The sequence below is a fragment of the Tenrec ecaudatus genome, chromosome 1, assembly GCF_050624435.1.
Source record: "Tenrec ecaudatus isolate mTenEca1 chromosome 1, mTenEca1.hap1, whole genome shotgun sequence".
In the NCBI taxonomy this organism is placed as follows: domain Eukaryota; kingdom Metazoa; phylum Chordata; class Mammalia; order Afrosoricida; family Tenrecidae; genus Tenrec; species Tenrec ecaudatus.
Genome location: NC_134530.1, coordinates 12,184,204 through 12,242,286, shown reverse-complemented (window position 1 = coordinate 12,242,286; position 58,083 = coordinate 12,184,204). Strand labels below are relative to the sequence as shown.

General features: G+C 54.8%; 2 protein-coding genes across 3 annotated transcripts; one reads left to right on the top strand and one right to left on the bottom strand.

Moving 5' to 3' along the window:
• Positions 1-5,085: 5,085 nt before the first annotated feature.
• Positions 5,086-14,774, bottom strand: RDH8 (retinol dehydrogenase 8). The gene is made up of 6 exons (XM_075546601.1): positions 14,643-14,774; positions 10,117-10,278; positions 9,362-9,541; positions 8,330-8,423; positions 7,563-7,746; positions 5,086-7,435 (listed from the first exon to the last, which is right to left on the bottom strand). The coding sequence occupies exons 1-6, from the start codon at positions 14,743-14,745 to the stop codon at positions 7,211-7,213; spliced, it is 948 nt and encodes a 315-aa protein (XP_075402716.1). The 5' UTR covers positions 14,746-14,774; the 3' UTR covers positions 5,086-7,210.
• Positions 14,775-16,368: 1,594 nt separating this feature from the next.
• COL5A3 (collagen type V alpha 3 chain) lies at positions 16,369-57,257 on the top strand. 2 transcript variants are annotated; one of them, XM_075546587.1, is made up of 67 exons: positions 16,369-16,592; positions 20,965-21,123; positions 21,206-21,398; positions 21,479-21,635; positions 22,730-22,834; positions 23,274-23,420; positions 25,471-25,587; positions 25,686-25,820; positions 27,939-27,986; positions 28,062-28,103; positions 28,401-28,463; positions 28,937-29,011; positions 29,171-29,257; positions 29,397-29,453; positions 29,538-29,591; positions 29,763-29,816; positions 30,434-30,487; positions 30,568-30,621; positions 30,800-30,853; positions 31,186-31,230; positions 31,322-31,375; positions 31,504-31,548; positions 31,721-31,774; positions 31,908-31,952; positions 32,633-32,686; positions 32,818-32,862; positions 32,972-33,025; positions 34,609-34,653; positions 34,750-34,803; positions 34,933-35,040; positions 35,479-35,532; positions 40,471-40,524; positions 41,512-41,556; positions 41,777-41,830; positions 41,940-41,984; positions 42,418-42,471; positions 42,570-42,623; positions 42,708-42,761; positions 42,894-43,001; positions 43,171-43,260; positions 43,523-43,576; positions 44,329-44,436; positions 44,560-44,667; positions 44,755-44,808; positions 45,385-45,438; positions 46,065-46,172; positions 46,248-46,301; positions 46,467-46,520; positions 46,641-46,694; positions 46,884-46,937; positions 47,432-47,539; positions 48,367-48,420; positions 48,571-48,624; positions 48,860-48,913; positions 49,155-49,208; positions 49,432-49,539; positions 49,702-49,755; positions 50,260-50,313; positions 50,470-50,577; positions 50,847-50,900; positions 50,983-51,018; positions 51,754-51,807; positions 52,341-52,539; positions 52,619-52,731; positions 53,241-53,309; positions 56,041-56,280; positions 56,376-57,257. In XM_075546587.1, exons 1-67 carry the CDS (start codon positions 16,505-16,507, stop codon positions 56,520-56,522), a joined length of 5,220 nt encoding a protein of 1,739 aa, XP_075402702.1. In that variant the 5' UTR covers positions 16,369-16,504; the 3' UTR covers positions 56,523-57,257. The 2 variants fall into 2 exon arrangements, with proteins under 2 accessions (XP_075402702.1, XP_075402693.1); XM_075546578.1 differs by having other exon boundaries at positions 20,962-21,123.
• The last annotated feature ends 826 nt before the right edge of the window (positions 57,258-58,083 follow it).

Here is a 58,083-nt window from a genome sequence, read left to right as displayed (position 1 = left end):
CCACTATCATGCTCGGCCTTCATTTGGGTTTCAGTAATTCCTCTCGGTTACATTGCCTTTTATCATGCCCTACCAGGCCTCCTATACCCTCCTCACCACCGATTTGGATCTTTTGTTGTTCCCTTGTCTCTGAGTTTGTTAACACCACTTCCTTTCCCCCCACCTCCCCCTCTTCCATGTCCCCCTGGAACTGTCGGTCCGGTTGTTTTCTCTCCAGATTGTTCATCCAGCCTCTCTTATTTAGACAGACCTGCGGAGACAATAACATGCACAAAAACAAGACAGAGCAAAACCAAGCAACAAAAGAAAAGAAAATAACAGCAAAAAGTCAATGACAACAAAACAACCCCCCCCCAACACAACAACAACAACAACAAAGAAAAGCTTGTAGTTATTTCAAGGGCTGTTTGGTTACCTTTAGCAAGCAGTGTTTTCTGGTCGAGTCTGATGGGGTGCCAAGTTCACAGATGATGCTCATCATGGTATCACGGTCCTGGGTAGGAATGGGTGGTCCATTCAAAGTGGTCCTCTGAGGAATGAGGGCTACAGGAAGGATGAAGGGCACCATCACCATCTTTAGACCCTGTCTTTGTCTGGGGTGTCTAGAGGAACAAACCCAGAGGTCAGGGGTGGGGTAGAGAGCAAGACCAGAGAGAAGGGTCAGAGGTCAGCCCAGAGGCCAGGCCAGGAGAAGGGCGAGGGGCAGAGACCAAGAGCGTTGCTTCAAGGAAATGGCTCCCACAATTGTGAGGAAGTGAGTGATTCCTGCAGTTGTGGTCAGACAACGGGCCGAAGGCCCCTGCGGGCTCATGTGGTTGCAGCGGCTGATGAACCCAAAACCTGCGGCCTTCTGCCCCAAGGACCAGAGGGCAGGCAGTGAGGTAAGAGGGAGCTTTGCCAGGGCATCCATTTATTTCCAGGCAGATTGGCCCACATCTGATCCCCAAATGCAAGGTGATGGCACTGTGTCTGCCAACCCACTGAGAAGGATGGCCTAGACTAGTTGACACACACGCACCTTCACAAACCTGATGGGCAAAGGGAAGGAGACAGCTGGCCCTTAGCTAGCCAGATGCTGCGAGCCTGCGGTGACCCCGCATGGAAGGAGCGTATGGGACCAATCCCTGGGTCTTTCTCCTTTTATGCTTTGTTCTACTCCTGGTGTCGCCAACTGGCAGAACCCAGCCCCACCGGGTTTGAAGCTACGCATAAGCCCAGGAACAACAGCAAGGAGGTGCAGGACCATGTGGTGTTTCATTCTATTCTGTACAGGGTTGCTATGGGTCTGCACTGACTCAATGACACCTAGCGCTGTTGGGTCGGCCAAACCCAAAGACTTCTAGTGTCAGGACGCTTCACGGATTCTTAAAAATAATCTGTTAGCAGGAAAGGGGGTGAAGGGAGATGTCGGACAGGGCAAGATATGGCAAAATAATAATCTATAAATTACCAAGGGCTCATGAGGGAGGGGAGAGCGATGAGGAGGACCTGATGCCAGGGGCTTAAGTGGAGAGCAAATGCTTTGAAAATGATGAGGGCAAAGAATGTACAGATGTGCTTTACACAATTGATGTAGGTATATGTATAGTTGTGATAAGAGTTGTATGAGCCCCTAATAAAATGTTTAAAAAAAGAGGAAGGCCCTCAGCAAGATGGACTGACACCGTGGTTACATCGATGGGCTCAGGCATAGGAATATTGCAAGGACGGCGCAGAACCACGCAGTTAATAAAATTAAACTTCCATCTACCCCTTGAACTATAATCACACTCCTTGTCATTTCCCCAAATGAACAAAATATTTGTGAGCAAAAAAAATATCTGTTAGCAAGGGGAGCAGAGCAATGAAATCCCCAGGGAATACCAAAAATAGACTTTGGGGACAGAATGTGGCACTCCATCAGACTCGACTGGAAGACACACCTAAAGGCCAACACACAGACCTGGAACTATTTATAGGCTTTTCCTTTTTGTCATCGGCTTCCTCTTTGTGGTTGGTATTTGTTTTATTTGTTGGTTTTATCTTCCTGTTTTGTTTTGTTTGGCTTTGCCTGCTTTTTTTGCTGGTTAATGTCTCTACATGTCTATTGAGATAAGATAGACTGGATAAACAATTTGGAGATGAAAACAATGGGACCAATGGTTCTGGGGGACACGGGAGAAGGGATCATGGGAGAAAATAAGGGTGTGTGTGTCAACCAACCCAGGGACAAGGGAACAACAAATGAACTAGAATCAATGGAGAGAAAGGTGTAGGATGCCTTGTGGGGCTTAATCAAGGGCAATGGAACAAAGAGGAATTACTAAACCCAAATGAAGGCCAAACATGATAGTGGGACAAGAGGAAAGTAAAAGGAAATAGAGGAAAGAACTAGGAGGCAAAGGACATTTGTAGAGGTCTAAATACAGGCACGTACATATGTAAATATATTTATACATAACAATAGGGAAATAGACCTATGTACTTATATCTATATGCTAAAAATGCAGGTAGCAGATGAACATTGGACCTCAACTCAAGTAATCCCTCAACATTAGAACAGTTTGTTTTAATAATCCGGCATTCTGTGATGCTTACTTTCTTGACACGATCACTGAAGACAAAGCAGGTGAACAAGCAAATGTGGTGAAGAAAGCTGATGGTGCCTGGATCAGAAGATCCAGGTTTGAAGATAAACAAGTGGCCATCTAGCTGAGAAGCAACAAAGCCCACATGGAAGAAGCACACCAGCCTGTGTGATCATGCAGTATCGATGGAATCAGTTATCAGGCATCTAAGATTCAGAACAAAATTATACCAATGTGATGGGGCAGGGTGGGGGTGCATGGAATGGAGACCCAAAGCCCATCTGTAGACAATTGGACATCCCCTTACAGAAGTGTCACAAGGAAGAGACAGTCAGGTTGCAGTGTAGCACCAATGAAACATTAAACTTTCCTCTAGTTCTTTAATGCATCTCCCCCCCCCACTATCATGACCTCATTCTACCTTACAAATCAGACTAGACCAGAACATGCACACTGCTACAGATAAGAGCCCACAACACAGGGAATCCAGGATAGATAAATACCAGGACCAACAATGAAAATAGAGATACCAGGAGAATAAGAGGAAGGTGGGGGGAGAAATGGGGAATCAACATAATACCCTCTCCCAGGGGGATAAACAACAGAAAAGTGGGTGAAAGAAGATGATGTAAGATATGAAAATAATAATCTATAACTTATCAAGGGTTCATGATGGAGGGAGGGTGCAGGAGGGGGGAACATGAGCTGATATCAAGAGCTCAAGTAGAAAGAAAGTGCTTTGAGAATGATGATGGCAACATGTGTACAAATGTGCTGAGGAGACTAGCAAGAGAAACTCCATGTGTAAGCTGCTAAGTCCCTACCCCATTCTTCCCTCCCATCTCAGAATGTTGACTGCGAGGTGAGCTACCCACTCCCCCTCCCCTATGGGAACGTCTCTGCTGGAGATTAATTTTAGAATGTACTCCCATGTGCCCAGGTCCTGAACACTACTATTAGTTTTGACTATCCAATATATCGTTTGTTCTGATTCAATGTTGTTCCCTTTGATTTTCAATCTGATTGGTGTGGTTAATCTTGTTATGGTAACCAGGATGCTATCATCAATTTTGGCATTGTTTCTTTTATGATAAGGAATGTCCCTTGTACTGCATGCTTGCTCTTCCTGAAGTTACCAGATATTATAATCAGTGTTGTATCCTGTAATGCTCCCTAACCCTAAAGAATAGTAACATTAATTTTGCTTTTCTTCTGTTCAAGCTTTTTTGAACTCTAGACAGGTGATAAATGAGGTGTTTTTTTTTTCTTGGCCTTCAAGATGAACTGATATTTGGACGTGGGACAGTCCCGTTATAACCGAATAAAGGCTCTTCTAAATTATAGTGGTGGTCATTTGTTTGAATCTGCAACATTTTGGTTCTCTGACCAGGAAAGCCACTGTGCCTTGATGCCTCCGCCCAGCAGCTGCTCCTGGAAGTGTGGGACCTCTAGGGGAGGTGACCCTTGGTTTCACCAGGGCCCCAGACTCCTACCTTCTAAGTTGAGCTGCTGCCTGGGGACGTTGGAATTTTGGAAATCGGCCTGAGTCTCTCGTTCCTCTGGAAGTAAGTCTAACTGTAGGACCAGTCTTATGGTTTGACTTGGGACGGAGACTGCACGCAGTCTGACTCTTCCCAGTCTTTTCTCATCAGGACGCTGGCTTTGAAGTCTGGTAACTTGTTGAACTGGCGGCTTGTCTTTTCAGACCATCACTTAATAAGTTTGAGTTGCCTTGAATTGGCAACTGCGTGGGTACCTTGTTAGGTTGCCAGCGTATCTTTCAGTCACTTAAAAAGTTTCGTGCTCAGGTTTGGCGAGTCATGGCTGTTTGTCTCTGTGTAACTTGGTCAGTGAGGTAGTTAGTTTATTGTGCCAACCTGGCCAATTAAACACATGGGTTAATTGAAGGACAGCGGGATAAATGGCTCCGAGAGTCTCACTTTTCTAGTTCTCCAGTCTCTTGTTTTGTGATGGTCGGACCAGGGTGCAGCTGCCTTAGCTACTTCCCTGCTTCAGCTGGCAAGGCTCACTTCCTGCAAGACATCCCTGAGGAGAAGCCACATGGACCTACCCTGATGCAGCCCGGGGTGCTGTAGCAGCCATGTGCAGACCCCTGACAGTTCTGCGATGTTTACACACTCACTGACTCGGCTTTCCTCCTGCAGTCAGCATCATTGAGTCTGTTTTGTGAGATGGAGGAGGACTTTGTGGATTGGTATTGGACATATGGGTTAATGGGTTAATAGACTTGTGGGCTTGGGCAGCACTGGGTTGGGATATTTTCTTGATGTGCACTTAACCTTTATATAAAACTCTCTCTTAGACATGAGTTTCTGTGGATTTGTTTCTCTAAAGTACCCAGACTAACACAGTCTAATTATTGTCCTCTCTGTGTGTCAATGTAAGGGCCCCAATAAAAGTATTTAATTAAAAAAGTCAAAAAAATCTGTTAGAAATGTAGATGAAAATCATGCACCAAAACACTCACCATTTTGAAGTGTTTAATGTAGTCACAAGGTTAACTATCACCCCATGATCTAACTTCACATATTTCTTTCACGGGTGTTCCAACATTACTTCAAAAACCCAACGTGGCCGGGAGGGGAATCGAGTCGGATGGAAGGGAGGGAGGACATGCCTTGATAGAAAATACCAGGCAAACAATTGCACCCATGATCTCTGCAGAGACTGAAGGGCATCTTTTTCTAGGGTCCCAGACTCAGTTTCCCTTTTCCTACACCCAGTTGCTGTTGAGTCAGCTCAAACTCACGGTGACCCCAGATGTGTCACAATAGAACAGTGTGCCCTTAGGATTTCAATGACTGATGTTCTTTGGAGGTGAAGGTAGATTGCCAGCTCTGTCTTCGGTTCTGTTTTGCATAGATTTGAACCGCCAACCTTTCTGTTAGCCATCGGTTTGCACCACCCAGGAAACCCTTAAAGTGTGTCACGGACTTTGGCTCTTGGACATACCTTGGCTCAATGCCCAGCCCTCCTCATTCAGCTCTGCAGTCTCACTCGCCACCCGCTACGCCTTGGGCTCTTCCGCTGTGAACTAGGGCGCTCACGCTGCCTCCATCTCTGTGGTAGTTGGACGATTCTCTGTCAACTTGATTATGTTTGACCGTGTAGAGGTGGGCTCTAACCTGTCAATCAGGTCACAGGCCCAATGATAGCTACCTGGGGGTGTGGCCTTCTTATAAGAAGGACCCTGGGAGCCTCCCACTCTCTCTACTCCTTCACCTTCCTCCTTACTGGGCCTCTGCGTCCCTGCCTGCGGGGGCGGCCCCATGTGGACCTCCACCTGGAGGACTGTCGGTGTTCTGCCATTTTTCCACCAAACGACTCTGCTCCCACTAGTCTGCGAGCTCCCTGTTTCCAGCTTCACCTCCCTGCGTCATCTGCCGGCAGCTCTGTGTGCCTGAAGAGGGCCCTGGCTAGCATGGGACCTATTGACTCCAGTCGGCCTGGGCTGGGATGCCTTCCTGATACAGGATTACGTCTTGATTGGAAACTTTTTCTGACACAGCCGTAAGTGCCACCAGATGTGTTTCTCCAGCATCTAGACGACCCAGCCTAACACAATCTCACAGGGATGAGACGACATCAAGGACGAATCCTTCTCCCAGAGCTTGGCAGTCAGATGAGGCAGCTGGACATTGACCCGCACAGAATTCTCGGGGGACCTGACAGGGTGAAGGGGGCTCGGTGTGTGGTCTCCCCACTGCCATCCTCAGTCACCAGGGCCCACTGGCTTCCAGTCTTCGAAAGAGACCCAGGAAACGTGGGGGTGCCATCTTTGGCTTTCATTTTCACTTAAATAGAAGAAACAAGACTTGGTTGAACAATCAATAGAAGCGTTGCTCATTGCTGGTGTGTGTGCAAACACAATTCGCTGATGGAGATGCGTGCCTGGGAAGCTGGGGACCCCTTGGTGGCCCAGCTCTGGGTGTCTGTTCAAGTGACAAGGCTGTTGGGTTCATCCCTGTATCCTCAACACACACACACACACACACACACACACACACACACACACACACACCAAACAAAAAAACCACTGTCACTGTCATTGAACCAACTCTGGCTCACAGTGACCCTTTAAGACAGGGCAGAACATCTCCTGTAGGTTTTCAAGACTGTAACTCTCTAAAGGAGTAGAAAGCCTCATCTTTTCCCCAGGGAGCAGCTGGTGGTTTTGAACGGCTGACCTTGCTGTGAGCAGCCCAACCGTGACTCACCAGGCCACCCTCCTGCACTCCCAGGTCCAGCATAATGAGGACATGAGGTTGAATGAAGCAGTCTACCTTCTCCTTCAGGGATCAGTGGGCCATGCCTCCTCCTCCAGGAAGCCTCCCTTGCCTTCCAAGACACAGCCTGGGGCTCCTGCTTCAGCATCCTCAATTCTGGATCTCAGGGTCTGTCTCACCACTGGCCGGGAACCTGTGTGCACCTGGCGAGGGATCTGCTGCGAGCTGAGGGTGCTATGGTGGTGGTGGGGGGGGTGTCTCAGTAGATCCCCCAGTACTGAGCAGGTCTGGCATGGTTTGCTGAACAAATGTGAATGAGCGAACAAATGAACGAAAGACGGCAGAGAGAGAGCCGTGGACGCAAACCCGGCTACTCAGGAGTTGGAGAACAGTTGGCTACCGCTGCTCCCCAGGCCCCACCCGGTCCCGCGGGCAGCCGCAGGCCAGGCACTGCAGGCCGAAGTGGAGCAGGCGCGGCCAGCGGAAGAGCAGGCTGTGAGCGGTTCGCACGTACAGGCGGCCCGAGGGGTCAGCGGCTTTGAGCGCCGTCAGCGGGGTGTAGCGGGCGTTGGTCTGGCGGCGCAGGGGTGGTCTGCTGGCGCCGATGACCTTGACGATGGCCTGTGGGGCGGAGCCCAGCTCCATGAGACCCAGGGAGGGGAGGTGGATTGAGCAGGGCGGGGCCCTCCACATCTGAGCCACTTCTTGGGGTTCTGGGCACCCCCCCCCTATGCTCCCTCCCACTCACCTTCACCACCACCTGCGGGCTCTGTCCCACTGATCGGAAGAGCTCCTGGGAGGCGGGGAGGTAGAGGTCCTGGAAGTAGCTCAGGGTGTCCGCGTCAGTGCCTGGGAAGTCTGCCCTGGCCACTTGCTCCAGGAGCTTCCCCTCAAAGTCAGTGGCCACGGGGCCCGGCTCCACCAGGGAGATGCTGGCGGGGTCGGAGGATGGGTGGGTGGCCAGGTATTCGATGCCCCCCACTTCTCCCAGTGTTAGTCTGTCCCTTCTTTCTGTGTCTTCCGCTACCTGCCCTCCACCCTCTCCACGGCCTCTCTTCCCCATGTTGCTCCACCCCACCAGTGCCTCAACGTCCCCACAGTGTCCCACGCTTCTGCGGCCTCTCACTCACTGTCCTGAGTCAAGTCTGACTCACCACGACCCAATGGAACAGAGCAGCAGTAAGGGCCCCTGTTTCCATTGAGACTATAACAGTTATTTCTCCCGAGGGGCAGCTGCTGGTGGTTTCCAACCACTGACCGTGTGGTCAGAGACCCAACACATAACCCACGTAGCCAGGGCACCGCCTTGATTTCCCCACATGGTCCCAGCTTCCCTCACCCCCTCCACTGTCTTCCTGCCTGTTTCCATTTCTCCTCCACTGCCTCTGTTCTTCCTCATTGCCCCCCACTTCCCCCTCCCTTTACCATCGCTCAGTTTACCCCTTCCTCTCCCTATTTCCCCCTCTCCCCTTATTGCCCCCCACTTCCCCGCCAAGGCCCAAGGCCCTGCCTCACAAGATGTTGAACTGCAGCAGCTGGATGGCCAGACTCTCGCAGAAGCCCTCCAGGGCAAACTTGGAGGCAGCGTAGATGTCGTTGAACATGACACCTGAGAGAATTGAGGAGATGAAGGTGCTTTGGGTGGTGCGGCCCTTGGGAGACAGTGCAAAGGGGATTTGGGGCTCAGAATGAGGGCATGTTTGGGGCCATGGGGCATCTGGCATCATGGGATTGGAGCAAAGGGGGTGTAAAGATGAACTTGTCTTGGAGTGCTAGGTGTCATCTCCTCACAGTAGTGCTCCACCTGCCTTCAGCTCAGGAACCCCGGCCCCCTTTTGCTGCCCTCTTCTAAGTTCTTGGGACCACTTAGCCATGGATGGGAACCCTGAAAGGCAGACCACACTCATCAGGGCCCTTGGCAATCCTTGCTGAGCAGTGACTATGGCCCTGAGATCAGGAAGTGAGCCAAAGGGTGGGGCCGAGCAGATGGAACTTCTACCTGACCAGAGGATTCCTTAGGGAACTGCTGAGGAGAGGACAGATTGTGAGGAATTTCGAAGGGCGGGACCAGACTCTAGGGAATTTCAGGGCAGGGAGTCTAGAGGGTTCCAGACTGAAAGACCAGAAGCCTGGTTGACAAATAGGGAGTTTCCATAGCAGACATGGTTTCCAGGGCAGACATCATTAATTAATCGCTGCTCTCTTTTTCTGTTCCCAGAGTTTAAAATCTGACCATTTCTGGCATCTGGTGGGAGGCATTTGGTGAGGAGTTTCAGGAGCAGGAGTTCTGATCATTCCTTTGGATTGGGGAGAACGGGTGGGAGAGATTTTCAGCATTCATACCACCACTGCCTAGTCCTACACCATGACAGACATAGCGAATCTATCCCAGAACTTCTTCCTGTGAGGTTCACAATCTTTCTCAACTCAATTCTCTAAGTTTGTTTTGAGTATGAATGAACTAAAAGCTATTTGCCAGCCTTCCAGCCTGGGGAGGGGGAAGCATGGAGAGGAGCAAGGCTGCCCAGTGTTGACCCTGCAGCTCACCCTGCAGCCCCATGACACTGCTGACCACCACGATGTGGCCCTGTCGCCTTCGCTTCATGCCAGGAAGTACAGCTTTGACCAGACGCACAGCCCCGAAAAAGTTGGTCTCAAAGACGTTCTTCATGTCAGCTATGCTAAGCCCCTCCAGGGGACCCACCAGGCCCACTCCAGCATTATTCACTAGAGTCGGAGGGGGAGGGGGGGAAAAGGGAAAAGCCAAGAGTCACTTTGAAGTATCCCCAACCCTTCCAATGTCTCCCTTGTAGCACTCTCTGAGTTACCCTGGCCCTACTCCAAGCCCAGGACCATTGGAGGATGGGCAAATGCAGAGGCCTGATGATCTTAAACCTTTAACATTCCTTAGAGGGTACGCAGAGCACTGTGGGGGGCAGAAGGGCCACTGGGAACAGCATCTCCTTCGATGCATGAGCCATTCAGCTCTGACCCCAAAATGCATTCATAGAGCCACACCCTCCCCCCTCAGAAGACAGCTTAGGGACCATGAGTTATTTCTTCCCCATGCCGTCTTACCCAAGTGACTCATCAAAGTCATTTTCCCAACCAGAGAAATTCTATCCAATTAGCTCCATCCCACCCCAGGTCTGAGTTTATTGCTAATGTCCCTAGCTGACTAATTGGTGCCCCGGACTCTTGACCATGGCCTTGTCATACACCAGGAGTGACCTTGCTGTGAAGAGGGTCTATGTTTTGCCTAGGGTGGGGGGCGAGCGACCCCAGGGACTGAAGAGCCTCACCCAGCACGTCCACCTGCCCTCCCTGGATGCTGCTGAGACACTGAGCCACGGACTCATCGCTGCACACATCCAGCTGGGCCACGGTGAGGGTCTTCCCCAGAGTCTCCCCAGCAGCATCTTCCAGCATCCCCTTCTTTCCCAGGTCTCTCATGGTGGCCACCACTGGGGACAGAGAGCAAAGCCGGGGCAGGCATCAAGCATCTTTCCCCTTTGTGTGGACTTGCGCATGTCTGTGAGTTTTGACATACAGCCACAGAAGGACGGGAGCTCACATGCTCATGCACTTCCATTCAGTGCATGTCCACAGATGCACACTGGTGTAGACACAACCACATGTACCTCCACTCCATCCATTTGTCCATCCATCCAATCAACGTTCATTGAGCATCTCCCACTCACCGGGTCAGATTCTAGGGGCCTGAGACTATTACAGGAAATTAATTTGCCCAAGTTTCCACCCTCCTGGAATCCATACCCGAATGAATGAGACAGTAAAATAAATAAATGTGGAGCATATGGTCACGAGTGAAAATATGCACACATGCTTAGTCAACATACATGTGCACACAGATGTGAATAGCTACAGCTACACCGTCAGTATTAGCTCCCACTTATTGAATATCTACTATGTGCCAGGCACCGCGATATGCACTTTTCTCAGCAAGACAGCATTTATTCCTGGGCTGCGGGCCACAAGGTCAGCAGTTCCAAACCAGCGGTTGCCCCATGGGAGAAAAAGGAGGATTTCTACTCCAGAGAAGAGTTGCCGTCTCAGAAATCCACGGGGGCAGTTCTGCCCTGTGCTCTAGGGTCACTAAGAGCCAGAATCAACTCAATGGTAGGAGTGTTGAAAACCCTAAATGCTAAGTCACAGGTTTATTTTGCAAAGAGGACCCCACAACTCTCCCACCCTGCTTGCTCTTTTAGAACTCGGCCACTCCCCCGTTGAGATGTGGCATCACATGGCCTTCTTCTCCTTGACTCTTGGGACTAGCTAGGAAACAGTAGACTATTGTAGCACTGGTGGCTGCTGAGGCTAAGTCAGAGAAGGTGCTACAGTTTCTGCCTGGCTCCGTGGAGCACACACGCTTACAAATCTTCAGCCAGCATGACTGTTCTGAAGCCACCATGCTGCAAGGAAGCCCAAGCTAACCAGGCAGAAAGATCCCAGGGACAAGCCCTGCGTTTACAGGAAGGGAGAGTGGTGGGGCCTAAGAACGCCCCTTATTCTAGCTGCAGCCATTGACCCTGAGCCAGAACCACACTGCTGAGCCCTTCCTTCCTGAGCTCACAGAAAGTGTGCTAGTGAAAAAAATGGTCGTAGATTCACACACACACACACACACATACACACACACACACACCCCCCTATAGTGATAAAACCATATGAGGTCCTCATGAACCCTGGTGGTGCTGTGGGTTAGGCATTGTGTTGCTAACCATAAGACCCCACGTGGTCCACCCCTCCAGGCACCCCAGGGGAGAAAACTGAGGCTCTCTCCAGCCCTAAAGATTCACAGGCTTGGAAACTCCGTGTAGCCTTGCTATGAGGTGGAATCGACTCTGTGGCAGTGGGCTTAGGGGATGCAAACAGTTTGCCCTTGACTGCTAGTCAAGAGGTTAGTGCTTTGAAACTACGCCGAAGTACAGGGCCAAATAAGCCCTGGTAAGCTGAAACCATCAAGATGAACTCGCTGCCATCGAGCTGATCCTAACTTACAACGGCCCCACTGGGCAGGAGGACTTCTGTGGGTTTCTGGGACTGTAAGCCTTGACCGAAGTAGAAAGCCTCATCTTTCTCCCTCAGAGTGGCTGGTGGTTTCGAACTGCTGACCTTTTGGGTTATTAGCCCAGCACATCACCCACTACACTCCTACCCAGATGACAGCCACCAGCCCCGTGTGGAGCAGGTTCACCCTGCAGTCCAGCGTATTATGGGTTGGAATTGCCTCTATGGCAGCCCACAGCACACTATGTGGCATTTCACTACTTTTTTCACGGTGCCATCCTGTGACACGATTGACCCCGTACAGTCCCATCAAGGCCACTATCCACTTCCCCATGGGGTTCATCACCCCAAGCTAACACTAGGTGCCCCTTCGGCGGCAAGCCCACACTTCTCACGCCTCACCCCACCAGTTGTTTCTATGCCTTGGCCTCATCTAGATGCTTGGTAGAAGGGACGTGAAATAAAGGAAGGCCCTTGACAGGATGGATGGACACGGTGGCTGCAATGACGGGCTCACACCTAAGAACAGTGGTGAGGCGGGTGCAGGACCGGGCCGTGTCTCCTTCTGTTGTCCCTGCGGTCACTGCGCGCCAGAACCAACACCTAACAACAACAACGACAACAACGGCATTTTATACAAGTGAGATCCCCAAGTACTTGTTCTGTTTGTGTTTGACTGACTCACTCAGCTGCATAACGTGAGGCTCATCCGCATCACGGCACGCATCATCCACCGGGATGGGCATTCTCTGATGACTGCCCCGTCGCATGGCTGTGGCATGCCATGTTTACCCCGCCTTCTGCTTCACAGGCCTCCTTGCGGCAGTTTTCATGATTAATAACGTTGCAATTTCTAACTGTCTGAAGCCATACATCTCCCCCCCCAAAAAAAGTTTCATTGCCAAGTAATTTACATATCATATAATTCGATAGTTCAATCATTCCATCGTCCCAAGGAGAATTGTACAATCACCCTGGCATCAATTTTAGAGCACCCCCCCCCGCCCCGTGATTAAATCACCTTGAGGGTGAGTTATGCAATTACAATCCATTTTAATGCTCCCGCTCCCCTCCCATCTTCATTCTTTACCCCTGAAATCCCCTGTCCCCTCCCTGTCATCCGCCCCCCACCCCTGTAGTCCCTGTTAAGCCACACATCTTGTTGCCCTGCAAGAGCACCCAGGACAGGGACAGTTATCCCCATTGGACAAAGGGAGACTTGAAAAAACAAACACACAAACAAATCAGACTCATCGCCATCAAGGTGCGTCAGACTCATAGTGACTCCGTTGGATGGAGCAGAACCACCCGTATGGGTTTCCGAGACCAGTGCCTACATGGTGGATGCTAATCGCCAGGTGCGAAGTTCAAACCCACCAGCCGCTCTACAGAGAGAGTAATAATCCTGAAAGCATTACCACGACCCACTGGGACAGCTGTGCCTTATCGCCTAGCGTCGCTGTGAGTGGGAATCGACATGATGGCAGCATGTTGAACTCTTCACGGCAACAGAGCATCTCGTCTTTCTCCCTCGGAGCCGCTGGTGGCGTCAGAGAGGCGGGGGTTAGCAGCCCAGTGCGTCCTCGCCAGTTCACTGATAGCAAGTGTTGGGCCGGAGATTTGAACCTCGTTCTGTCCTCGTGGGGAGCCCACACTCTCTAGTGAGGCATTACCACGCACGCACACTCGCAGACCCCCCAGACCTCCCCCGGTGCAAGCCCCGACCCCCACCTTGAGGGAGCACACACAACACCAAGCGCAGCTGGCATCCAGTGTGCCAGCCTCGTCTGGCCCACCAGTGCGGGGAGAGATGGAATGGAGACCATGGATGGCCACAGGCGGTGGGGGCTCCCGCCTTGGGGGGCTGGGCTGCCTGGATTCGCACCCCAGCTCTTTCCAGCTTGGTGATTTTGAGCAAGTGCCTTGGGCAGTTTGTGCCCCCATTCCCTCATTGCTAAAAGGGGCCAAAGGGCAGTGCCCACTTCCAAGAGCCAGGCCAGGATGAAAAGGCACTGGGCGAACGGCATCCCATAACAGTTTCCCAACCCCATCTGCTCGTCCCGCAGGGAGACACGGGGACGCCTCTTAGCCAGAGGGCTGAGAGCAGTGGCCTTGCCAACTGGGACCAGCGCCTCACCCCCAGCAGGGGTGTTTCTCAGGAAACAGCCCTTTGCACACTTCACACTCCCGCTGCCCTGGGTCAAGGGCTCTCACGCTTTAGGGGTGCAGGTCAGGGCAGTGAGCTGCCGGAGGTCAAATCCTTGAGGCCCCAACATCAGAGCCACCTAAGAGGCTTAGGTGGGAGCTGAGGGCGGGTGCGTGCTCGTGCTGACAGGGAGAGGCTTCCAGCTGGAGTAGGCTCCAATGAAATCTTTCCGGGGGAAGCCTTTGGAGCCAACCGCCCTTCTAAAAATAGCCCCTTACCCCCTCCCCCCGCCCCCCATCCCTTTCCCCGCCCCGGCTGTATTTGACTTTTAGCACTTATTACTGCCAGACACATTCTCACTCGTTCTGATTCGTCTCCTCTCTGTCCGTTAGTTGCACGCCACCTTTCCCCAGGGCAGGGCCTTTGGGCCATTCGCAAGCTCTGCCCGCAGACTGAGACCGGTGCGTTGCACCCAGTAGGTGCTCCAGAAATGAGGGGTCTAGAGAAGGATGGTTCGTGGAGGGAGGGGGAGGGAGGTCTCTGTGGGTCCAGGGGCCAGAAAGACCCGAGGGCCTTTGGGGAAGGCAAACCTAAGGTTCTCTCGAGTCACGCCCGCCTCTGCCCCTCCAGACCCCGCCCCGAGCCCCTTACCCTGGTAGCGCCGCCTCGGGTCCAGGGCCAGCTGCACGGCCAGCTCCAGGCCTAGGCCCGAGGAGCAGCCCGAGATGAGCACGGTCCGCGCCGCCCGGGCCATGGTGATCGCTCTCCCCAGGCTCGTGACTGCGGGGCAGCGCCTGCCTCCCGCTTCCGGAACCCTCCTATTCCCCCCCACCCCACGTCCCCCCATAAGCTGAGCAATCCGCGTTCCAGTGAGCTCCTGGGCAGGATGAAGGGGCCTCTCTGGGCAAGCAGTTAGGTGGGGGAGTCCCTTTTCTTTACTGCACTACCACCCTTTCCTTCCTCTGCCACATTTCTTCTCCCCACCTGCAACGCTGGATCCCGGGGGCTTTTAATGATGACAGCCAGTTATTCAGGACTGGGTCGAGTTTCCGGGGATCAGGGCAAGGAAAGCACCGGGTCTCTACTTCAGAAAGAGGGAAGGAAAGAAGCTGACAGAGGGTGGTCCTACCAGGGACCTTTCAAAGGGCTGAGCAACAAAGTAGTGCTGTCAGTCAGGGACCAGGTTAGACTAGAGGAAGAACTTCCAGGCTGCGCAGGGCAGGGAGTATTTTAGGAGGCGTCCCAGCCTGGGAAGTTCCCAGGAAGGGAGAAGAGGTTGTTTGGGGGAGGTTCCTTCTCCTCCTCACTGGGGACCCCCCACCTCCCCCTCAGGCCAGATGAGGCCCCACCCTCTCTTCTCCAGGGACACAGAGACTCTTTGTCTAAGGAGCTGGAGTCAGGGAGGGAGGTATTGCCGCGTCTCCCCTCTCCCCCCTTTGGGGCGGGTGCAGTTCAGGTCCCGGGACACGCCTGTATCCCTCCCCCCCCTGCACCCCGCTAGCGTGTCTGCGCCTGTTCAATTGTACAGACGGCGCCACTTGACCCCCTGGGGCTCTCCACACTGGGGGGGGGGGCGTCCCAGTGGGGTGAGGGAGTGGTTCTGCCACACCTCAGCGGCAGTAGCCTGATTGGGGGAAGATGCAGTAGCCTGTTTGGGGGAAGATGCAGTAGCCTGTTTGGGGGAAGATCCAGACTCCCCTCGAGGTTGGGGAGCACATGTTACGATTTGGAACTAGGGCCAGACATCCATCCAGTGCCTGAATGGGGGGAAATCAGGGTTGGGGGGTGATTGGAGCGTCCAGAGTTTGGGGTGACCGTAGGAACTGTATTTTGAAATCGGTGATGAAGGATTAGGGATGAGGTCAGGATGGCCAATTCTGTAATTTGGGTTGAGAGATGAGGGCTTCGGTTAAGACTGGGGACCCCAGTGTGCGATTTGGAGTGAGTTAAGAGGTGAGATGGCCAGTGGGGGTGGGGAGACAGGGTGGCTTTGGGGTGAGATTAGTACCTCTTCTTGTGGGGCTCTGGGTCTGGGGTAAGCCGGGCAGATAAGAGTTTGGAGTGAGCCTGGGACCTCCCCCCTCACTTGTATAAAGTGTCCAATGAGTTGGTATAAAGCTGTGTTTCTCATCAGCTGAAGGTTTGAATGAGGCTCGATCCTTCTTTGAGGGGCGTGAGCTCAAAGGGCTTGGGGGTAAGTCTGGAACCCCCAATTCTAGAGTTGAATGGGAGCTGTCTTCCTCCTCCTCCCCTATGGGGTGGGGCAAGGACCGCCCAGCTCCTGGTCCCGGGCGCCACCCCAGCTGGCCAATCAGAGCGCAGCACAAACTTTTCCCAACTCCCTCTCCCGCTGTCTGTCGCCCCCCCACCCCGCCCAGCGGCCCCGCCCCGAGGAGCTGGAGCTCAGGGCGAGGCCGCAGCGGGGTCCCCCGCACTCTTCTGCGGAGCCCGAGTGCAGCGCGACCCCGGAGAAGGGAGGGAGTGCGCCAAGCCCGTGGAGTCGCCGCGCCGCGATGGGGGGCCTCCCCGGTCTGGGCGGCCTGCAGGCCGGCCTCTGCCTGCTGCTGGCCGCGCTGCCCCTGCTGCCCCGGACGCGAGCCGGTGAGTTGCGAGGGAGGCGCGGGGCTCCGGTGCGCGCAGCGTCCGGCGAGCCCTCCAAGGCGGGAGCGGGGGCCTGTGTGTCGCTAGGGACGGCCGTGAGCGAAGTGGGACCGAGTGTGGGACTCTGGGCGACTAGTGGGTGTGGCAGCTGAAGGGGCGGGGAAGCGTGTGGCCCTGGTTCCCTGGGGAAACGAGGGAATGGACGAAATTGATGTGTGTGTGTGTGTGTGTGTGTGTGTGTGTGTGTCCCTGCTAGCAGGACGAGGGCGTCGCTGACCACAGCTGTGGGTGCCTGGCCGAACGAGTGGTTGGGCACTACGGGCGGGCGAGTGTGTGCGGCTCTGACGATAGGAGGGTGCGCGTTGCGGGGTGACTGTGTGTGGGGGGTGGTCGTGACTCGGAGCGGTAACTAATTGCCCCTGAAGGGTGAATGGGTGAGTCCAATGAGGGTGATAAGTCGGGGAGCGTGTCGGGGTCTACTCGGTGGTCAACCACTCCCTTTGCGTCTCGGCTCCCGCATCCTCTCCCTCCTTCGCCCCGCCCCCCGCCCCCGCCCCGCTCCCCAGAGCCGGGATCAGCACCATGGACAGGGCCTCAGGAGGCCCGCGGGCCGCGAGGGGCGAGGCGGGGCGGAGTGCGGGCGGGGGAGGGAGTGGAGTTACTCTCCCCAGCTGCAGGAACCTCGGGTGTTTTTCCCCAGGCATTTCTCATGGGCCCCCCAGGGGTCCCGGGGGCCTCGGGGCGGGTGAGTCAGCGCTGACGCATGCCCAGCTGTGCGAATTTGGCCCCGTGCCCTGGCCCCGCCCCGCAGGGTTCCAGGTGGGGGGCAACTCCGGGTGGGGGTGGCTAGATCACTCAAGATGTTGTTTGAGCAGACTTCCCTAATCTGAAAGACCCCGAATCATTCCCCTCACCCCACCCCAAAAACCCTACAGGCTCATCGACTATCAGCACCACCACTACCACCCCTGCCTTCACCACCTCCCCCTACCCACTCACTCCTCCACCACCACCACCATGCTCACCCTACCACCACTATCAGAACTACCTCCACCACTAACATCGCCACCCCTACCCTCACCATCTCCATCACCACCCTTTACCCACCCCTTCTCCTCCACCACCATCACCACCACTATCACCATTACCTCTACCAATACCGACACCACCATCCACCACCCCCACCCTCACCACCTCACCACCACCCCTTACCCACCACCTCCTCCTCCACCACCACTGCCACTACCACCACCACCCACTCTCTACCATCATCGTCCACCATTTCCACTTTTTCCACAGTTACAACCAACCCGCCCCACCTCCTCCATTCCCACCTCCACTAGCACCCCACCCATCATCCCCACCCTCACCACTTGTACTATCACCACCCACTACCTCTACTACTCCCACCACCACCCTCCTCACCTTCACCACCCATCACCCCTACCCTCACCACCTCCACTCCCACCCTTACAACCTCCACCACCACCGCCATCACATCCTCCTCCTCCTCTACCTCTACCACCTCCTCCACTACCACCCTCACCACTTCCACCACCACCATACCCACCCTTTCTAGATTTCTCTTGAGCCCAGGGAGGTGCTGCCCTTGTGGGTAATTCCAAAGTGCATCAGTGTCCATTCCCACACCCACGTGTCTGTGCAGTCTCAGTCATGCTCTCAGAATTTGAGGCCCCCAGGACGTCAGGCCAACACCATGCTCTGCGCCCACACAACCTCATTTGTCACCCAGCTCATGGTCAGGGGTTTGGGCAACTCTTTCAGGTTCCGACAGACTCCCACGGCACACAGGCAAATAGTCAAAATTCACAGCCAGCCGCCCAGGCCCTGTCTCCACCACAGGCTCACACATTACCACCAACTCCCATCCCAAGTCCCGGACATGGCGGGCACCACTCCAAAAGCCACCCCCGCCCACCCACCGATTCACCACCAGGACCTTCCCTTCTGAGCACACAGCCACATTTTCAGGTAACTGCCCCTAGTCTCACCCACTCACTGCCATGCAGCTGGCCTGGAGAGACCCTGCAGGGTAGAGGGGAGCTACTGCCCAGAGATTGCTGGGCTGTAAATCTTTACGGGGTGGGGTGGGGGAGGGGTTCTGCAGACAGCCCCACTGTTCTTCTGAGGAGGGTCTGGTGGTTTCAAGCTGCAGATCTTTCGGTTAGCAGCCACCAGGGCTCTTGGACCTCAGCACCAGGTCAAAGACGTTGGTACATTACCTGGTACAAAGACCATGTCACATTGGTGCATTACCAAGCCATCTGCCCAGCCATTCCCTGGCTCTTTCAGATCCACATATCCTTCACGACCTCATACAACAGCGTACATGTGCACATACCATCACCCCCCACACACACTCATTCACACCTATGTGCTCCCACACACCTGGGGACTACCAGTCATGTTACATCTTGGCCGGCCTCCCTCCACATCTCAGGTCCAACCCGGAGTCTCTGGGGTGGGGGTGGCCAGGACAAGGGCCGGTCTGTGGGGGAAGGGCAGCTGGGTCCTTGACAGACCCCTCCCCACACACACCCCCTTTGGCCCTTCAAGCAGAGCTCAATGCCTCTTGTGTGTCTCCTTGTCACCGAGCCAGCGACGGGAAGAAAGGGCAGTCAGTCTCTGAAAGGTCACTTCAGAAGGGGACACAAGACTGAAGCAGGAGGCATTTAGGGTAGAGGCTGGGCAGGACTTGTTGCGTGCAAATGAGCAGAGGGTGAGGGGAAGACCCTTTCTGACTACAGCGAGGCCAGAACCTGGGTCGGGAGAGCCTGGGAGAGTCACGCTGGGCCAGGTCATGGATCAGAAGATGGTTCCAAGGGGAGTGACCCTTGTGGTTAGCAGAGCCTGGGAGCCCAGATCTCAGCCCCAGGGGGCTCTAACCTAAATGTCTCTTAATGATAGCCCAGCCTCAGAGTAAGCAATTAGAGATTGGGCCTGGTGCAGGGAGGGGGGTGAGGGGAGTAGGGGTGCTGAGGCCCAGAGACAGAAGCGTGCAGAGACAGGGATGGAAGAGCCAGGGAGACACAGAGGGCTGCGGGGAGGTCAAGTCTGGACAGACCAACAGTGAAACGGGGAAGAGAGAGGAGGGGGAGGAAGTGGGGAGAGAAGAGAGAACAAACAAGGGGCTTGGGGGCAAGAGGGAGCCCCCGCTCTTGTGGGCGGGGCTGGAAGCGTCTGGAGAATGACCAGCCTGATTCACGAAGAGCTGAGATGGGGTCCCTCATCTGAACCCCCGTCACCCCCAAGTCTGACTCCCCTCCGCCCCGGGCTCCCCATGGTGAGGTCAGCAGAGCCACCTCCAGGGGTGAAGTCATGGCAGATTCTGCAGAAGCTGGCTCTTGCCAGGAGGCTGGGTCAGGGGGTCAGTGGGCCAGAAGATCTGTGGGTGAAGCCAGGATTGGGCAGGGGCTCTAGGCCCAGGGGAAGCCCCCCTCCCCCCGCCCCTGCCTGAGCCATGTGGTTCCATTTAGTGCTGACCTGGCTGCCTGGAGCTAGGCTAGGGGGCTGGCTGGCCTGGACTCGGGGCCTGGTTGGGCTAAGCCCATTCTTTCCTTTGCTGGGCTGAGAGAGGAGATCAGAGGAAGGAAGTCAAAGGGTTATCAGAGAGGCAGCCAGGAGGAGGAGGTCCCAGGCTAGCCAGACAGAGGAGACTGGTCCCCAGGTGAGGGAGGAGGTCAGTGGGCACTCAGAGAGAAGTCGGAGGAAGGAGGTCAAAGGGGAGGGCCTGAGGGAGAATCGGGTGCCCACCAGCAAGACCAGAGAGGATGGTCCCACAGGGAGGCAGTCTGACTGAAGTGGCAGTGGTGGGGCTGTCCTAGGCAGGAGTTCAGGCGGAGGAGGTCCTAGGTAGAAAGAAATTCAGAGGGAGGAGGCAAGAAGAAGGAGGAGGAGGATGAGGGGGGAGGGAAGAGCAAGCTTAGGAAGCCCCTCCTCTCAGAGAGCGAGTTCCCTCTGGCCTTGGGGCTGGTGGAGGTGGGGGAGGGCAGGGGGGAAAGGAGCCCCAGAGAGCCGTTGCGGGGGAGTGGGGAGTTGGGGACAATCAGCACTGGGGCTCTGGCCAGGAAGCTTTGATTCATCCTAGAACTAGGTCAGCTTTTTTTTTCCCCCTTCTCACCAAAAACCAAGGGAAAAAAAAAACAAAACAGGAGTCAACAGTCTGATGAGGCCGGAACAGCTGTGGAGCGGGGAGGGGGCTGGGTGCCTGTCCCAGGCCTGTTTCTTCCCCCTGCGCCACAAGCACGGAGAGGGACTGACATCCCCCCCACCCCCACCTTCTGCCAAGCCAGAGCCATTCATGTGGAGTCTGGTCTTGCTCAAAGTGCCTCCCCCCCCACCTCTACAGCAGACCCTGTGGATGTGCTGAAGGCTCTGGGCATGCGTGGGGGCCAGGCTGGGGTCCCCGAGGGGCCTGGATTCTGCCCTCAGAGGACCCCTGAGGGTGACCGGGCATTCAGGGTGGGCAAGGCCAGCCCACCCAGTGTCCCTACGTGGGAGCTCTTCCCAGGTGAGTCAGGGTGGGAGGGGCTGGGGCCATCGTGGGAGTATGGTCAGGTGGCCTGAGCTCTCTCTTCCCTTCCACCCACCAGATGGCACCTTTCCTGAGAACTTCTCTGTGCTGGCCACTCTGCGGGGCCGGCCAGCCAGCAGCCCCACCATGCTGGTGTCCATTTACAATGCGCATGGGGCCAGGCAGCTGGGACTGGTGCTGGGGCCAGGGCTGGGCCTCCTAGGTGACACTTCCAGTCCTCTCCCCCAACAGGTCAACCTCACAGATGGCAGGTGAGTGCAGGGAGGTCAGGGGCCAAAAGAGGGTCAGGAGGTCGGGGAGAGCACTTCCCACCGAGGCTGTCTGGCTGCAGGTGGCACCGTGTGGCAGTCAGTGTGGATGGCAGGATGGTGACCCTGGTGGCTGACTGTGAACCTCAGCCCCCCACGTGGGGCCCAGGACATCGATCCATCAGCACAGCTGGATTCATGGTGCTGGGGACCCAGGAGCCAGGGGAGGACACTTTTGAGGTACAGGCTCCAAGGTGTGGTGGTGGAAGGAACACAGGCAGAGGGCAGGAGGAGTTCAGACCACATCCTGAATCCGGAGAAGGGACTGGGGGAGGAGAGACCAAGCTTCCACAAAGCTGGGAAACTGAGGCAGGGGGACCCCTGCTGGAGTGTGAGGGCGTGCGGGTGGAGATCCACGGGGCTGCAGGTGGGATGGTGCTCACGGGCTGCAGTGGGAAGTGAAGGCCGTCGGCTGCGTGGCTGGGAGGTGCTGGTGAGGATGGCTGTGGGCTGCCTGTCCACAGTGGGCGCTGTGGTTACGAGGACGGCATGTGACTCTGGGTGTGGGCATGGCACTCAAAGTCTCCAGGTATGGTGTTGGGTGACAGTGGCTGTAGGCGGATGCGTTTCTCGTGTGGTGGTGGCTCCTGCTGATGATGACAGTGTGTGTGTGTGTGTGTGTGTGATTAGTGTGATGTCTAGGAGGCTAGGGACCGCATCTGTCTCATCTCTTCTTCATTCCCAGGCCTTAGAAGGGTATCTGACATATACCGGAGGGAGAAAGTCGTGAGTGATCATGGTCCAGAAGGGGGTCAAAGGGAGGAGGTCAGGGGAGGTGATGGTCAGAGGAGGAGGCTAGAGGGAGGAGATCATTGGTAAAAGTTCAGAAGGGACGGTCGTCAGGAAGAGGAGGTCATGGGTAATCATGATGAGAGGAGGAGGCTAGAGGGAGGAGGTCGTAAGTGGAAGTTCAAAGGGAGGTTATCGGAAGGGATGATGGTCAGGAGGAGGAGACCTGGGAGATGAATTGGGACAGAGGAGCACAGCGAGCCCATCCTCCAAGTGAAGCTGACTCTGGGCCTCAGAGAAGGGGCACGTGTGGTCTTGGTGAGACCGATGTTGTGGGGAGAGGTTTGTGCTTGCGATGCTGCGTGATGCTGGTGGGCTCTGTCTTTTCTCCATTTCAGGGGCTAGGGAGATCGCTGTCATGGGGCTACCCTCTCCTTATACTTTGGGAGCCCTGGGTGGGGAAACATCAAGACTTGGAGTTTGGGGGCGCGGGCAGGAATGGGATCCATGTCAGCTTGTGTCCCCCATCCTCCTCCCTGATCCAGGGAGATATTCAGGAGCTGCTGATCCACCCAGACCCTCAGGCAGCCTTCCAGGCCTGCGAGCAGTACCTTCCTGGCTGTGACTCACTGGACCCCTCAGCCGCAGCGGTGAGTGAGGGGCTGTGTGGGTTACTGCAGACCCGAGGGTGCAGACGGAGGTGTCCCCTGAACCCTGGCCCCAGGTGTCAGGAAGCAGTGGATTCTGAACCCCAGACAGAAGGCTAAGTAACCTCTGACCCTCCTGCGTGTTCCTTGATCCAGGTCACACACAAAGGAGTGACTGACCTTGGCTGGAATTCATGATTGACCTTGACCCCACGCCACAGGGCTGAGTGAACCCTGGCCCTCTGAACAGAGGAAACAGATTGTGATAAGAATTGTACGAGCCCCCAATAAAATGATTTTAAAAGAAAACCAATAAAAACACAGAAACAGTGCTCTTCTGGCCAACCCTGGCCAGCATGATCCCACCTAGTGGTCCCGGGGGCTTCCTCTGGAGAAGTGACACTGAAGAGAGACCTGGACCTGACTGAGGCTTGCTTTCCAGCCTCTCCAGGGTGAGCCAGGAACCTCCGCTCCCCGAAAGAAGGGGAAGGGGAAGAAGAAAGGCCGAGGTCGCAAGGGGAAGGGCAGGAAGAAGAAGAACAAGGACATTACGACCTTAAGTCCAACTCCTGCGTCCCTGGAGAACCAGGTAAAGCGCTGCTGGCCTCTCACTTCTGCCCTGTGACCACCTGACTTCTGACCCCTGATCCCCACTGACCTCTGGTTCCTCATTCCTGGCCTCTACTTCTGGTCTCCAATCTGATTGATGACCGTGTGGGAGCTGGTTCTAGCTTATAAGCTCGCTCACCTTTTCCCACCTCACTTCTAGTCCTGGGGGGGCTAGAGAGAGGGGACTTATTGAGATAAGTATCTGATTGTTAGGGCCTTCTTGGTGGGTGTCCCACTTACAGAGTGTCATTAGCTGGGGGGGCAGGGATGCTGGGTACATTCATTAGTGCTTCATCGTTGCAAGTTCAAGTGACAGTGATTCACTGGGGGAGGCTCCCCTGGGAGTGCTGTTTGGGTTCCCCGATAGGAAATTTCTGGTGGAGGGTTATTGATTGTGATCCAGGTTTGGGGGTTTACTGTTGAACGTCATTAATGAAGCTGCTGTTTGCCTTTCCTGTGCTGCTAGGTTAGGCTTAGTGCTTGGGGTCAATCTTGGGGATCAGTAGCTGAGTCACTTCTTAGTTAAGGGTTATTGGTGGAGGGTTATTAGTTAGAAGGCCATTAGTGGTCACTGGATGGAAGAATTCTGTTTGGGGGTCATTGATTGGGGGTACTCATTGCTCAGGGGGATCCTTGATTGGAAGAAAAATGATTAGGGGTCATTGATGGAAGTTGGTTGGAGGGGCTCTTGCGGAGGCTCCTGGTAGAGCTCATTGATGGGGTCATTCACTTATTTTTTTAATTATTATTTTTTAATTAAAAGATCATTTTATTTGGGGATCTTGCAACCCTTATAATGTCCTATGCATCAATTGGATCAAGCATGTTTGTACATATGTTGCTGTCACTCTTTTCTAGACATTTACTTTCTATTGAATCCTTGGTATCAGCTCCTCTTTTTTTCCCTCCCCCCACCCAAGTTGGGTCATTCACTGGGGAGTCATGTATGGTCAACATGTTGGGGGTCCATTGAGGTGGGTTTGTTATTTGTGAGTCACCGATGAGGGCTACTTCCTGTGAGTCACTGGTTTGGGGCACTTCCTGGAGTCCCTGGGGATTATTAATTGGAGGTCACTGGCTGTGGGTCATGAGTGGAGGTCACTAGTTACAGATAGAATTGTCTAGGGGCTACTGCTTTGGGTCATTTATTGGGGGGTACTGGGCAGGGAGGACAGGGAAGCCACTAGTTGGAAGGCCTTTCATAGGGGAAGGGGTCACTAGTTTTCTTACTTCTACCCTCAGCGTTTATGGGGCAAAGAGGTTGCCCCTTTAGGCTGGGGACACAGCCCCCCAGCTATAAACTGGCCCCTCCCCACCTTCCTCCTCGGCTCTGGTCCCTCACCTGGGCCCCTGCCACCCATTTTTATCTGCCTTGACCCAATTCGTCTGCAGCTGGCCACGCTGGGAGGAACTGCCACACTCTCTCAGCCTGGGGCCTGGCTGGCTGACTGCTGAGCTGTGCCTTGGGACTGGACATGTGAGATGGGCTTCCGGGAGTCTGGCCCTGAGTTCTGGACCTTGACTTTGACTACTGGACTCTGGAGCCAGCTCCCCTCTGCCTCCCTGGCCTCTGGGACCTGACCCAGCCGGGCCTCTCCTTCATCCCCCATGCTCCCCCTGCTGGCTCCTCTGGTCCAGCCAGCACACCTTGACCTTTGCTCTCACTGGCCAGCTCTGACCCTAAACCCTTTCCATGTTCCTTGGGAATGTTCTGCCCCTCTTCCCAGACTGGGAGTTCCCAGGAGACAGGCCTGTCTCCTCTTTTGCCTCTCCATTGTGGGATAGTGACCTTGCCAACTGCAAGGTCGGCAGTTTGAAATCACCGCTCGCTCTGAGGGAGAAAATTGAGGCTTTCTGCTCGCGTAAAGAGCTGCAGTCTCGGAGACTCACGGCGGGGAGGGCAGTTCCCCCCTGTCCTATAGGGTATGTGCCGGCATCCACTCGATGGCAGGGAGCTTTTACGGTTATTGTTGTTTGTCTCGATTGAACCCTGTCTCCCAGACCTGATGCACCCTCTGTCTCGGCTCCAGACCTCTGTGGACACCCCCAAGACCACCATGCCACACCCAGCTCTGCCTCCAGCCTCCATGCCTCCCCTGGTGATCTCCACCACAGTGCCTGCTGACCGCAGCGTCCCCGTTCTGCAGGTGGGTGGGCAGAGGACGGGTCTGGAAGGGGAGGCTGGATGGGAGGGGGATGACACAGGAGGCCAAGGGACATGTTCATTCTGCCCGACTCTCCTCAGGAGGACCCGGACCCTGACATCGATGCTGAACTGGACACCCTGAAGACGGAGGGGGAGGAAGGAGACAGCCTCACCATGGGCCCCCTCTTCCACGCAGCCGAGCAGTCATCAATGACTCAGTTCCAGCTCTTCCCTGTGAGCGGGGGTGGCCGCATCATGGGCAGGGGACGCATGTCAATCACAGACACACGCAGGGCCACGCGCCCTCTCTTTTCTCCTGTGGATTCCTCCGCCCCAGTACAGCTGACACATATTTCCTGAGTGCTGACATTGGGAAGGGCATTGTGTTCCTGGCTGAGTTTGGCTCTAAGTCTCAGCAGGGTGGGAAGGCACTGGGGGGGCCCAGGATGTGGGAACGAGTTTTGAAAGCTCCCTCTGGCTGCTCAGTGGCAAGTGGACTGTAGGGGGAGCCAGAGCGGCACAGAGAAACCTGGAGAACCAACCCATGCCTTCAGCGGCAACCCTAAGGGTGGATGGTTCAAGTCCACCCACCGGGCTCTCTGAAGAAAGGGTTGGCGATATACTTCTGAAAACCCAGCCATCAGGAATCCTAAGGGCCCCAGGGGGGCTCTGACACATCCAGGGGAGGTGGCTATGGGTTAGGACCAACTCAATAGCAACTGGTGGGGCGAGAGGACGTGGTGAGCTGGATGAGGGGCTGCTGTTGGAGAGCGGGAGCAGTGGGTGGGGGACATGGATTCCCTTTGCGCTGTGGAATGAGGAGAAAGATGCAAGGATGACTAGGTAGAGGCCCAGGGGACCCCTGATTAAGAGGTGGAAGCCTGATGAAAGGGGCAAAAGAAGAGTGTCCGGGACCTCTTTGTGCTCCTCTTAAGTGTAAGGCGCCTATTTGGCATCCAGGTGGGGATGTCAAGAGGAGGCTGGTTAGGAGATTGTGGAGTTCAGGACTCTGGTCTAGGCTGGAGGGAAACCTTTGAGACTCATTAATCCCGAAATGGTATTGTTAGCCAAAGGATGGATGACACTGCCTACGGAAATAATATAGATCAGCTCAGGTTGGGAGGAGGCAGGACAGATCTAGTTTGCAGGGAATCCAGACTCTGAGGACTTACGGAGTCTGGCTGATCTCTTGAAACAGTTGCTCTGAGATCATCGACAAACCTCAAACCCAAACCATTCCCCCAAGTCTTCTCAGAAACAAGCAATAGCCTAGTCTACCTGGTAAAGAATATCTGCTTTGAGAGCATTGTGTTTATTACAGATCTATCTCTAGGCCACCAAGGAGCCCTGGTGGCACAGTGTGCTGTGTGTGGGGCTACTAACCACAAGGTCAGCAGTTCAAAACTTCCAGGCACTCTGTGGGAGAAAGATGAGGCTTTCTATTCCTGAAAAGAGTTACAGTCTTGGAAACCCAAAGGGGCAGCTCTACCCTGTGCTAGAGGGTCTCCATGAGACAGAATTGACTCAATGGCTCTGTGTGTGTGTGTGTGTGTGTGTGCACGCGCGTTAATGGGACCAGACTGATAACAGCAACTCAAAAGATTAGATTGGAACCTGGAGGAGCAGTGAGTTCATGGATGAGGAACAGCTTGGGAAAGGATGCTGAGAATGGTTGCCCAGCTCAAAGATGCAGTTGGCATTATGGAAATGTACACGTAGGCATCCCTGTTCTTCCGTATACAAGGGGGCCTTCAAACATTTGTGGAAAAATAATGGAATTAATAATGTAACTTTCCCATGAACTTAAAAAATCAATAAAACCGCCTTGGTTCAAACAATAACAACACAAGTTCGAACAAATGGTATAAGTAACTAACGGAAAACCCAGACAAAGAAGAGCACATGCACTCTAGCTTTGGTAGTAGAGAGGGGAAGAAGTAAACGACCGTAACTAATTTGCTCTTGGTGCTTTTTATGTGCCAGACATTGTTTTTGTTTCTTCATCCTCATGTGGGGCATGCAGGACCCTCATTCACCCACGGACCTTACAGATGAGGACAAAGGGGGCCATGGGGTGAGGGGTGGGGAAGCTGCCCAGTATCCTCATTCAGCTGAGTGAGAGACGAAGCAGAGCAGGCACCAGGATTTAGAGTTCATGCTCCTAGAGTTCATGTTCCTTAGTGGGGAGGGGGATGGGGGGAGGGGAGGATGCTGCTTGAAGAAAGTGTAGCAAGTCCGGCTCTGAGGGAGGACCCTTCTTGTGCAAGAAGGGGCTGCGGAAGATGAGTGTGAGGCTGGGCCCCCGAGTGGTCCGTAGTTCACGGCTCTTCCCTCTTCCCCCCTCTTCTCTAGGATGCTGGAGAGAAGGGGGCCAAAGGAGAACCGGCAGTGGTTGAGCAGGTGAGGGGCTGGGGGTTTGGAGGAATGAGGGGTGTTGAGGGCTATCCTGGGGGTGACACGCATCTCTTCCTTTAGGGGCAGCAGTTTGAGGGACCTCCGGGTGCCCCAGGACCCAGGGTGAGTCATGGCATTTTGTCTTCATCCTCGTGGTCTTTTCCTTCCAGAGGGGGTGGTGATGCTGTGACCTTCCGGCGGGAGTCAGTGGGTACTGTTGCCTGATGTTCTGACATGAGTCAGAGCAGGCGCTGGAGTGTAACATTGGGGTCCATGTAGGTTGGCTTAGTATGGAGGGGTTGGGTCCGATGGGTGGTGAAATGGAGGGGTCCGTGTGCAGTCCCTGTCAATGGTGGGCCAGATGTCAACCTGGCTCAAACCTTGAACTTCTTGTGACTTCTGTTTTTCTGTCTCTGACAGGGGGCAGATGGCCCCTCAGGCCCTCCTGGTCCCCCGGGATTTCCTGGGGACCCCGGGCAACCGGTAAGGAGCTCCCCTTGGGTTGTAACCATCTGAGGAGGTGAGGTTTTTAGATTGGGAGCAAGGAGGCATGAATGTGGTCCTCGGGGCGCCAGACTGGCCGAGACACTGCCCTGGGTCTCAAGCCCATCTCTCTCCCTGCGCATGAATTCTCTCTCTGGTTCCTTTTCTGACGTGCTCTTCCTCAGTCTTTCTGCCTCTCGAATTGCTTTTCTGGCCCACCTTCATCTTCCGTGTGTGTGTGTGTGTGTGTGTCTCTGTCATCTCTCTGTTGAGCCCCTCCTTTTCTCGCTGTCCCCCTTTGTCATTGCCGTTTTGTTCACTTTCTGTGACCCTTTCTCTGTGGCCATTGCTCTCCCCATCCCTCCCTGCCTCCCTCCCTCTGCCTCTATTCTTGTCCGTCTCTCCTCACCTCTTCCCTCTTCTCAGGATCTCTGCCATGCTTTCCTCCATGTCTGTGTCTCCCTCCCTCTCAGGGCCCTGCTGGCCTCCCAGGGACCCCTGGCATTGACGGGATACGGGGTCTACCAGGCACCGTGATCATGATGCCGGTAAGAAGGAGTTGGGAAGGTACCCTGGTGGCTTAGTGGTTTCACATTGGGCTGAAGTCCCAAAGAGGGAGATAGGGAGGCACAGCCCTGGCGGGTGGGGTTCTAACCCAGGGGTGGGCCTCTCCTTGGGGCCCCCCTTCACCACAAGTTGCTCCCCAGTTCCAGTTTGCAAGTGGCGCATCCATCAAAGGGCCCTCAGTCTCCTTCCAGCAGGCTCAGGCTCAGGCTGTCCTGCAGCAGGCTCAGGTGAGTGGGGGGGGGGATGGGGGGGATAAGGAGGGGCTGTCAGAACACAGAGGGATGCTTCTTTCCTGGGCATGCCTTTGTGGGGGAAGTTGGGGGTCTTGAAGGAGACCCAACTCTCTACTCGCTTTTGTGTCGACAGCTTTCCATGAAAGGTCCCCCTGGTCCCGTGGGACTCACTGGGCGCCCAGGCCCCATGGTGAGTAAAGAGGCTCTCTAGAGTAGGATATGCCGAATGGTCACCTACTTCTAACTGAACTTCCCCATCCCATCCTTCTCCCAGGGTCTTCCTGGGTACCCAGGCCTGAAAGGAGAGGTGGGAGAAATTGGACCGCAGGTGAGATTGGTGGGGGGTGGGCACAAGAGTGTGGGGGGGGGAGTTCTTCCTCCAGAGCTCGAAGATAAGGGGCTTTTGAGGGAAAGTGACCAAGAGACCTACCCTACTAACTACTGCCCTTCCTAAGGAATGGCCCAAGGGGAGTCTTTCCTCTTACTTCTCCTTTTCCAGGGTCCCCGAGGCCTCCAGGGCCCCCGTGGCCCGCCCGGCCGAGAAGGCAAGATGGTGAGTGACTTCGAACCATCTTGGCCAAGCTTTGCACATCTCTCAGTGGCCAGCGGGACCCTCGGCGCTGTGCCACTGGGTCTGCCGGTGTCATTGGTGGGATGAGAGCACCAAGGGCAGGGGATGGCTTCAGCTCTTCGCTGAAGGAATTTGCGCCCGGCATTGGACAGCGTTAGGAAGCTCCTGGCCCTGAGAGAGAGGGAGTTGAGTGGCTGTCTGAGGGTTAGCCAAGTGCACGGGGAGAGAGAAGAGCGTTCCAAGCAGAAGAAGCAACATTTACAAAAGAAGAGCTTGGTGCATTGTGGGAAATGATGAAGGAGAGAACCCCAAACCATTGCATGTGTAAGGATGTGGAGGGCTCTTCTTTTTGGTCACGGTGATGGTTTGGGTGAAAGCCAGGGCACCGGAGATAGCAGATTAGTGCGTGAGCCGTGTTCTGCTTAGGAGGCTATGCTCTACCCGAAGGATCCCCTCATAGATGCCTGTCTGATGAAGGTACCCAGTAAAGGCCAGCAAGCATCTCCATGATGTGGTGGACAATGCCTGAGAGGGTCCCTCTCTTGGAAAGCATTAGAGGTTCGGTTGATCCTTAATCCTTGGGCTCACCTCTTCCACAGGGTCGCTCTGGAGCAGATGGAGCTCGGGGTCTCCCAGGGGACACGGGACCCAAGGTAATGAACAGGGTCAGTCCCAGGGGTTGGGGAACTGTCGGGGTCGAGGGCGCGAGTTCAGTTGGCATCTCTTTGGGCAGGGTGATCGTGGCTTTGATGGCCTGCCAGGGTTGCCCGGTGAGAAGGGCCAAAGGGTGAGTGTCCATGGCCCCTCCCTTGTGTCCAAGCCCCCCCATACTTATATTCAAGCCCTCCCTTCCACACCCACTGTCACCGCTTTATCCCTGGGCCTGAGTCCTCAACCCCTCAGGCCTAAGCTACTTTCCTGAGGGGTTGGCCCCTACTCCGATCTCTCCTCTGATCTCCCTTTAGGGTGACTTTGGCCATGTGGGGCAGCCTGGCCCTCCAGGAGAGGATGGCGAGAAGGTCAGTGTGGGGACAGGTTGGAGGCTCGGGAGCCAGGAGAGTCAGGGTGGAGTAGAGGCATCAGGGGATGGGTGAAGGGGGAGGTTGTGCACTGCACTGCCTGGCAGGCTTGAGGGAGATGGTCTATTTTTGGAGTGGGGTGGTGAGACTGGGGGACACAGGATTGGAGTCAGGGACCAGAATGGAATCACATGGACTCCTGCTGCTGCATCCTGCCTCGGGCACTGACTCAGCGTGATGCAAAGGAGGGGCTGTCCCGATGAGAGAGGGACATGGCTCCCCAAGGACGGTGCCCCCCCCCCAATCACCAAGTGCTCCGTGCTTTTCCACAGGGAGCAAAAGGACCTTCAGGGCCCACTGGCCAGGCCGGGGAGCCGGTGAGTCGTGAGCACCCTGGGTTTGGTGCAGGGGAGGGTGTCACGGGGGGCCTCTGAAGAAAGTCCAGAGGTGATGTTGAAATTCTTTCAGGGCCCCCGAGGACTGATTGGCCCCAGGGGTTCTCCTGGCCCCCCAGGACGTCCGGTGAGCTGTGCTGTCCCCCTGCATACCTGCCCGTGTCTCTCTTACCCCTCTCCTCAGTACATCATTCCCTCTCCACCTGCATGCCTCAGTGTCTCCTGGTCTTGGCGTCACACTTTCTCTCTCCCCAGGGTGCATTCGGGATCAATGGTGCACCAGGTGCCAAAGGGAACGCGGTAGGTGTCCAACCTTGGAACCTTCTGGACACTCGGGCTGTGTGGCTCTTCATGGATCCCTCTTTCCCTCTGTAACAGTCCCTGCCCTCATCCACTCCCATGCCCCCTATTTCAGCCTCAGACACCTCTATACCAAGAGCCCTTACACCAAACCCCTTCTCCCTCCCCCCAGGGCCCTCCAGGAGAACCAGGCCCTCCAGGACAGCAGGGAAACCCTGGGTCGCAGGTTTGAGTTCTTTTTCAGTAACAAGTGTGGGGCAGGGAGAGTGATGGTCAGGCAAGACTCTGGACGAGCCCCCAGTTCTCCCAACCTCAGCACTTACTGACCTTCCCTTCCCTTCTAATGTTTGTGCCTTCAGGGGATCCCTGGCCCCCAAGGACTCATTGGCATTCCTGGGGAGAAGGTGAGTGACAGCTCCATTTATGAGCGCTTCCTGGAAAGGCTTCCTTGTCTCTAGGAAAAGCTGTTTCCCTTGGCTCAAAGGCTCAACAAGCCGAGGGCTGCAAGGAGCCACTACTGCTGGGGGAGGGTGGGCTGTAAGAGGCAGAGAACCAGCAAGGCCAGCCAATATTGTCAGAAAGCATTCTCAGGGGACAGGACAGAGCCCCCCCCCCATCCTGTGGTCTCCTCCTTGGGCTCCTGTTTCCATCTGTGGCAGGTATGCTTCTTTCTGCACCTGTGGTAGCTGGTCCTCACCTCGACTTCTGTTTCTGTATGACCCTGAACTGCCTCACCACCTCACTAAGATCAAATCCATCTGATCATATTTTCTGGGCCTCATAGTTCAAAGTCTCAGGAAAGAATCTGATTGGCTTAGCTGGGTCACATTGCCCACCTCAGGACTTTCCAGCTGCCTGCAGGACACAGGGGGCTCCCTCCTACTGCCCAGCTCCACCCCTCTGCAGTGGAAGCAATGAGTGGGAGGCACATGTAAGGCAAGGGGTGTGCTGGGAATCCTCTGCCACCCCAGCGTGTCTATCACCCTGGCTCTACACCCCATCTCTTAATTCTCTAGAGACAGAGCAGACCCAATGGCATATGGGGGGACCACCCATCTCCCCTTCACTCTTTATCTTGTTTCAGGGCCCTCCTGGGAATCCAGGAATACTCGGTCTTCCAGGAGTGGATGGGCCTCCGGTGAGAAGTGGGGTCTGAGTAAAACTGGGAGGGAGCTAGGACCAGGAGGCAGAAGGAAGGGGTTGGCTTTGGAATCTGGGTACAAACAGAACATCTGGGTCCTTGATCACTGAGTATATTCCTCCTCTCAGGGTCACCCAGGCCACGAAGGCCCCGCAGGAGAGAAGGGGGCTCAGGTGAGTTGCTGACAGAAAGGTTGCGCTGGGGGTGAGGGTTGGTCGGCAGGGCCAGGAGTTAGAGGGTCACCAGGGTGAGAGGAGGGCACTGACTTCATCTCCATTTCAGGGTCCACTAGGGTCAGCAGGCCCCCCGGGCTATCCTGGACCTCGGGGTGTGAAGGTAGGTGGAACATGCTGGATTTCTCCATGACCTTCAGGGAGGTCAACTCCATCAAAAATTGGCTGGGTGTGTGGAGGAAGGAACCAGCCTGTCATCCAAGGAGTGGGTCTGGGGTCTGAGCTACGGCCTGCAGAAGTGTGTGTTTGTGACCTTGGAGTGAAACAACCACAGGACAGTAATTACAGCGCAGTTGCAATCAGTCGCCGTGTGGTTGAGAGTGGTTAGGCCTATTAGACGCGAAACATAATTTTACCACAAGTACACACACCACCTTGTAGTCCAGGTCAGTGTGTGATAGTCAAGTGGAAGTGTACTAGTCTCTAAAAGCCCAGAGCCACATAATTCCACAGGTACAACCAGTCTGGGGCAAGCTGAGAACCACACGGTGGTTAAATAGGTTTGTGCTGTGGCCCCAAGTGCAGGGACCATGGAGTGCACATCCCCATTAGGGCTGAGTCGTTACATTGTAGCCAAGGACAGGCCCCTGTTTTCTGTGGTCCCACACCAGTTTGGCGATATCTGACTTCTCACATTTTCATATTGTAGAAAAGGGTCCTCACCCTGCCATCAAGGAGGCAGCTAAACTGTAGGTGGCCACTGGCCTGTTGGTAGCCAAACTCGGAGCTACATTGTAGCCAAGCCTAGCTATGTATCACTTAGTATCCGGGAAGCCTATGTTGTAGTTGAATCTGGTTACGTTGTAGCCACGGCCAGAGACCAAGCTCAGTTCCATTAGGTTCAGTAAATTTGCACTGTGACTGAACACAATCCTGCTGGTATCTAAACACATCGTTTCATTGTATCCAGTGCAATTTCCATGTTGCATCTTGTCTCAGTTACGTTGTATCCAAGTACGATTTCATTGTCTCTCGGAGCTAGGTTAGGTTGCATCCTAGTGCAGATTTCCCGGTGGCCCAAGTCCAGAGTTTGGTGTGAGCCGAGCCCAGACTTGCTCGCTCCGAGCCGTCACGCTGTAGCAAAGCACAGAGTCGCCTTGTAGCCAACACAATGGGAAACATTCCCTTGCTTTCAGAATGAGACTGGGGCCTGGAATGTTCCTCTTCCTTCTCCTGCCAGAAGGAGCTGTGTACACAATGTCCCTAGGAGACAGGAATCAGTTACTTGGAAATCTAGCTTCCCTGCACACCCCCACACAAACGACCTTGGGATGCTGCCTGTCGGAAGGAAGGGAGGGAGGGAGGGCGGGGTGTGGGCCTCCTCTCCTACACCACACCAGCCAGCTGGCTTTGGGGAGAGGTAATTTTCCCACCCCCGCTCCTGTCCAGTATATTCATGGGACTGTCCTGGATGGTTTGGGGCAAGGGGACTGAGTTTGTGTGTGTGTGTGTGTCATTCAGCTTCTTCTTTTTAGAAACTTTCCAGGTGAATTAGGTTTCGTTCAATAACTTAAACAACGTATCGACCATCTCCCCCCCCCGCCCCCGCCACCCCTATTTGCCTTATTCCCTTTCTTTCCCATTTTTCCTCCATCTCCCTCTTGGCGGATATTGTCTTCCTGTAGGGCTGTGCTCAAGCCCAGAAAGGGGTCTGAGTGTTTCTGGGTTTTTTGCCCCCCACTTCAGGGTACCTCTGGCAACCGGGGCTTCCAGGGTGAGAAAGGCGAGAAGGTGAGAAGGAAGCTGCTTCCTTGGGGGTTGGGGGGAGTCCCAGGAATGGGACCCTGGCGGTGGCCCTCTCTGACATCCATGCTCTTGTCCACACAGGGAGAGGATGGCTTCCCAGGCTTCAAGGGTGACGGGGGGCTTAAAGGCGACCGGGTAAGAAGAGCTCCATGCGAGGGGTCTGGTGCGTCTGGGGGGCTTGGGGAGTGTAGGGAATGGTGAGCTGGGGTTAAGAGGACAGAGTGACAACGTGACTGAGGCCAGGGTCTCTCCTTTCCCTTCCAGGGGCACTCAGGCCCTCCTGGCCCCCGCGGTGAGGATGGCCCTGAAGGGCTGAAGGGTCAGGCAGGACTGGCTGGCGAGGAAGGGCCCCCTGGCTCAGCTGGGGAGAAGGTAGAGGACCTTAGACATCCCCTCCCACCCCCATCCTCCATCCTCCAGCTAACATGGAACCCTGATGCTCCTGACCCTCTGTCCAGCACTGCCATCTCCCCCGGCCCTGACCCCCCCCCCCCCAAGCTGAGGTTTCAGAGAGATTCCATATACACAGTCCCACCTCCACCACCACCACCACCACCACCACCTCCACCACCACCAATCTTATGGTTATCACCACAGCTACCAGGTGCATGAGGGGATCCCCACTGTCCAGACAAGGAAACAGATATGAAATTCTTGAATGATGTCTAAGGACTTGTCCTTCGCAGGTAGAAATCAGGACCGACTTTGTCCCACCTGCTCCCCCTCCCTTCATGTCACAGCCATCGCTGACATTTCCCCTCTGACCCCCGGGCTACAATTTCTGACCTTTGCTCCATTATTTCTTGGTAGGGCAAGCTTGGGGTGCCAGGTCTTCCCGGCTATCCAGGACGTCCAGGCCCTAAGGTAAGAGGCTGGAGGGCTCAAGATGGGTAAAGGCAGTGTTCAGAGATTGCTTAGGATCTGGGGGTCCAAGCTGTGGTCTGGGGGGAAATGCATTTCCCATCAGTGGGTCATGAAGAGGCAGTCCAAGGCATGGGCTTAGGTCTCATTCGTACCTGGAATCAAAGACCCTTCCCCTCGCCTGCGTGTGACCACGGGCAAGACGCTGAGGCCACATCTTCAGCTGAGAAATGGGAACATCAGTGGTATCTACCACATCTGTCTGATTCCGACGGTGGTGGTGATGATGAGGATGAGGATGACAAATGAAGGATAAAAAAAGTCCTTGTTTGGTGTGACCAAGGTTGGTGCGTCAGCTAAGGAGAATTGTAAAAATCCCCCACATCCCTTGAATTCTTTGTAACTTAGAATCAATCATGTGTATTTTATACAAAAGTGCACTTCCATGAAAATGTATGCTTCTTTGCCAGTATTTTGATGGATGGGGCGCCTGATTAGATTCAGCTTTCTTGCTTAAACCACACCCATCTTACATCATCGAGGACTTGGAGTTTTCCTTTGTAAAAAGCAAGAATGGGAATGTAAAGGCCCCGGGATCCTTCCAGAGGCCTCCCCACTCAGCCTTCGCACGCTCTAGCTCACACCTAGGTTGGCGGTCCTTTTAGCCTTTGCTGTTTCAGGGCGGCCCTGGGCGGGGGGCCAACCCCAAACATTGATGGCTTAGGTCCACCTGGAGGTTCCTCGTGAGCCCAGCCTGGGGATCCACTTGGAAAATTTAGCCCCTGGACATCAACGGGGCACCGTTCTACCCACCGAGAATCAGAGTCCACTCAACGGCCACGATTTTCCTTGTGAGCACAGTTGTTCTTTTGTGTAAGATATTGTTACTGGGCTTTGGGTGAAGGTTTGCAAAGCAGTTTGGGATCCCATTCAGCAATCTCCACACACCTTGTGCGATCACACTGACGGCCGTCTTTGCAATGCCTAACGCTCTCGTTATTGCTGCTCTGGTTGTCCTGGTTGCGCTCTTCTAGTTTCCCTGCCCGCCTAGCTTCTCATCGTTGTCTTAAAGCGCTTGTTGATTGTTCGGTCTCATCTTGGCGATTTTTTTAATGATTCATAATAGTCACAGGTGATAGTCGTGATTTGTTTATGTATTTCCGATAGTCATTATTATTAGTTTTAATCATTTTCTTGGGAGCTCGTACAACTCCTATCACAATCCACAAGCGCATTTGCACATTTGTTGCCCTCCTCATTCTCAACACATTTGCTTTCCACTTGAGCCCGTCTCATTATTTTTTTGAGCCAGATTTTATTTAGCTACCAGGTGACCTTGGCCGTGACTCTTGTTTCTCGGGGTGAAGAATATGTCGGGGAGGTAGTCTCAGTCTCCACCCGTCCTATAGGTCTGTTGTTTCGTTTGTTTGTTTCTCAGAAATTGCAGGTTCCTCCATCCTGGGGCCCATCAATTGTGGTCTTGGTTGGCATAGTTGGCAGTGGGAGCTGGGCACCATCCAGTTCTTCTGGTCTCAGGGTACATGAGACCGTGGTTTCTGTTCAACTTTGGGTTTGGATAGGTGCCCTTCTTCTTCCTTTCTCTGTTTGTCAGTTTTTTGCAGAAGGGCTTCCAGTCACATGAGCCTAATCATAGCAGGTGTACCTGACCCACCAGGGGTGGGAAGAAACAGAAGGACCACAGTGAAGTGTAAGGTCCGACGACGGGAGAGAAGCTGATGGGTGTTTGAGAGAGAAGCCTCTTGCCAAGTCCAGAGGATCTGAATCCCTGAGCAACGTGTTTTACAGGAGGCCCAGGGTGCCAGGGAAGTCGAGGTTGGCAATAAAAATGATAAATGCCAACGACAGCAGCAAACCTTTCCTGGGTGCTCGCCAAATGCCAAACACCGCGTGAAGTGCTTTCTGTGCAATAGCTCATTGGATGTAGTGGGTAAGGCAGTGGGCTGCGGTTCAAAACCACTAACTGCTCCGAGGGAGAAAGATGAGGCTTTCTACTTCCCTCAAGATTTACAGTCTCCCAAACCCACGGGGGCGATTCTACCCTCCCCTAGAGTGTTGCTATGAGTCAGAATCCACTCATTGGCAATGCATTTGGAGTTTGGGGTTGAAAATCTTTTTGAGGGCGGCCCTGTTGATATCCTCAGGCTGGAAACAAGGAAATGGGTGCCCAGAGAGGTTAAGCCACTTGTTTAGGATCACATAGCTAGTCAAACGATGGATTGGGCATCAAACTCTGACAGCGCAGGCAAAGCCTTTGGTACAGCATCAGATGTAGTTGTCCAGGGAAGGGGGGTCTCGATTCATGGGAGAATGAGTCCTATTTTCATGTGCGATTATAAGAAATGGGTGAATTAGTCTAAGATATTAACAGGTCCTTTTGTGTAGGATCCTTGAGGAACAGAGAGGCTGTGGGGTCTCAGATGGGAAGCGGGTCTGGGGTATGTTTTGAGAATGGATGCTACCACAGGCTTGTTGGGTAACTTGGGCAGTGCCTCTTTGATCTGGACTCAGTGTGTGCAATGAGGCGTCAGAGGGGATCCAGTCCTTTTGATATTGGGTTAGTCCAGGTGGACTAGAGAAACAAATCCAGAGACATTCATAAGTGTATAAGAGAGAGCTTTATGTACAAGAGCAATTGAATATTGAGAAAACATTCTAGTCCAGTCCAGATCAAGTCCATAAGTCCAATATTAACCCATATGTTCGATACTAGTCTATAAAGCCCTCTTCAGACTCATGAAACACATGCAATGATGCCGAATGCAGGAAGATGACAGGCCAGTGGGTGGAAAGTCTTGTGGACCCAGCGGTGGTAGAAGCATCTCAGTGCTGGCAGGGGTCTCCATGTGACTTCTCCAGGGCTCTGGATGCATCAGCATAGCTCCATCAGGCTTGTTGTCAGTAATGTCTCGCAGGGAGTGAGCCTGTGTCCCGGCTCCAAGGAGCTATTTCTCCTTAGCGCCTCCAAATGAGGTCATCAAGCGGCGACCTGCTTGGCAGGCTAAACTCCACCACTTCACTCTTCCTAGTCTCAAATTGACAACCAATGATGTAAGCACCACTGAGATCTTTCTTCTGGTGTGGGGAGTGTCCCTTCCAGGCGGGCAGGATAATCTGGCCTGGGGTCGGTCTTATTGTTAGATGCCATCAAACCAGTCTGACTCATCGTGACCCTCCGTTTAACACTGCTCCGTCCTTGGTCATCCTCACGGTCATCCCCGGGTTGGAACCCACTGTTACAGTTGCTGTGTCCATCTACGTTGTCGGGGGGGAGGGGGAGGGGCTTCTTCTTTCTCATGGACTCTCTACGTTTCCCAGCGTGAGGTCCTCCTCCGGGTGCTGGTCTCTCCTGACAACATGCCCAAAGGATGTGAGTTGGAGTCCCACCATCCTCTCCTCCAAGAGCGTCCTGGTGGTGCTTCTTCCAACAGAGATTTGTTCATTTTTTCGGCAGCACACGGTATATTTCTCCCCCCCCCCCGCAAGACTGTAATTCAGAGGCTTCCGTTTTTCTCTGCTCTTACTTACTCAGCACCCAGCTTTCACGAGCACGCAGAATGATCAGAAATCCCACAGCTTGGGTTAGGTGCACCTCAGTCTTCAAAGTGACCTCTTGACTTTGGAACACTTGAAATAGATCTTTGGCAGCAGATGTGCCCGAGGCCATGTGCCACCTGATTTCTTGACTGCTGCCCCCGTGGGTGTTGTGCGTGGAGTCCGGTTTAGTGAACATATACCGAGTAAGCATCTGCTGGGCGGTGACTCTCAGGGGTAGGATTCTTGTCTTCCATGAGGGAGATCCAGGTTCAATGCTACTCAGGCACAGCCATGGCCACTGGAGGCTCCCCGGCTGCTGAGATGCTGAACAGGTTTCAGTGATGTTTCCCGATGATAGACTGGGAAGAACAACCTGGTGATATGCTTCCAGAAACCAGCCAGTGAGAATCCTGTGAGATTCCCGTGGTCCCATCTGAGACCAATCACGACACAGGATTGGGATGGCATTCTGTGGATTCCATTCCCCTGGATCCCACTGGTGAGGCAGGGCGTGGATGACAGTGAACAATTACAAACACTGGGCAGGATCCCAGGTGGCACAGTGCACTACGTATCGGGCCATGAGCCACCCGGGCATGGGTTTGAGTCCACCAGCTGCTCCATGGGAGGAAGAGGAGGCTGCCTGTCTACGTAAAGATGCAAAGTCTCAGTCGTCTAAAGAGGCCGTTCTAACTCTCCGAGAGGGTCTCAATCAGCTAAATGGATTCAATTGCAGTGTTTGTGTGTTTTTTGAGACAGTGGGATGTAGGACTGGTGAACTGTGTTCTAGTGGGAAAAACCAGGCCAGAATAAGTGAGTAAATGAATAAGACCACTTAAGTATAAGCATCATGGAAAAAATTATGAGGTGCTCTGCTCTGGACAATATTTACAGCTAGGGAAACTCTGTAGGGTTGCTCTGTGTCAGAACTGACCCAGTGGTAGTGGGTGCATCGTGTGTGGGGGCAGGGGGGTGGGACAGAAGGCGATGCGATAGAGGAGGTGGTGGTGGTTAGGATGGTGGCAGAAAGCCTCTCCAAGGAGGTACTATATGGATGAGACCTAAATGGTGGGAAGCCCTGGGCTTTGTGGAAACATGGGAGAAGAGCATTCTGGGCAATGGGAGTGGCCACTGTCAAAGCCCGGAGGCAGGGGTGTACAGGTGTGTCCAGGGAGCATTGAAGAGGCAGGCGTGGCTGGCATGGAACAACAGGGAGAATGGGGAGAGAGAAGGGTAAAAGGCTGCCTTAGAAGAGACTGGAGCTGCGGGGACCAAGGAAGCTTCTGGAGCCAGTGATCATGAAAGGGCTGCAAGGGCTTGTATGACTGACCTACCTGCTGCCACCTCCTCACCTCCACCCTTTCTCTTCTGATTTTCTCCACTCAGGGATCTGTTGGATTTCCCGGGCCCCTGGGACCATTAGGAGAGAAAGGGAAACGGGTGAGTCCTGATCCGGGGTCAGGGGGGAGGAAGTCCTGCCTGTGTCTATGCGTGGTGGGCCTGTGTGCACTCATGCCATTGTGTTCACGCAGAACACATGTAGTACATCACATACTACTCATAAAGTATGACCTGTGAGTCTTGGTGGGCATGTGCATAGCAAGTGGCCCTCTGTGTTGATCAGATAGGGTCCAGGTCTGTGTCTGAGTGACCAAGATCATGGATCTGCATGTATGTGTGTGACATCAACATGTGGATGATGCACATGTGCATAGAATTTTGTGCCCTGAGTGGATGAGCCCATGTACATATTCTATTGCTGTGTGTGTATTTCATGTAATTAGATGTGGTGCACATGAACATGGGTACATTAGCATCCTGGGTGGTACACCTGGTTCTTGCACCTGGTTACTAACCAAGAGGCTGGGTGTTGGAGTCCACCCAGCGGTGCCACAGAGGAGAGGCTGGATTCTGAACCAATCAGTCACCCACCCCTTCGCCCCCACCCCCACCACTCAATGGAGCACAGTTGCATTGTGTTCACACAATGTTACTCTGTGTCCGAATTGACTTGGTGGCACCTGGTTGGTATATATGTCCTGGTTGTGTTCATCAGGACCAAGTTTCTTCTATTAATCCATGCATGTGTGTTCACATTGGCTAGAAGCTTGTGTCAATCAACTCAAGGCTGAAGACGGCCAAATGCCTGGCATGGTGTGTGTGTGTGTGTGTGTGTGTGTGTGTGTGTGTTGTATGTGCATGCCAGCTTGCATGTTTGGACCCTGAAGGTGTGATGGTGTAATTGTGGATGCCATTGGGTGTCTGTCACCATCATGTGGCCTTGTGTGTGAGTGGTGCATTTGTGTGTGTGAATAGAAGGCTGTGAATAGATGTGAACAGACAAGCTTCTAGGTCCGTAACTGTGCATTTGTGTCCATGTCCTGGTATAATTCTCTGCTGCCTCCCTCCACCCAAATTCCTTTTCAGGGGAAGGCGGGGCAGTCGGGAGAGGAAGGAGAGCGGGGACCACCAGTAAGAGAATGCCCTATGGAGAGTTGTCCCCCCATCCCTGCTAGGCCCTGGTTGTGGGTGAGGGTGGGGTTGGGGTGAGTGGGGACAGGGCTGCAAAGGAGACATCAGGGTCATATCAGTTTCTGGGATGGGGCAGGAAAAGAAGGGGCTGCTCATGGAGATGATCCATCTCCTAGCTCCCCCAACTTCTCCTTCTAATCTTTCCCACTTTTCTGCTCAGGGTTCTCGTGGAGAGAGGGGGCAACCAGGTGCTACAGGACAGCCAGGCTCCAAGGTATGGGAGGGGTGGGTGGTCAGGGCCACCACGGGATCTTTCTGCCCCAGACTCACCCAATACCTTCCCATCCCTTCCAGTGGGTTTATTTCCACTCGCTCTATCTTAGGGAGATGTGGGCCAGGATGGGGCTCCCGGGATCCCTGGAGAAAAGGTTAGTGTGTGTGTGTGTGTGTGTTTGTGTGTGTGTCCACATGTGGGAAAGACTGATTCACTGATGGACTGGTGGGTTCTGGAGGGAGACAAGCCCAGGGAGTGGGGGAATGTACTAATGCCAGTGTGGGGGGTGGGGTGGGAAAAGAACATCCTCTCAGGCCACAGAACTGTGAGTTCAAGTCCCAGCTCTGCCACTCGCCAGCGGTGTGACCTGGGCTAATCACATGGCCTCTCCATGCCTCAGTTTTCCCCTCTGTCAAATGGGAATAGCTGCAGTCCTCACCCACAAGGGCTGCAGCGATAAAGGAACCACTTCCTGTGTGTGGAAGCTGGGGCTTGCGGGGCGCATTCTGGTGCAAGTGTGTTCTTTGGGGAGGTTCAGGGGCCCCGCCAGACACAGGGCTGGGATAACGACTTCTGATTCTTCTCAGGGCCTCCTCGGTCTGCAAGGACCCCCTGGATTTCCTGGGCCAAAGGGCCCCCCAGTGAGTGAGCTCACCCTGATTGAGGCCTGGGGTGGGGGTACCCCTGAGGCAGGGAGACTCATAGCTATACCCCCATTTTTTCCCATCTTGTCTCTCAGGGCCCCCAGGGAAAAGACGGGAGACTTGGGCACCCCGGGCAGAGAGGAGACTTGGTGAGCGATCCCCTGACCCCTGACCCTATGATGTCCCTCCTTTCCTCCCTCCGTGTGACATCCCCACTTGGTCTGTCTCCCCAGGGCTTCCAAGGTCAGACAGGCCCGCCAGGACCAGCTGGTGTTGTGGGACCTCAGGTCTGAGTTACCTGTCTAATTTTGCCTTGCTTGGGGGAGGGGTGGGGGGATGTTGGGGTCCCATTCAGAACACACCTTCCCCCCACACACAGGCCATCGCCATTCAAGATAATCCATCTTCTTCCTCTCCAGGGAAAGACGGGAGAAGTGGGGCCTCTGGGTGAGAGGGGGCCCCCAGGCCCACCTGGGCCTCCTGGTGAACATGGACTTCCGGGTCTGGAAGGCAGAGAAGGGAGCAAGGTGAGATCCCACTCCACAGGAGAGCTTGGTCGAGTGACCCCCTGAGCCCTCCATCAGTCCCTGCGACACCTCGGGGCCTCAGCCAAGCCTCCCACCCCCCCATGGAGGGCCCCAGATTCAGAGACTCAGAGAGACGCTCTGACTTCTATCCTCTGCACTCTTCCTGCAGGGGGACCTGGGGCCCTCTGGACCTTCTGGGAAGGAAGGCCCACCTGGACCCAGGGGCTTCCCTGGCCCCCAAGGGGCCCCCGGGGACCTGGTGAGTCATTTTTGGAGGCTCCTTCAGGCAGACATCTGGATGGGCTGGAGGCAGAGATGGAGAGGGGGCGATGGCGGTGGCATGTTGGGTGGGGATAGCTGTGAAAGCCAAGGGGCAGTGACTGGAGAGGCCTGGAGGAGACAGCCCCCCTCCCCCCATGGCCACCCCAGTCCCAGGAAAATGGGGACCTCCAGTCTACCGGAGTGCAGGCAGGACTGGGGGCAACCTGGGGACCGCCTACCTGAATCATCTCCTCCCTCAGGGACCCACTGGTCTGAAGGGTGACAAGGGCCCCCCGGGCCCCATCGGGGCCAACGTGAGTATGATGCCATCTGCTGGGTGAGGGTGGGGGTGGGGAGGACTCGGGGTGTCCAGGAAGGTGAAGCCCCCCATCTCTGGAGCCAAACGGGCCCTGCTCACACCCAGCTCTGCCACTCGCTGCCCTGCAGTCAGCTCGTTCTGCAATCTCTTGCTTCCTTAGCTGTAACATAGATGAGCCCCCCCCCCCAGATGATCATAGCCTTCGGTGAGATGGCCTCTCCATGGATGTGCCCCAGGGCCAGGCACCCACAGAGTACAAAGCCTCTCTTCCCTTGATGGAGCTTGTATTCTAATGAGGGGACGGGGAGTCCCCCTGAGATGTGGAGCACAGGGTGGCGGGCAGCAGCTGGCACGGGCTGACCAGGGAAGGCCTCTGGAGGTGACAGCTGAGCGGGGCCCTGAAGGAGACAGGGGAGGGGCCAAGTGGGTGTTTTCTAGAGTAGTGAGGGTTCCAGGCAGAGGGAACCGCAGGTGCAAAGGCCCTGAGGCAGGAGGGCACCTAGTGTGTGAGGAACCTGGAGGGGCCTGGTGGGACTGCAGCTGAGCCCAGGAGAGAGGGGGCTGTGCAGGGCGGTGATTGGGGCAGGATGGGCAAGGTCTTGTGGACTACCCGGAGGAGGGTGGTGGGCAGAGCGGAGACTGACAAGACTCATTGTTTGCTTTCCTGAGAGGAGGAAAGGGTGACTGCCCAGCCTCTCTCCCTCCTTGAAGGAGAGCCATACCTGGTTACAATGTCCTAATTTTCAGGGCTCCCCTGGTGAACGGGGTCCCGTGGGCCCAGCGGGAGGCATTGGGCTTCCTGGCCAAGGCGGAGGCCAGGGCCCAGTTGGACCCACAGGCGAGAAGGGGTCCCCGGTAAGTGACCTTCCCAGTCCATTCCCCAGGGGACCTGGGCCCACCATGTACAGGGACCCCTGGGACGTTCCAGCCCCAGCCCCCTGACCCGCTGTTCCCACCCTTTCCATCTCTCTGAGTCAGGGTGAACGTGGCGCCCCTGGTCCCACTGGAAAAGAGGGGGTCCCAGGGCCCCTGGGCCTTCCTGGACCCAGTGGAGCTGCCGGGCCTTCCGGAGAGGAAGGGGACAAGGTGAGGGGCGCCTGGAGAGGCAGGGGCCAGGGGGAGCGTGGAGGGTGTGGAGAGGCTGGATCTTCTCTCATCCTGTTTCCTTTGCAGGGAGAAGTGGGTGCCCCTGGTCATAAGGGCAGCAAAGGGGACAAGGGGGAAGCGGTGAGTGGGGACCCCCAATTGCGGAGTTCTCCCCCAGAAGGGGAGAGGGGGAGGGGTGTCTGGGATGTGGATGGGCAGAGCGGGAAGACCCACAGAACTTGCCACCTTTTGGGGCCCTATCTTCATACCTGCAAGTGTTACAAACCTGCCAGAATGCTTCGGGTCAGGGGTCACAGAACCCAACTACAGATAGAAGCTGGGCCCCAAGGGAAGGGGGAGGTGACCCTCTCTTCTCTTCTTCACTGGTGGCCCACACTTGGCTCTGGCTGGGAGGCCTTTGCCCTTCAGCTCCGGTGTCCAGCAGCAGCAGTGAGCCAGCTCAGTCGCAGGGCTGTGGTGGGACTTCCAGAGAAAGGTCTGGCAGGCCAGTCCAGAACTAGAGGCTGGTGACCTTTTCGGATCCCAGTAATCGTCTGCCAGGGAGACGGGTTGAGAAGATGTAGCTGCCCCTGGTGGTGTGATTTTTCTAACAAAGAGTTATGGGCAGGGAGGCAGGGACTGACATTGTCAGTGCCCCTACTCAATCTTGGACCTGAGGGGCCTTGGACTTTGTTTCTGCCCCCCCTCCCTCCCCAGGGCCCACCTGGACCAGCAGGGATTCAAGGTCCTGTGGGACACCCAGGCTTGCCGGTGAGTGAGTGCTCTGAGCTCTGGGACCCTTGTCGATCCCTGATGGGAATGAGCATGTTCTTCAGCCTGACTCAGGGCCCCTCTGGACCCTGTCCCCACCCTGTTCCTCAGCGGCAACACCCAGAATGAACTCGACTCTAGAATTTAACCCAGTCACACTCTCAGCCCCAACCCTGAACCCCATCTCAACCCCAACATCAACCCTCTTCATGACCTTTAACTTTCACCCCAACTCCAAACCCCATATCGTCCAAACTCGGACAGAGTCCAAAACTCAACTGCTCACCGTGACCAACAGGCTCGAAGCAGAACTCAATCTGTGAATCTGATCCTGGCTCCATCCCTGGTTTTAGCCCAACCCTAAGCCCTTTCTCAACCCCTTGGACCCTGTTTGTGACCTTAACCTTGACTCCAGACTTGGCTCACCACTGATGCCAGTCTCTGACTTTGACCAGATACATGACATCATTCCCCAAACTTGAGCCTTAACCAAGACCTCAACTCAGTTCTGAACCCCCCTAAGCTTAATCCTGACTCTGACTCTTAATCTTAACCCTTGACCCTAAGTCCATCTCCATCCTCTCACCCTGGCCCTAACTGCGGTTCTGTCCCTATCCTCCTCACAGGGAGCAGATGGAGCCCAGGGACGCCGGGGCCCCCCAGGTCTCTTTGGACAGAAAGGAGATGATGGAATCAGGGGCTTTGTGGGAGTGATTGGCCCCCCTGGCTTGCAAGTGGGTATCTGAGCTATAGGGCCGTGCCTCCATTTTCCTCGTCCCGTGCGGTAATCGTGGTTCTTTGTCTCACAGGGGATGCCAGGCCCTTCCGGAGAGAAGGGGGAGGTTGGAGATGTGGGGTCCATGGTACGGATCGCTGGGAAAGTGGGAGGGAGACTAAGGGTACAGGGAGGGACTGGGATCCACCTCGGGGATCACAGGGCACCATGGGCATACCAAGGGTCACGTGACTCTAGGGTGGTGTCTGTGGTCGTTGGAGAGTCACGGGATGCTCTGCTGACCCACTCACAGGGTCCCCATGGAGCTCCAGGCCCTCGAGGCCCCCATGGACCCAGTGGATCAGAGGTGAGGACTCTTGGGGGGTGGTCAGGATGCTTCATAAGTGGGGAACACCCATTTCCCAAGAAGGCTGTATCTACATTCCCCATCCTCACCTCTGCACACTATGCTTTGCTGTTTCTCTAGGGCACTCCTGGGCTGCCTGGAGGGGTTGGTCAGCCAGGCGCTGTAGGGGAGAAGGTAAGAGATGAGAGAGAGAGAGAGAGAGAGAGAGAGAGAGAGAGAGAGAGAGAGAGAGAGAGAACGAGAGAGAGAATGGGAGGTGGGGGGGGACAACACCCAACTTCCATTGAAGTTAGATGTTCTGGGGGGTCCTTTCCCTGTCTGCCAGGATGGGACCCTTCCCCACTTCCATTCTGTCTCCTGCAGGGAGAGCCAGGGGAGGCTGGAGACCAAGGATCCCCAGGAGCCCCAGGCATCCCGGTAAGAGACTGGGCTCTCTGCCCCCCGTACTCATCTATGGAATCACTGAGTCCTGGTCACTCAGGGCCACTTTGACCTCTGGGAAATTCTAAGTCACCTACGGAGCCCTGACCTATGGTCATCACCTGGCTGTCTCGATGGCAGACTGCTGGGAAGCCTCAGATAGGGTTCCGACATAGTTTTGTGGGTTGTACACTGCTCAAGGGTTCAAGGCTAAGCAGGGAAGTGGGGACCTGTGCAAATCCAAGCCATGAGCCCTCGCTTGGAGATGATGCCACCCTTGCGCCAGGACCTTTGGGCCACTGGCCCATCTGTCCCCTGGCCTTTAGAAGTCAAGGGTGGCTAGGACCTCTTACCTTTGCGAAGTCTAGGCCACCCTGGCCCATGACCTCAGGAAATTCCCAGGCCCTTCTGATTCCTGAATCCATGTATGCTAACCTGTGACCCCTAGAGAGTCCCAGCCACTCTGACCTCTGACCTCTGTTTCTTCAAAGGGTCCCAAGGGCGAATTTGGTGAAAAGGGGGACTCAGGCCCAACTGGTGCTGCTGGACCACCAGGCAAGAAAGGGCCCCCTGGAGAGGATGGAGCCAAAGGGAGCGTGGTGAGTTTTGGAGAGGCGTGGGGGCAGAGGAGGGGAGGCTGGGGGGATGTGGGTGCACCGGGGGGAGGTGGCCAGGAAACTCGTGCTGAAATCCATTGGTCCAGGTCACGGGGCTCATGTAGAAGGTTGACGTCTTGAAATTGATGATGGAAACCTAGTCCAAGAGTGCTTGCGAGTATTGATGCTATATTGTGGTTCTACAGTTCTACGGTTGTTACATAGTCTGTAAGGCCCCCCAGCAAAATGATTAAAAATAAGATCCATTGACCCTCCGAGCCACTGAGAAGGGGCTGAGTGAGTGAGTGGATGGCCCATTCATCAATGCATGGAGGACGCCAATGTGCTTTCCCTTTGGACCAGCCTCACCGTGTTGGAAAGGTCAAGGCTGGGGTCATGCTAGGTCAGAAGTTGGGCTGATGGGGGGGGGGGGAATTGGTGGCAATGTGACATAGAGGGGAATTTGAGGCCCCGTGTCCCAGGAGTGAGGAAGTGCTGAGCCTCCTGATGGAGACACTAAGGAGCCCCAGTCTGTGGCACCTGGATTCGAAGCTCACTCCGTGGCCAACTGCTGTACCCCCTTCCCTGAGTGGCTGCTCCCTCCGTGAACCCTGATGCGTGTCACAGTTTCCTCTGTCTGCGTTAACCACGGCAAAGTCTGCTCTCCCAGGACAGGGATTGGGTGTGGTGTCCCAGTCCCCAGAACGGTGCCTGACCTCGGTCTGAGGTCCTAGAGACAGGAGTCGTAGGGACCGGTTGATCTGTTGAACGGATGAATGAAGGATGTACGATCACTCAGTGTTGTGATGATTACTTACTCTGTGGTTCAGGGACCCACAGGACTCCCAGGAGATCTAGGACCCCCAGGAGACCCTGGACCTTCGGTGAGGATGACCCCAATCCCCCTCCCCATCCTATCCTAGGCCTGATGTCTTCTCTAGTTCTGTGCCCCCTCTCCAGACCTGGGCTGTCAGTAGAGTAAACCATCCCCCTTCTGGCATGTTCTCATGACTCCCCAACTTATCTCCCTCTAGGGTATCGATGGCCCCCCGGGGGAGAAGGGAGACCATGGTGATGTTGGGGGTCCGGTGAGTGGGGTCAAGGGTGTGGTGCTGGGAGAGCGGGGTTGGGGGGCAGTGAGTGGTGAGCCGGGGACCTTTATGAGGTCTCATGATGAACGTAAGCGACCCAGGAAGGTGGGAGATGGCAGGTTCTGGGGAGATGCCTGGGGGGAAAGCTGTCTTCTAACCAAAGGCAGCCTGAACCACAGTCAGGCTCCACCAAGGTTCGCTAATGTGACTCTCGTTGCCATTGCCCCTGTAGGGTCCATCTGGTGCTTCTGGGGAACCAGGCCCCCCTGGGCCCCCTGGGAAGAGGGTGAGTGACACCCCACTTCATGGCTGCTTGGCCTCCCACCTTTTCCCGGTCATCCACACACATCTCACGGGCTCCCACTTACCCACGTAGGTCCCTACTGACACACAAAGGCCTTCTACAGATCTATACAGGCCCAACCATCTGCACAGGACCCTTACTCACCTGTACAGGAGAGTCCCATCCACCCACATAGGGACCCCCCCCCCCACACACACTCACACTCTCTTTTCCCCCTCTGCAGGGTCCTTCAGGCCGAATGGGTCCGGAAGGCAGAGAAGGGCAGAAAGGTACCAAGGTGAGTGTCCCCATCTGTATCCAGGGTCCCTGTGCTGACACGTTACCAACAATGACGCCATCAGGAGGCAGATCCTGGGTGGGGGATGGGCAATGGGACATAGAGGGGGATCCTGTGACCCCCCACAGGTGGTCCAATATCCCCCCTCTCCCTGATAGCTCTTGCTTGTGGTTAGAAGGTAAGTATCTCCTGACTCTTCCCCTCCTCCCTTGACATGTTTCAGGGGGAGCCAGGCCCTGACGGCCCCCCTGGGAAGACAGGCCCTATCGGGGCTCGAGGGCCCCCTGGGCATGTTGGGCCCGAGGGTCTTCGAGGGATTCCTGGCCCTGTGGTGAGTAAGATGGCCAAGGGAGGGTAGAGGCTGGGTGCCAGGTGTGTGCTCTGATCACCTCCATTTTCATAATTGGGAGGAGTTGGCCTCGGTTGAGGGGTGGGGTGTTCACTACGGGTCTTGGCAGGGTGGCCTTCCCCCATGGTTCTGTTTTGTCCTCAGGGTGAACCAGGCCTTCTGGGCTCCCCTGGACAGATGGGTCCTCCTGGCCCCCTGGTAAGAGACTTTCTTGTTCCTGAGGGCCCATTTGGTATTCAGGAACTATTAGTGATCCATCGGACTGTCCACTTGCCTATCTCTGCTCTGGTCGCCTCTCCTGTGAATCTATGCTGACCATCACACTGACCATCTGTCTTGATGACCCGCATTGACCATCCCCTCTGACCACTGTTTTGATAGCTTACATTGACCACCCACATTGACGTTCCATTTTGATCTACACTGATCAGTACACTGACCCTGCGACTTGGTGGTTTCTACCGACCACACCTCTTCTCTCTGTTGATGGCCTACACTGACCACCCACGAGGATGCTCTATTTTGATGGTGTCCACTGACCATCTATAGGGATCTTGGCCACTTCACTGTTCTCTAACCGACTGCCTCATCAATCCCTCCTCCCGCCTGACCTTTTCCATGACCACAACCCTGCTCATTCCATCCCCGAATCACCCCTGGGGGCGTTGGACAATTACTGATGGGCGCTTGCTCTCCTTCCAGGGTCCCCCCGGCCTTCCAGGACTGAAAGGAGATGCTGGCCTCAAGGGAGAAAAGGTAAGGGCTATCTCATCCCCTTCTTCTTCCTCCTGCCCACCAGCTCCCTCTTCCCTTCCTTCCCCAGGGAGCAGAGGCCTTCTTTGCTCCCAAACATGATTCCAACGCCCTGGGCCAAGCCTCTCCCAGCCCCTTGCTTCTCCCCCACACCTTTAGGGCCAGATCGGATTGATTGGCCTCATTGGCCCTCCTGGGGAAGCCGGTGAAAAAGGGGATCAGGGATTTCCAGGCGTGCAAGGCCCCCCTGGCACCAAGGGAGAACCTGTGAGTGTGAACCTGTCCTGAGGGAAGAGTCTGCTCCACGGAGGGGGTGGAGACTGTGGGGGTGGCGGCTTGGGGGTCTCCCTGCCTCTTGAAGGATTGAGAGATAGGGGTCTGGGGAAAATGGAGACCTCTATCTGGGGGCTGTGGGTTGGAGGCTGTGCTAGGGGTGGGGGTGGGTCCCTCTTTAGGGGGATTAGCGGCTTCTTTGGGGGGTGTCTGGTCAATGGAGTGAGATCTCACTCATGCTGACTCTGATGTCCCTTCGGCAGGGTCTCCCTGGCCCTATTGGCTCTTTGGGCCACCCTGGAGCCCCTGGTGTCGCAGTGAGTATGGGGGATTTGGGGAGGTGGGGGTTTCCCAGATGACCAGTCCAGGACTCCACTTCTTCCTGCTTCTACTTCACAGGGTCCTCTGGGACAGAAGGGCTCCAAGGGATCCCTGGTGAGTACACACGCCCCCAGGTCTCAGTCCCTCCCTTACACTCATCAGTTTCCCCGTAATCACTCATCTTGTATTCAGCAATTATTGATTGCCTGCCATTGTGTTCCATCAAATCTAAGATGCTATCCTTTGTAGAACGCGTCGTTCTTTTGCAAATGGCCAAGAAACCAATTCTGGCAAGTAAACTAGACTTGCTGACTAGGTGGAGACGCATGCTGCTTTCAGAGATGCTAAAATCTGGAAGGAGGATGTGCATCTTAATCTTCCCCTAAGGCTGTGTGTGTGTGTATGCTTGTGTATGTGTGTATGTATACATGTATGTATGTATTTGTGTATGTATATGTGTGTGCATTTGTGTCTATGTATGCTTGTGTGTTTACATGTACATATGTGTGTATGTCTGTATAGTGTATGTATATGTGTAGTTGTGTGTTATGAGTATGTATATTTGTGTATGTGTATATGTGCATGTCTGTATGTATGTGTATGTGTGTGCATTTGTGAATATGCATATGTGTGTATGTATGTTTACATGCACACATGTGTGTATGTATATATTGTTGTGTGTATGTGTACGTGCATACGTGTATATGTATGTGTTGTGTGTGTATGTATGTGAGTATGTATGTATATTTGTGTATGTGTATATATGTGTGTGTCTATATGTACGTGTGTGTATTGGTGAGAAGAGGTCAGGTCTCTGGGGAACCACTTCCAAGTGCCCTCTTTTTACAGGGATCCATTGGTCCCCAAGGAGACACGGGTCCTCCAGGGCCTCCTGGACCCCCGGTGAGTTCCTCAGAGTTCCCCTGGAAGGTGCCAGGGATGGGGGACTATGTCCTGTGTTCCCCATGGGGTGCTTAGGGCCCAGAAGGGGTGGGACCAACTTGGGGGCCAGTAGGGATGTGGGTGTGGAGGGCAGTCCCTGGAAAGACCAGGGCAGCTAGGAATTCAAGAGGGTCGGGGTGGGGCGGAGAAGGGACAATCCTGCAGGAGCAGTGGCCTGGCTCACATCTTTTGTGACTGTCTCTCCCTGATCTCTCTCTTCTCTTGGGTTCTATCCCTGCCTCCACCACTTCCATTCCCTCCGGCCTTTTCTGGTTTGTCTCCATTCCCTTCCCACTTCTGCTCCTGCCATTTCTCCCTCCTCCCCTCCCCCTCTCCTTCTTGGAGAGCCCTCTCTCTCTCATTTCCTTTCTTTGGCCTCTCACACACCTGGGCCTTTCTGTCTCTCCTTCCTGGGGGCCCCTCTTTCTGTCTCTCCTGCCCCTGTCTCTGTACTTCCTCTGGGGCCTCCTCTCCCTGGCTCCGCCCCACTCCAGGGTCCCCCGGCCGAGCTGCCCAGGCTGCGTCGCCGCCGGCGCTCCCTTTCCGTCCTGGGGGGCGGCCTGGAGGAGGTGCTGGCCTCACTGGCCTCGCTGAGCGTCGAGGTGGAGCAGCTGCGGCGCCCTCCGGGCACAGCGGAGCGCCCGGGCCTCGTGTGCAGCGAGCTGCACCGCAACCACCCGCACCTGCCGGACGGTGAGCTCCCCGCCCCCCTGGGTCTCTGGGCGCCCTGGGTCGGGTCGCCGCTCACGGACGTGCTCTGGCTCTGCGGCAGGGGAGTACTGGATCGACCCCAACCAGGGCTGTTCTAAGGACGCGCTCAGGGTTTTCTGCAACTTCACAGCGGGAGGGAAGACCTGCCTCCACCCGGACAAAAAGTTTGAGACCGTGAGTTCCAGCGTCACCGCCACCGTCTTGGGGCAGCTGGGCTGGGGCCCCGAGGCCCCCTGCGAGGGGGTCGGGGTTCCGGGGAACCTCATTGTGCCCTCCCCCAGGAAGGGCTTTCCCTCCCCACCCCACCCCCACCAGCCTTGGTCTGAAATGGTCTCCTTTCTTCAGCCAACCTTGATTGGGCGCCTCTAAACAAACAAACAAACAAACAAACAAACCAAACTCACTGCCACCGAGGGGCAATTGTAAAGGAAGCGGTCCAAAGGGCCTTGCTCAGGTGAGGCAGTCTGGTGTTGAGCCCCAGCCCCTCCCCATGCGGCCACGCCATCCCTGATTTTCACCATCCCTGACTTGCGCTATTTTATAAGCCCTACCTGGTCCTCCAGGCTGCAGGCTGGAAGGTGAGACCATAGGGTCCCCCAGAAATCCTGGGGTTCTCTGTCATCGCCGAGCCCTGAGCTGGACACCAAGGACATCTGCTTTAGTGACCCTCTCCTTGTCCCCAGGTGAAATTGGCCTCCTGGTCCAGGGAAAAGCCCGGAAACTGGTACAGCACATTCCGCCGGGGGAAGAAGGTGAGTCGCTGGAGACCAGGAGGGAGAATAGTGGGAAATGAGTGGGAACCAACACGGGGAGTTGGGGGAGGGGCTCAGTCAACAAGAGCAGGACAGACTGGCCTCCGCCTTCTTGGAGATCCAAGGCTTGGGGCAGGATGGGAGAGACCTACGGTATCAGATGGGTAATAATAGGCAGTTCCCATGCAGAATGCTAAGGAGCCCTGGTGGGGCTGTGAGTTGGTGTTGCGCAGCTACCTGCAAGGTCGGTGGTTCGACTCCATCAGCCGCTCCTTGGGATAAAGAGGAGGCTGTCTGTTTTCATAAGGCTTTACAGTCTTGGAAACCCTCTCTGGGGTGACTCTAAGTCAGAATGGACTTGATGGGAGTGGGTAATTCGGTTTGCTATAGAGAGTGCTGGATCTGGACTGGAGGAAGCTTGGGGGCGGTGGTAGCAATCTAGTGGGAGCTCTGGAAGATTCTAAAGGTCCCCTGTTGTAGGGGCTCTATCAGGGAAGATGAGGAAGGGTGTTTCAGGTAGAGAAAGCAACAAATAAATGCAAACGCCTGGAGTCCAGAGAGGGTGAGTTTGAAGCAGCTCCTTGTTCTGCCTTGGAGAGTACCAGGCAGTGCATGTGGCAAGAAAAGAGACTGGGGAGGTGGATGAGGACCAGGCCATGGGCAGTGAGGAGCCATGGAATGTGTCCAAGGGAGGGAGGGAGCAGTCTCTCTGGGGACGATGTGGGGAGTGGGCTGGGGCCTTTGAGACCCAGACAGGAAAGTTGTCCTGTTGCTTCCAGAGAGCGAGGAGGGGCTCTGGGCTGAGGTTGGTGCTGCTGAGACAGTACTAAGTGAGGGCAAGTCACCAGGACTGGGTGATTGATCAGATGCAGTTCAGGGAAGAGTTGGGGATCAAGCACAGGTTTGTGGCTTGGGTGCCTCTCAAAATAACCCAAATTCACCACCGTGGAGTCAATTCTGACTCACAGCAACCCTCTGGGACAGGGTGAAACGCCGAGGTTGCATCTCCTATCTCTGGCAGAGAAACGTGTGGTTTCCAACCACCAACCTCGTGGTTAGCATATAGCCCCTACGCCACCCAGGGTTCCTGGATTGGGTGACTGGTGTCTAAGGGGCTCTCTGGAGTGTGGACATGAATAGAGGGATGGATTCGATGGTCGGGGCGTGTGTGTGGAGACTGGGTTCAGGTTGAGATTAATTTAGTTAATAGGCCCAACGGTGGGCACGTAGTAGCAAATACAACACCCTGCCTGACTTCACGAAGATGACGTGTTAGTGTGAGAGACGGACAGTAGCCCAGAGAGCAAATAGAACGGTGCTCTCATGTGAGGAGGGGACCCTGAGACAATAATTGAACTGCTCGCAGTTTATCCGGAAGGCGGTTCCAGACCACCTCAGTTGGAGAATGCGTAAATGACAGAGGAAGAGAATGAAGCCCAACAGGATGTATTATCAAACTGATGGTCTGAGGCCAGTTTTGGTTTAGGAATATTTTTACTTAGCCTAAGATAAGCAAGGAACCCTAGTGGTCTTGTGGGTTATGTGTTGGGCTGCTAATCACAGGGTCAGCAGTTTGAAACCACCAGCCGCTCCTTGGGAGAAAGAGGAGGCTTTCTACTCTCATAAAGAGTTATCATCTCAGAAACCCACAGGGGCAGCTCCACCCTGTCCTATAGGGTCACCATGAATTGGCATGGACTAGATGGCAGTGAGTTTTTTGTTTTACTATAAACAAATTATTGTCTTATTGTAGTCATTTTTGATAACAAAAATTATTTGAGAGATTCCATTTTCTTTCTTTCTTTATTTTTTAAATACCCGGTCTTTAAAATCTGCTGTATATTTTACCTTTGCAGCACATTTCGACTGAGATGATAAATGTCACTGGAAATATTTTATCTAATTTTGGATTTCATAAAGTCCACAGTTGGAAAAGTAGATTCACCATGCTCGAGAAGTTCCAAGTGGATCCCCGCTGGAAGCTCAGTTATCATTTATAAATGAAATAAAAAGTGAAAAGCCAAATTCTCCCCACCCCCACACACAGTTCCTCAGTCTCTCCATCGGGATGTTCACTGCCAGGCGCAGTTGGTGGCCATGTTGGACATAGAAGATAGAGAGGACTCAGGAGGTGGCTGGCTCGCTCTCCAGGCCTGGGGCTTACAAGACAGTGGGGTGAGCTAGAGGTGGAGTTATGAGGTCTTTGTCTACACCAGCGGTTCTCAACCTGGGGGTGGCGACCCCTTTGAGGGGGTCGAATGGCCCTTTCACAGGGGTCGCCCGATTCATAACAGTCACAAAATTAAAGTGATGAAGTACCAATGACAATAATTTTATGGTTGGGGGTCGCCACCACATGAGGAACTGTATGAAAGGGTCGTGGCATTAGGAAGGTTGAGAACCGCTGGTCTAGAGGAAGATGTTGAAGCTCATCTGGAGATGGAACCAAGGGACCAAGATTTGGGTGGTCCAATAGGCCAGTTGGGTAGTCTGATGAGATGAGCCAAGTGGGGAATCTACTAGCTGGGAAGAGGGACAGGAGATGTGAAAGATTATTCTTAGGGTTCTGCTTTGGATGACTGGGCAGCTGGTGAGACTGTCCCCGAGATGGGGACATGGTGGAGGTGGCAGGTCTGTCAGTGGATAGAGATGTGAGGAGCGGGGGCTTCCTCAGAAAGGATAGGGGCTAGTGGAGCCCCCCCCCACAATCCTGGCTTTGTCCCACCCCCAGTTCTCCTATGTGGATGCCGACGGGGCCGCGGTGAGCGTGGTGCAGCTGACGTTCCTGAAATTGTTAAGTGCCACGGCCCACCAGCACTTCACCTACTCCTGCCAAAACGCTGCAGCCTGGCTGGACGAAGCCACAGGGGACCACGGCCATTCCCTCCGCTTCCTCGGGGCCAATGGGGAGGAGCTGTCCTTCAACCAGACGGCAGCAGCCAGCATCCATGTCCCTTACGATGGCTGCCGGGTAAGAGAGGAGGGCAGGGCTGGCCAGCGGGCGGCGTGGGGAGACAGGCCTCCGTTGCCGCTCCTGATGCACCCTCCCTGTCTTCTTGTGGGCAGCTCCGGAAAGGACAGGCGAAGACCTTCTTCGAATTCAACTCTTCCAGAGTGGGGTCTCTGCCCCTGTGGGACGTGGCGGCTACTGACTTTGGCCAGACAAACCAGAAGTTTGGATTTGAGCTGGGCCCTGTCTGCTTTAGCAGCTGAGAGTTTGGGGGTGGGCGGGAGGGACAGCGAGGGAGCCCCAGAAGGGGCACATTTGGTGCTGAGGCTTTGAAGCCACTGTATTTATCGTCTCCTGTGACTGTGGAAGCAGGAGAAGGTCTACTCAACATGGTCAACAGATATTTCTTCTCCCTGCAAGGGTCCTGGGGGAATGGTGCCTAGCCGTAGTCTGGTTCTATTTCCCCCTCCATTCCAACACAGCTCGTGACTCCCCACCCCTGAGCTCCCCTTTTCTCACTCAGTGCCCTCCGCCCCCTTTGGTGCTACCCTCCCCCATAGTTAAGCACTGGACGTCTCCTGACCCCAGCCCCAAGGCTGAGACCCCTTTGCTCATTCCTCTTCCCAGGTGGGTCTACAACGAAGGGATTGAAGTCAGACTACAGAGGGAAGTGGGTTTTCCCCTCGGCTGAGCTGGAGGTGATTTCCACTGCCAAAGCCCAGCCCTGGATACACCCTTGCATTCCCAAGCTCACCTTGCTATGCCAGGTGGTTTGAGGACCAAGAGGGTGGAGAGGAATCAGGATCCTAATGGTGCTGCCCTATTTATATCTGGGTTCGTATTAAAAGGGAAAGCCCCCTCTGTTGTATATTTAATCTGCTTCCTCCTTAGGGAAGGCTGGGATATGATGAGAGCATTCCAGTACCCCCGTGCCCCGGTCCACAGGGCACAATTGGCATCTCAAGTCTGAGAATAAACCAGTGACCTGTGTGCCCGTCGCTGCCTGCTTGTGTCTTTTCATCCAGCAATGACCATGTCCTCCTAGGGTCTGACTCTTCCCTCACTGAAGAACCTGATGCCATCTGTCTCGATTGATTCACTGTGGCCATTGGTGGAGGTGGCTAACGATCATGGGATTCATGGGAGAGGGTAGGCCTGTTTATAACCAGCTCGCCACGCTGACTTTGACTGGTTTTAGGGTCTTTGACTCTTCTAAGAAGATGGAGAGATGAAGTAGGACATGGCTTGGCTGTTTGGGGGATTGACTGGGTTAAGAAGATGGAGAGATGAAGTAGGACATGGTTTGGGTGTTAGGGGGATTATTACAGATAGGGTCAAGGGTCTCGATGGGAAGTCAAAGGGTGACTTGAGAAGAGAGTGAATGGACTGAGTTAGGGCGTGAGGGTAAGTTGGAGGTTTGGTGAGTTGAAAATGAGTTGGAGGCGAGTTGGTTTGAAATTGTTTGGGGGCAAGTGAAGCGTGTTCGTGACACGATCAGTGGAGTTGTCTGGTGGGTGGGTGGGTTGCAGGAAGGGTTTGGATGGACTTGGATGTTGGGTTGACTTGCAGGAGGGTTGGTTGAGAAGTGGGATGAGCCAGACAGAGGTAAGTGGAGGGTGGGGGCCTGTGAGAAGGGAGGGGCTGGCAGCTTGTTGAGTCAAGATGTGATGGGTTGTGATGAGGGCTGAGGGTGGGGTGACTTGGTTGGAGATTGAATCTGGAGTTGAGGTTTATTGGCTCTTGTTTGTTAACAGTTTTATGGGCATATAATTCACAGACCATACAATTCCATAGTTCCATCATAGTAAGAGGAATTCTTTATTT

Excerpts from the sequence above, each read along its gene's own strand:
- COL5A3 (XM_075546578.1), top strand. The coding sequence starts at position 16,505 with ATGGGGGGCCTCCCCGGTCTGGGCGGCCTGCAGGCCGGCCTCTGCCTG. Across the intron at positions 21,636-22,729 it reads CAGGGGAGGACACTTTTGAG|GGAGATATTCAGGAGCTGCT; the intron begins GTACAGGCTCCA and ends TCCCTGATCCAG. Across the intron at positions 44,809-45,384 it reads AAGGGGACAAGGGGGAAGCG|GGCCCACCTGGACCAGCAGG; the intron begins GTGAGTGGGGAC and ends CTCCCTCCCCAG.
- RDH8 (XM_075546601.1), bottom strand. The coding sequence starts at position 14,745 with ATGGCCCGGGCGGCGCGGACCGTGCTCATCTCGGGCTGCTCCTCGGGC. Across the intron at positions 10,279-14,642 it reads CCCGAGGCGGCGCTACCAGG|TGGTGGCCACCATGAGAGAC; the intron begins GTAAGGGGCTCG and ends CTCTGTCCCCAG. Across the intron at positions 7,747-8,329 it reads CTGCTGCAGTTCAACATCTT|CATCTCCCTGGTGGAGCCGG; the intron begins GTGAGGCAGGGC and ends CGACCCCGCCAG.